Source organism: Brachypodium distachyon, chromosome 5 (genome assembly GCF_000005505.3).
Source record: "Brachypodium distachyon strain Bd21 chromosome 5, Brachypodium_distachyon_v3.0, whole genome shotgun sequence".
NCBI lineage: Eukaryota > Viridiplantae > Streptophyta > Magnoliopsida > Poales > Poaceae > Brachypodium > Brachypodium distachyon.
Window position 1 is genome coordinate 11,136,155 of NC_016135.3, and position 70,445 is coordinate 11,206,599.

A 70,445-nucleotide genomic window follows, 5' to 3' on the forward strand; every position below is an offset into this window, starting at 1 on the left:
TGCAACTTTGGTAATTGTCCAGAAACAAGAGCTCATTCGCAAGTTCTTTGCCAGGCATCAAGGAATACAACTTCATTGAGTCAGAACGGAAGATGATCTTTCAGATGCCCCTTCAACTCTGGCATCGAGATCTTGTCCTTCTCGGTCTCAGACACGCCCCCTCATCTCCCCTGAAGTAATCCAGAGATGGCCTGTTTGGTATAAACTCACCACCAAAATGAAATCACGAGTGAGGATTTTTGCCGGATCCTTGCACCCAAATCACCCTATGAAACTGTTTTTGTTTTTCCATTTATACTTGTGTGTAATCTCGGTTTGGTAGTTCAAGTTTTTCAGCATAATTCTTTGTTGGATGGAAGGAAAGGAACCATAAGAATGTTTGATTTTAACAAAACAAAAGTTAAGTTGCTTTGTTTTTAGGAAGTCGTAGAAATTCTGAGTTGTTGTGTCGGTACTCCGATCCTAAATTTTTGTTGTGATTTTAGTTCGACTACGACAAGAATTTAAGATCAGAGAGAATAATCTCTAATTATTCTTTTGACCGGAAGAGTAATCTCTGTTTTGTTCTCTTACCAAAGAAATTGTAGGAATAAAATGATTTTAGTATGTATTCTCCGTTTTGTGGTTAATAGAGTAAACCTCATCCGAGACGGTCAAGGAGATCGTGTTCTTTTCATATAACGTCATGTATGTTTTGAATAACGTCATTGGCGACGGGTGTACCATCGAGTTCATCGCTAAGCATCAGCGTCTTTCTTTCTTTCATCTGCATGTATGCCAAAAAGAGGAATCAAAAGGGGCAGGCTGCCATGCTGCCGGACGAGCTTGTTTGGGAGCCCAGTCAACCTGGCCCAGCCCGACCCATAAATCCTCAGTTGCATTTGGTTGGAGCACACGTTCAGCGTGGGGGACGCAGCGGCAGTCCACCAGTCCACCACCCACTCCTCGCCGTCTTGTTATGGCCTCCTCATCAGCTGCGGCCGTCTCCTGCAGGTTTTTGTCCCCGCTAGCCACGACCTCCCGCACTCTGCTCTCATCTACCCTGCCCACAGCCGCGACATCGAGGAGGAGGCTGCTCCTCTCCACCACCACCCCCACCATTTGCGCCGCTGCCATGGCCGTCTCCAGCAAGGCGGGCCCCGCTTCTTTCAAGGTCGTGGACTCCCACCTTCACGTCTGGGCGTCACCCCTGCAGGTAAAGAAGGGCACCCCCATACATGGGCATGAATGTCCAATTTGGGGTTTCTTGATGAGGCTTATGTGGTTCTGTCCCCGTGCAGGCTGCCGATAAGTACCCGTATTTCCCGGGCCAGGAGGCGACGCTCCGGGGTGATGTGGACTTCTTGCTCGAGGTCAGACCTGAGTATGACACAGCTTTGTTCAACTCTTTAAAATCTTCTGAACCTTCTCTTTGTCTGTGGTAGTAGCTGTAGGTGGTTCATCGGAAAGGAAGTTGTCGTTACATGCTTCTCTTTGTCTTGCCGCAGCCTGGGAAAATTGGGGCAGAATTGTGATGCCATTGACAAATGTGTAGGGTGTCCTATTTGTTACCGTTCATTTTTCCTTGTTGGTATTTGATTGGTAGGCAGTGCGTACTGGCATGTTTGGAACAACAGATTTTCACTTGAAACATTCAGTTGTCACAAGAGAAATAACATGTGTCTCGACAGATCATTACAATGTTTACACAAACCAGTGATACTGGCACACGTTGGAATTGTCCTACAAAAGAAACACTTAGTGCCGTTTTTTTGTGGACAGATTTGGGAACTTTCAGCCGGGGGTTTCTTAGGTCTAATGATATGAATGAGCTATTTAGAGCGTGTGAATTTTATGAGGAAAGAAAACACCCAATGCCCCTTCCCTATTTTTGTGTATCAACGGGACCTCTGTTTCTTCGCTGCTAACCTTTCTAGATAGTGGAAGAGAAACAACTCTCCCGCCTCCGTACCAAGGGATTGCAAATAGTAATTCCAATATGCATTTTATATTTCTTCATCACACCACCTTTTCTTTTTTTCCTTTAATCTGTTGAGATTTGAGAGTGATGAAGGTAATTAGATTGTTTTAAAAAAACTGGATTATTGTTTTTGAACTTTGATTCTCCTTTTGCTAGTGTATGGATGAAGCTGGAGTCGAAGGTGCACTTATTGTTCAACCAATCAATCATATGTTTGATCACTCTTTAGTGACTAGGTAAACCTTTCTCGTATCCATACCAATTGAATTAGTCGTATGACTGTATCAATACAAGAAGTTCAATGAAATTCCTTCTCGATTATTTTTCAGCCTCGTTTTATGTGTATGCTACAATATTTGTTCTGTAGCGTGTTGAAGAAATATCCATCAAAATTCATGGGCTGCTGCCTCGCAAATCCGGCAGATGATGGGAGTGGAATTAAACAGCTTGAACATCTTATTGTGCAAGTACAATATTTTCAAACATTCTGAGCATACCAAAAATAGTTACTCGATTTCCAATACCAAAAATAGTCACATCTTATTGTGCTTCATTTGGTTCTCACCAGGAAAAATACCGTGCTGTCCGATTCAACCCAAACTTATGGCCTTCAGGTCAAAAGGTTTGCAAATGGGCAACCATGCATCATTTTAGTACACCTTTTTCGTACTTCTCAATTTTGATTCATGGTCAGAGATGACTGAAAACATCTTTTTTCTTCAAATAAATAGATGACCAATGAGGTCGGGAGATCATTATTTGCTAAGGCTGGAGAACTTGGAGCGCCTGTTGGAATAATGGTGATGAAGGTATAGGAAGCATATCCCTATACTAATGCATGTGTACTCAAAATATGTAATGGCTGCAACAGAGTTTTAGCCTTTTAGGTATTGTATTAAATTTTTGTTCCAAAAATGTTTATGGTAGTATGCTTTGTAATTCAATAAAATAGATCAGTTAACAGATAGACGTATGACTAGTTCAAGCCATGGAGCACCAATAAGGTTCCAGCTGAAAGAATTGCACGCTTGACATCATTGGTCGTGTCACTCAGGAGCTAGAACTGATGCAATATTAAAAGCTAGTTACAATGTGGACGTGGGTCCATTGTAGGAAGAAAGGGGCAGCAGCTCGGGAGAAGTCTATGAGAGAGAAGAACAATATGAGTTCTTCAGAAAAGTATAGAATTAGGAAAGAGTCCAATTGTGTAAGAAAAGCTTTAATAAGTCTAATTGTATTAGGAGAGGTCAAGGGTCTGAACACCCAATAATATAAGGATGTCATGTATCTAGGTTTGAGGGAAGCAAGACAGAACCAATCTATTATCTCCCCAAGTTATTCTCTTCTCTCTACCTATGTCTACCTAATCCCTCACAGCCACACCATCTAGCTTTCTTCAGCAAGGTAGTTATCAGTTATCACGTTGTGGATCTAGGTCCACAACAGTTATGTATTATTATCTGGTGAACTGCAAATTATAGATTACTTTATGAAAAACATATGCTTTTTTGTGGACAGGAAATTTTCTTATTCTCTACTCTTGTTTGTGCAGGGTATCAGTTCGTATATTCAGGAAATAGAGGAGCTGTGTACGGATTATCCTGAGACTACGGTTATTTTTGATCATATGGCTTTCTGCAAGCCACCAACGTAGGCTTGTCTGTCTGCTTGTTAATAGACCACAAGAATCTAGTTCTTACCAAGTTGTTGTCTATATTAACTTGTTCTGCATGGACATACAGGAATGATGATGAAGAGAAGGCATTCTCTTCATTTCTGAACCTGTCCAGATTCCCGCAGGTACTTCCTGAAATTTTGTTCTCTTGTGCATATAGCTCAACAAACCAGTGACTTAAAGAACTCTGGGTGTCTTTGTGTACCACTATCTTTGGAAAGAGATCTTGTGTGAGTTGCCAGTATTATCAAAACTACTATTTGTAGTTTCTGTTACCAGAGTCCACAGAACAGAGATCGATGACACAATTTGTGAGGTGGAATACTTGTTGATAGTTAAGTGATTGTACAAAGGATAAGGCTAAAAAGATATACTGATCTCTGGTGCCTAATTGTAAAAGAAATCACTTAACTACAGTGATGTGATAAAATTCTTCTGTTTGGTGTCACCCTGCTAATACTGATACAATATGCATTACTTAAACAGGTTTACGTCAAATACAGTGCTCTTTTCCGGATCTCAAGAGAAGCCTATCCATATGAGGACACGTCTCAGCTTCTTTCTCGTGTGATCTCCAGCTACGGAGCCAATCGAATAATGTGGGGAAGGTGAATCCAAGCAGCGCACCACTTGACTTTCATTTGGTCCAGAGTCTATTTCAATATACCGTGACTAAGAGGTTATGTTCTGGGCTTGTACATTGCAGTGACTTCCCCTATGTCGTTCCTGAATGTGGCTACAAAGGAGCAAAGGAGGCAATCTCTCATGTCTTGGGCAACATAGCTCTTTCTTCATCGGATTTGGAGTGGATCTTAGGCAAAACAGTGAGCCAGCTATTCCATGGTGCATGGGTTACTCCATGAGGGAGATGTCTTTTACCCAGTGTTGTGTAGCATCATAGCAGGTATGGCAGTGTATGGCTGAGCAACTAAATCCTTGTATGAAAGGAAATGAGCTATTTAGTTTGGTACTGTTTCCAACTGCTGCTTCAATTTAACAATCATGTTCAAATTTTGATCCTTTTTCTGTAGACTTAATAAACACAATAGCTGTGCTCATTGTGTGAACCTTTCTGCTCACCTTACAAAGTATCAGTACAAAATTAGAATGTATCTCTAAAATCAGCCAATTTGTATGTTACCTTTTCAGCCTTTCAGGCTTACTTGTTAAGTCTATATCTTTTGGCAAGATAAAATTCTTTCGTTGATATGATCATGCAACTTAGTATGGAGTATGTGACTGATCTATATAGATAAGAGTGTTGGTACCACATGGGGATATAAAGTTAGCAGAAACTTAAAGATGTCCTTAGTACATATGACTACAAATAACTCAAATTCACAATTCCTCCAACATGATTTTAGACCACACCTTTCGTGCCTTTGATAGGCATATGATATCAGTTAAATTTTTAATCCACCCATATGCATTATGCAATGCAAATTTTTAATCCGTCATCCATATTCACCAACTGTTCTTTTGCACTAGATAAACCTTACATCAAAAAAGTAACCAATCTTCTTTCTGCTATGTTGTTCATTTGGCTTCCGTTTTAGTGAACTCTTATCTTAATTTTCTCAAAACTACAAGTTTATGTAAAAAATCAGGGGATTACACATTTCAGTTTGAGTTCCAGAGGACTGAAGATTTAAACTTGTCTCTACAGTTATGGTGCTAGTTTGTGATATTTTGAGAATGTTTGCCCTTAAATATATAGTTCCGTAGAGTTCGAACTGAAATATGTCGCTCTCTTGTGCAGTTTGATTTGAAAGTTGCGATTTTACGGAAAATTACTCTTCCTTATTTGCTCCTCCCAACAAAGAGTATTATCCTGTGATCTTGCACGTGGTAAGGAATGTCGTCTGTGCACTTAAGGTCTTATTACGTCTACTAAGCCACCTGTACGATGGTCGGTGCAACTAAGCTTCTGTACGATGGCAAGTATATAGACGAGAGTTTCTTTTTTGTATTCGATGCAAAGACGGGAGGTGCAGCTGGCTGTGAATGTTTTGGGCTGCGACCGTGGCACTTTCCCTTGCACTTATGTTGGTATGCCTCTGTCCATTTCAAACCTCAAGAGAAGTGATTTCCAACCAATCATTGACAAGATTGCTAAGAAGCTGGCCGGATGGCAAGGCCAATTTATCTCCAAAGCGGGATGTTTGGTCCTCATCAACTCGGTCCTCTCGGCGCTGCCTTCTTACCAAATGGTCTCCATCAAACAACCGACATGGGTTATTAAGCAAATTGATAAGTTGCGCCGTTTCTTCCTTTGGTCTGGTTCAGACTCCTCGGCAAGGGCTAAAAATTTTGTCGCATGGCAGAAAATTTGTGCTCCTAAAGATTATGGTGGCCTTGAAATTCATGATCTTTCTCGGCATGGAAGAGCCTTCAGAACTCGATGGTTATTTTTTGCTTGGGACGGGGCTAATAAGGAGCTTTTCAGCCACTTCGCCAAAGGTAAGGCGACTCTTGCTCTCTTTCATGCTGCTACCAAATTTCATCTCAGAGATGGCTCGAAGTGTTCTTTCTGGAATGACCCATGGCTCCTTGATCAACCGCTTGCTGAGCATCTGCCTGCCCTCTTTCATCATTCGCGGGCCCGAGGCAATTGTGTCAAGACGACGCTCCATAACCACTGCTGGATCCGCAACATCAAGCGTGAGCCCTTCCATGAAATTCTCTTTCAATTCATTAAGCCGTGGAATACTCAAAGCATCTCCCTCATCGACATGCCAGACTCAATTTCTTGGAAGCTTGTGTCGTTTGGGAGATACTCTGCTGCCTCTGCTTACCACTTTCAGTTCTTTGGAAAAATTTCCTTTTTGGAAGCTGCTCTCATTTGGAGAATTCAGATCCCCGCGAAAGTCAAAATTTTCTCCTGGACCGTAGCTCTCCAAAGATGCCTCGCCGCCGATCGTTTAACTCTAAAAGGTATCCCTGCTAATCCTATCTGTCAGATGTGCCGAACCTCACCAGAGACTGCCAACCACCTTTTTGCCGCTTGCTCTTTTGCCTCCCAGTTTTGGGATCTGCTCCTACGGCAAGCCAAGGTCAACATTCATTGTTTGCCTCACCTCTCTGAATGGTGGTTTGATGAAGCCTGGCGCCGCTCTTCTAGCTTGCTTCGTGAGCGACTTGGTACCATTGTCATGCTTGGATGGTGGCACATCTGGCTCGAGCGCAATTAGAGGGTTTTCCATTTCAAATCCCTCTCTCTCCGCAAGCTCCGTGAGCTAGCGCTCGATGAGCTTATGGCCTGGAAGTTTGCAGGATGCAAGTCGGCTGCCTCTTTCTAGATGATTGAGAATTGTTGGTTTCATAGGGTTCGCCCTCCCCAGTGTTCTTCCTAGTTTATAGCTGCCCCACCCCCCCTCCCGGCTTTGTAATTAACTCTGTTAAATTGTTCTTTTGTCTTAATTAATGAAAAGCAGCGCTGCTGCCTTTTCGTCAAAAAAAAAAGTTTCTTGAAGGTATAAATAGAAATATGAGCAAGAAAAATTTCACACATGCAAGTATAGGCTAGAATTGTTTTCTAAAATGTGCGTGCGGTTAATTTGCAGATATTTGTTTACCTTGAGAAAGAAGGCAAGAACCCCATCAGTTCTTGTAAAACGGATTGGACATTTCTATTTGGATTACCGAAATTTCTTATTCCAAAAGATTGCAGAAAACTTTTCTTTTTGTGAAAGATTGTGGGCAGTGATATTTGTTTTCTGATGACCATTACAGCTAAAAATTCAATTAAAATTAGAATTATCAAACATCAATCCATTCAGAAAAAATATTGCTTCTTGCAATTTGAGTTGATTAAGTGAGCAGGTGTCAATCCCCAATATCCTTGGTTTCGTGTTTTCTCAGGTTTATATAAAGTTAGAATTAGAATGTTATTATTGATTTCCCTATGGAAGGATAAATTACTCCCCCGTCAAAACTATCGAAGGGCAATGTATTTTGGCGATGTATCCATTGCAAACCTTGTACGTGCAGTGCAGATCAAATGTGGAAAGGAACACACCCATTTTTGTTGAGAATAATATATGATCAATTAGTTTAATTATTAGTTAATTAAATAGACAGTTATTTGTAACCGCTCGTGTCCCAAGTTTTGGAAAAATTGGGACGCGAAGGCAAAAGTTTGGGACAGCAATGCATGTATTGGTGCTCCTTCAACATGTATATATATCATCATCAATTAATGGAATAGAACACAGAGATTCATTCTCATTTTCATTCATAACACGTTATCAGCCACGTTTGCTCTACAATCACAAAGGTTAGAATCATGGCAATCAAAGATGTGCCTCTTCTTTTCCTTACTGTTCTTGAGTTTCCTGGCCACCGAGGACACAACCGCCGGTGGGCCCCGCGCCGCCGGTGGGCTCCGCCCTGTCGGTGGACGTCTAGATGCTGGGCGCACGAGGGTGCGCCTCGCCCGCGACGCCGCGCCGGCCTCTGCACCAACGGCCGTCGTGTTCATGGAGGCCGCCGCGTCGGTCCCCGTACCAGCGGCCGCCGCGCCCCTGGCCCTCGCCTCGCCGGCCGTGGCGCCGCCGGCCCCCGCACCAACTGACCCGACGCCCCCAGCCTCCCCGGTTTATGAGCCCACCATGAAATGGATGATGGCCGGACCGGCGGCGCCGATGATCGGAGAAGACGACGACTTTGTGCTCGCCCTTGCACAACCTCCGCTGCCGCTCTATTGCCCCATCCACGGGCATGGCCCGTGCCCCACGCGCGACGGCATGGCGTCACCGCCTCCATCTCCGACCCCGCCGGCGACACCTCCTCGCCCCGACCTCATCTCGTCCGGCGGCGGCACCCCCGAGGCGGACCATGACGGCGACGAAGATGCGGGGCTTTACTCCGTCCACCCTGAAGCCCGCCGGCTTCTCCGCCGGTTCACAGCCGCCATGGCGGCTCACTACGCCGGACCGGCCGGCGGCGGGTGGAACCCCGCCACCCTCAGTCTCTCCTCAACCGACGAGGGGGGGCCCTCCATAAACTAGGCGGCGGCGGCGGACGGGCGACGGCGGCGGCCGAGACGGGCGGCGGCGGCGGCGGGACGGGGCTAACCCTAACCGTCCGCCTCCCCACCCCTTATAACCGCCCACCCCTTAACGAGCCGCCCGAAAGGCCAAGGCCCAGCCCGCCCGAAGCCCCCTCTTCGCGCGCCCTCCCCACTGGCTAAGGCCATTTTGCAGAAAAGTCCAGAAATTCCGGCTATTTGCGATTTGGTCCATGTATCTATTTAAATAGTTGTGTTTTACATACCTATAGGTCCCTGCACTTATATTTATTTAGATTCCAGTGGTTTTTAGGATATATTCCTACTAAAAGACATATTCCTATGTAAATGTCAATGTAAACATTGCCGTGTTCAATGTGATTGTATAATATACATCCCCTATTACATGTGATATTTACACTTTGCAATTGAGATCTTTATTTCTTGCATTTTTGAGAGTTTTGATTCAACAATTAAGTCCCGACTGGCACCGAAAATGCCCAAAATTGACTTGATTCAAGAAAAATCTCCAATAGTGATAAATAAAATTATCACCATGTGATTACCTCAATTTAATATATACGAATCACCAGGTACTATAGCCTTTCAATAAAGGTAAAACGATATAATTGCGTTGAATGTTCCGTGGGAACATACACCTTATTGAAAGCAGCGAATAATTTTGCGTAGTACTAAGAGGTCTACATTGTGTAAAAACACATAATGACTATTTTCAACATGCTCTTCTAATATTAAATAACACAAGGTGCTACAGCCTTTCAATAACGGTAAAACGATATAATTGCGTTGAATGTTCTGTGGGAACATACACCTTATTGAAAGCAGCGAATAATTTCGCGTAGAACTGAGAGATCTACACCAATAAATTGGTGATTATCTTCAAAGTGTTATTTTGAGGTCTACACTATATGAATTTAACATTGATTATATTTCATGCATTTTATTGCAATTTACTTACAACAATGACCATAATATTTTGGCTTTACCTACTAGTAATTGACAAAATCAATGGTTTTTCAATCCCATGTAGGACAAAATGACCGGGAAAGAGTTTGACGAACTCGCCTTCGACGGTCGAAACTATCCAACTTGGGCAATGGACGTAAAAGTGAGCCTTGCGTCACGCGGATTTTCAGCGGCCATACAACCTCCTATAGAGGGACAAGAGCCCATCACAGATCTGCATAAATATAATGCCTTATACATTATAAGGAACCACATCCTTGTTGATCTCAAATTAGAGTATCTCATGGAAGAAAATCCATACACACTATGGCTTGCCCTTCAAACTAGATATGAACAACAGAAGGCCGTAATTTTGCCTGAAGCCACACATGAATGGACTCAATTACGCCTACAAGATTTTAAATCTGTAGGAGATTTCAATCATGCCGTTCATAAAATTTGTTCAAAGATGCAATTTTGCGATAAGGAACCTTCTGAAGCGAAAAAGATCGAAAAGACCTTATCTACTATGCTTCCGGCCGATAGGATCCTTCAGCAACAATATCGTGCACGCCAGTTTAATAGATATTCTGATCTTATCCATGTTTTACTTCATGCCGAAAAGCATGATGAACTTCTAATGAGAAATCATCATCAGCGTCTGGTAGGCGCTGCACCTTTACCTGAAGTACATGCTAATTTTCAGAAGAACAACAAGTTCAATGGATCGAATAATCAACCAAGCAACTTCAAAGGCAAGCAAAAGGGCAACAACAAGAAAAACAAGCCACGTGTACAGGATAAGGGGAAAGGAAATTTCAAACCATAATACGACAAATCTAAAGTTTGTCAAAAATGTGGGTGCTACAAGCACATTACAAAGAAATGCCGTACTCCTTGACATTTGGTAGATCTGTACTTACAATCCGTAGGACGCAAGCGACAATTCCAAGATTTGAATCACACTTCAATTTCCAATCCGACAATTCCAAGGAAGCCGGTTGTTCGAATGCTGTCAAAGAAGAACCAAGCAACAACCCGACACTCCGATCGTTCGGGAATCCAATAAGCACGGAGAACATGATCATTGAATTCACTTCAAATGATGTGTTTGGAGATCTAGAATAGTTCACCTATCTCCGAAATAGATATTATCTATATTTACGTTCATAAGTATTGTTGTAAATAAATTATAATGATCGTTGTCATCTATATTGTAATATTACATTATCGTATCAGCACTTTGATACCAACATATTTGATATATGTATTGTAAATTACGATTGTATTATCAATTTAATACATAAATAAGTTTGTATGTATTCTATATATCTATTAAGAATGATATTAAAATTCTTCCTTTTCCATATATAGTTCTCTACGGGAGTCAATCCAAAATGGACGAAGAACTTTGCCTTGTGGATAGCGCCACCACAAACACTATACTTAGGGAAACAAAATATTTTCAAACTCTTACTAAAACGCAAGGGAACATTTTGACAATCACTTGACGCGATACGTTAATTGTTGGTTTTGGACGAGCTATCATCACACTTCCTATGGGTACACAAGTAATAATCGAGGACGCTTTATTGTATCCTGATTCAACTCGTACTCTAATAAGTTATAGGGATATTCGTCAAAATGGGATTCATATAGAAACCCACGATGACAACAATGAGGAACTTCTCCTATTTACAAAAAGTAACGGATATGGCAAACAAATTTTTGAAAAAATTCCTTCTTTATCGTCCGGATTGTACTATACATACATAAAGCCTGTAGCCCATGTTGTGTATAAAATAATTTTTCAGAATGTCAATACATTCCAGACTTGGCATGATCGCCTTGGTCACCCCGGTATCAGGATGATACGAAAAATTATTAATAATTCTGTTGGTCATAATCTTAATAAAGCAAAATTTCCAGAATCTCAGGATTTTGTATGCACAGCATGTGCACAAGGCAAGCTCATTTTAAGACCTTCCTATCTTAAAATACAAGCGGAACCACTATAGTTCCTTGAACGAATTCAAGGAGATATTTGTGGTCCTATTCAACCATTGTCTGGACAATTTAGGTATTTCATGGTATTAATCGACGCATCTACAAGATGGTCTAATGTGTGTCTCCTTTCCACACGTAACCATGCATTCGCAAAAATAGTGAGCCAAATAATTAAATTAAAAGCTCATTATCCAGAACATCGAATTAAAACGATTCGAATGGACAATGCCGCTGAATTCACCTCACGCGCATTCAATGATTATTGCATGGCATTAGGAATCGAAGTTCAGCACTCAGTCCCATACGTCCACACATAAAATGGTTTGGCTGAATCTTTTATTAAGAGAATTAAGTTTATTGCAAGACCTTTATTACACTACTTCTCCTCTTCAATTAGTACATGGAAATTCACCAAGTATTTTTCATCTGCGAAAATTCGGTTGCGCTACATACGTACCGATCTCACCACCACAACGTACATCAATGGGGCCATATAGAAAATTGGGGATCTATGTGGGGTACAAATCACCGTCAATTATCAAGTACCTAGAACCTCTCACAGGGGATCTATTCACTGCCCGGTACGCTGACTGTATTTTTAATGAGGATCATTTTCCGGCATTAGGGGGAGAATTAAAGTACCAAAAACGAGAATGCCAGGAAATCAATTGGAATGTCCAAGGCATTTCCGCCTCTGATCCACGTACTCAAGAAACTAAACAGCAAGTTCAGAAAATTATAAATTTGCAACATATTGCAAACAATTTACCAGACACATTTGTTGATTACAAAGGTGTAACTAAATTCTATAATTTTGCACAGAACGTACCAGAAAGAGTGGAGGTACCTATAAAAACCACTCAACTTCCTGCACCTACCATTCAAAGGAAGAGGGGGAGAAGTACGACAACTAAAAAGGATCTAGCTTCCAGCAAGCAACAAACGAAGGAGCTGCGGCAAAGAAAACAGAAAAATCAACCTTCTGGACCTCCTTCAACAACAACAACAAATGTGAGTCAACATTTGATTGACCGAGATCAATTGGGTAATATACACCTTGTGGATAACCAACATCCACAACCCAGCTCAATAGTGCACTCAATTACTGATGCTGGGATATCGAAAAACCTAGACTTAACCGCAACGGGAAATCGCGAACAGTCACGAAAGGTAAATGAAATTTCCACAAATTATTTAGATACTGGAGAAACATATAATAGAAATACTACATTCGTCGACACATATTTCTCAACTAAGATTGCAGACAACCTTCTAAATGATCATGATCCAAAGACCATAGCCGAGTGTGAAAAACGCTCCGACTGGCCTAAATGGAAGGATGCAGTTCAAGCAGAAATAGCCTCGCTCAATAAAAAAAGGTATTTACAGAAGTAATACCTACACCTCCAAATGTTTTCCCAGTGGGATTCAAATGGGTTTTTGTCCAGAAAAGGAACGAAAACAATGAGGTGGTGAGATACAAAGCAAGGCTAGTAGCACAAGGGTTTACGCAGAGACCCGGCATTGATTTCAATGAAACATACTCTCCAGTTATGAGTGGAATTACTTTCCGATATTTAATCTCATCGTCTGTTCAAAATCGTCTATCTATGCAGTTGATGGACGTCGTGACTGCATATCTTTATGGGTCATTAGATTCGGATATTTACATGAAGGTTCCCGATGGAATCTAAATTCCGAATATTAACGCAAGACGCAACATGTACTGTGTAAAGTTGAATAAATCTTTATACGGTCTAAAACAGTCAGGTAGAATGTGGTACAACCGACTAAGTGAGTTTCTCATTAAAAGGGTTTACTCTAACAATGATGACTGCCCATGTGTATTCATCAAGAAATCCAAAACAGGATTTTGCATTATCTCTGTGTATGTTGATGATTTAAACATCATTGGCAACAAACAGGATATTGATGAGGTTCGTAATCATCTAATGACGGAATTTGAAATGAAAGATTTGGGTAAAACCAAGTTCTGCTTAGGTTTACAACTTGAGCACCTTCCTTCGGGAATATTGGTTCACCAAGCTACATATATCCAGAAAATCTTGGAGAAATTTAACATGGACAAATCCTATCCATGCAAAACACCTATGGTAGTTCGATCTCGAGACGTAGAGAAAGATCCATTCAGACCAAAAGGTGATGGTGAGGAAATTTTGGGATCTGAATTCTCATATCTTAGTGCCATTGGAGCATTAATGTACTTAGCAAATTGCACCCGGCCGGATATTGCATTTGCGGTAAATTTACTAGCTAGACACAACGCAGCTCCAACAAAACGTCATTGGGTAGGAGTCAAGCAAGTTTTTCGCTACCTATAAGGCACTAAAGATCTAGGTCTATATTTTCAAAAGGAAAACCAAGACCCTGAATTAATCAAATACACTGATGCTGGCTATTTATCTGATCCCCACAATGCCAGATCCCAGACCGGTTTCGCGTTCCTACATGGTGGGACAGCCATATCGTGGAAGGCTTCTTAACAGACTCTAGTGGCTACAACCACAAATCATTCGAAAAGAATAGCCTTATACGAAGCATCTCGTGAGAGTGTATGGATGCGAAGAATGATTAACCACATACAACAATCATGTGGTATTGGTTCAATTGAATCACCAACGATTATCTATGAGGATAATTCAGCTTGTGTTACTCAGATGCAATCAGGTTATATAAAGAGCAATATAACTAAACATATTGCACCTAAACTATTCTATCCTCATGAATTACAGCAAAATGGGGAGATAAATATCTTGCAAACCAAATCATGTGATAATCTCGCGGATTTGTTTACTAAGTCCTTACCCAACTCCACATTTCAGAAATGTGTATATGGGATTGGTATGCGACAACTTAAAAATTTGCAAGCATCAGGGGGAGTGTTTATTTGAGTTTAACCTGTTCACAACATCATATTGCACTCTTTTCCTATTATGAGTTTTACTCACTAGTTTCTCATAAAAGGTTTTAATGAGACAATATTAATATAAAATTATATGTCATATTTTCTATTTCCCCACCGGGTTTTTTGTAGATAATATACAAGACATATTTATTGTCCACATAATTCAATATGAATTATCAAAAGACAATATTCAAAATATATTATATCATTTTCTCCTTAATTTTTCCCGTTGGGTTTTTAAAGGAGTTTTCATAACATATCAATATTATTATTATTTCCTCAATATTTTTCCCACAGGGTTTTTGGAGGAAATTACAACATTACAAGATTCCATGATGATTCTAAAATATACAAGTCAAAGAAGCAAATTGATCGAGGGGGAGTGTTGAGAATAATATATGATCAATTAGTTTAATTATTAGTTAATTAAATAGACGGTTAATTGAAACCGCTCGTGTCCCAAGTTTTGGAAAAATTGGGACGCTAAGACAAAAGTTTAGGACACCAATGCATATATTGGTGCCCTTTCAACCTATATATATATATCATCATCAATCAAGGAACAGAACACAGAGATTCATTCTCATTTTCATTCATAAAAATTTTAACATGTTTTTCTATTTGTCCCACACTCCACAACACTGATTCCCACCTTCGATCTGCATATGAACAATTTTTTGATTGAACAGAAAAGGTTACAAGCAGTAGCAATGCTTACAGTTTTATAATTAATATAAATGAATAAAGAAAAGGAAGATAAAAGCAAAACTAAAGAAAAAACGAAAAAAAAAACTTGGAGTGTGGACTATGTTAACCAACTCAGTAAACAGTTTTATTTTTGTTATTTTAAGGGTTATCCGTTGTTTATTTATTCTGTCCGTAACAACCTAATGGGCCGGCCCAATACAAAATTTGTTGCGGACCTGGGTTCCCAATCCCTGGACGTGGGATAGGCTTTGCGATGAATCATGCCCACGGTAAAAAAAAAACTTCGCATGTAAGTTTGAATACACCTACATTAATGTTCGGGCTTTTATTTCCGTTACCGTTTCTTAGTGAGTAAGCAACCGATTGCGATTCACAGGTTTTGGCTGAAAATCGTCACGTTTGTAAATTGTAGTAACATGGTAGTACAAACTGAGGCAGTGGCTACATGTTATGAAATGCTAAAATATCCGGTTACTGGAGTAGTACTGTATCATTTTTAATGTGAAATAAATGTTCAAAATTTCTACTCGTAAATAAATTGGATCAAACAAGCAAGAAATAAAGGGAGAGCGTATTTCCGCAAAACCGCGTGACCCAATTGACCAGCGCCGTTTCCTCTTCCAGAGCCCTACGACACGAGGAGGACGGGAACAGCAAAAGCGGGGACAAGTTGAATTTCCGCGACAGCAGCAACCGCCTCTCCAACTTCGCCATGCAGCCGCCACAGACGCCGCAGAAGCTCCCGCCGCGGGCGCCGTCGCCGCAGGGCTTCGTCGGCGGGGCAGCATTCTCGCCGATGCAGGGGATCGGCGCGTCGGAGGCTTCGGCGGCGGCTGCGGCGGTGAGGGCGCGCGCGGCGGAGCAGATGGCGTACGAGGACGCGTGGAAGGCCAGCAACCCGGACTTCAAGACGCCCTTCGCCTCCGTCGAGGACGCCGTCAGCAGGTGACCCGATCTCTCCCCTCCTCTCCTCTCCTTCGTCGCCATCATCTTCGTGCTCACGCGTTCTAGGATTTTTACCTAGGCTGAGCGGTTGTTTCTTTTGTGGATCTCTTGCTTGCCGGCCTTATCTTGACAAGTTTCTCTGCTGTGGTTAGCAAAGCCCCGATTGATTTGATGCCGTCACTTGCGAGTTGTGCTGTGAGATTAATTTGGGGGAGGCGAATTGTAGAATGCATGTATTTTCTTAGATCGACTGGAGAATGATTATTCTTTAGCATCGTGCTTCCCGACAGAAATATATGAGGTGAATCGATGGCAGGTTAATCAACACCATGGTAAACGGCATAAGTACGGAAGTAATATTTCCTGAATCTCTGAATAAATAATTTTCCATGTGATTTTTTTGTATAAATTTTAAAACCCTAGGCTCTACGGAGAATTGTTCCTATTCTTGTTTTCCCTTTTGATATGTCCTGACAAAATGTTCTGTGTTCACGTTTACCTGACATCTGCTCCAACTTCTGAAGACATGCTTACATGTACATGGAGATGATTGGTCATTTGTCCCTCTTGTATGAATACCTTATTTGCTCCCCATGTATGAATAGAATAGGGTCCTGGCCTACCGGTGATGTCGATGATTCTTGATCAACATAAACCACTAACCGATGTAAATTTCTGAAACCAATTTCAGTATATAAACTTGTCTTGTCTCTACTTGATATTTCAGCATATGTTTAACCTGACCAAATCAGTTTGCAGATACATTGCAGCGCGCTAATCTAACTAATCGAAAAAGAATTTCACAAAGAATCCATATATTGTCCCTATCCTACACAATTTGCAGCACCAAATCTGTATTATCCAAAATATAGTCCAGATAATATTGACATTCTTGTTTTCCAGGATATCAATACCGGATCATACTGATTATCCGCTGCCACTTTCCACCATCAATCTTGCTTTCTTAGTTTTCAATTTGTGACTGATTGCAAACTTAAAAATGCTAAATGTCTTCTTCGCCAGATTCAGAACATGTGGAGATAGGGATGAAACCATCTGTCAGTCCGTATGTTGCAATTGATTCTTGATCAAGATAAACCACTACCAGATAGAAATTTCTGAAACCAAAATTTTAATATATAAAACTTGTCTTATCTCTGTTTGATATTTCAGTATATATCTACCATGACCTCATCAGTTCATATCCTGAGATACACCGCAATGCTCTGATCTGGAAGTGCTTATTTTCCGTGCATTTTTTTGCCCTAATACACCATTTTCATGTTTAGGGGTGGGGTGGAAACAAATACCCTTCTCACTTTCATTTCCATATTTTTTTTGTTTGAATATGGATCAGATGTTGTTGGAATACAAATCAAATATCTACTCAATTCTGTCAGTTACAAATATCTACAACTTCCTAAGACAATGTGCTAAATTGAACTTCAATGAATGGGGAATTGGAGGTGACCTTGATGCCGCATCGTCGAGACGACTAAAACACCATATCTTGTTGCCCAAAATAGGAGGTCGCACACAAAAATAATTTCATGTGTAATGCGTGTATTTTCAGGGGAATAATCCAGACCATATTCGTATTTGTGTCCTTTTTATTCAGATGCCGATTTTGCATAGCATTTCAAGTTTTCATACCTGACAATACGGATTGTCTGCCGCATGCCAATATGTCTGCAATTGCGTGCTTGCTATACTAATCCTTTTAAAGAAAAAGAAGCTACGAACGCTAACATTGTTGCTCGTCTCATGGCCAGGCTGCTTCCATACCATGTCTTTGCGGATTACGAGGAGGACGACGACGTCTGCGAGGGCGACACAGAGAAGTCAAGCGATGAGAAGTGGGACCAGCAGGTCATCGAAGCAATGTCGTCGCAGATCTCGGAGTTCGAGAAGCAGGTGCTGGCTTTCAACGTCATGGCCGGGAAGCGCGCCGACGGCACCATGTGCAGCGAGGAGAAGCTCTTGCTGGACCTCATGCTGCAAAACGACGAGCGCCGCATGACGGAGCACCTGCGCGCCGCCCTCATTGCCCAGCACGAGAAGCAGCAGGAGGAGGAGGCCGCGCGCGCTGCGGCGGCGCGCCTGGCGCTCGTGCAGGCGCAGGCCGGCGGCAGCGGCCCGTGGACGCTGGTGCAGCAGCCCACCGCGTCCGCGTGGCAGCAGGCGCTCGCCGCGGCGGCGTTGGGCCCCGGCGTGGCGCAGATGCCTCCGCAGCAGCAGCTGGATGCTGCTGCCGCGGCCAACATGTGGATGATGATGCAGCAGCAGCTGGCACCGGCCGTCTGGCCGACGTTCGTGGCGGCGCGGGGCGAAGGCAGCAGCAGCTCGAGCGGGCAGGCTGGGGTACCGGGCGTGTGGCAGGGGCAGGGGCAGGGACAGGGACAGGGGCAGGCTGCGGTTGGGCAGGCGACGAGCGGCGCCCCGGCCGCCGGGATGGCTCAGACGTGGTGGGCGAGTGATGCGCAGCATAGGGAGCAGTAGGGCTTTCCAGTGTCCCTGTTGGCTCTGTATGAAATTGTTGTATCTGTGCATGTGAACTGTGGATTCTTGCTTGGGGGTAACATCATTCGAATTTCATAAACATAACATTTTTACTGTGGCCAAATGGGGATTTGGTAGCTAGAAGGTACTGCCAAAACATCCATAAACCAGTCGTTTGCATGAACAAAAAAAATATTTTTGTAGGAGATGACGAGATAAGTTCATTGGTCGATAGTATCCTCTAGATCGCGGACCTATGAGGCATTTCATGTTTTGAATATGAAATGACATATATGCCTGAAATTCAACATAATGACACAAACCATTGAAGAATAATAAGTTGAGAAAACCAACGACCGCCAGACCATGAAACGAACCGCCGCATACTGTAGAATGGAAGAAGAGTTACGGTTCCGTACGCTCTAGTCCTATTAAAACCGTATTTGACTGACGGTTCGTATTTGGGCCTGTTGGTGTTTGGGCCGAAAATATTCCTAATTTACCTAGGATTTGATTCTGATCCACACAGTTATAGCAGAAAAGATTGCGGATGTAGTTTCGTGTGAAATAGCGTTGTTATCGCAGAATTGCGGTGGTTGCGCCAAAATTCATCATCGCGTCGCGGGAGCTCGCCAGAACCTTGATAGCGCCGCAAAAGCGCTTGAATAGCGCTAGATTAAAATCTTGCATTATGGTACGTATGACCATGATTAGTCTGAGATTTGGAAATCTGCAAACTTATATGATGTAAAATGGCGAGTTGTACACCCACCAAAAATAAAATGCAGACCGTTAACCAAAAATTAAATCAAATAGACATACATGTGGGATTGACCATTTGACCATACTCGTCCTTCCAAAATCTGCTGAAATAGCAAGTGGGAAAGACTGAAAACCAGAAGAAGGAAAAGAACAGGCGCGAGATACCATAATACGGAGTAACAGTATAATGTTAGGATAAATACTGGCCAGAGCCAGTCATAATTATATCACAAGTTATAACTGTGGTATTGCAACCGAATAACATTGGTCCAACCAAATAAAATGATACTCCAATATGAGAAGAAAAAAACAGGATCCTGACCGAACTGCAACTGAACTGAATCAAAGTGTTTCAACGCTATAAGGAGTTAAGGACCAGTATGTAACAATATAGGGGCTTTATTATAAATATAAACAATAAGTTGGCGAATAAACAAACGTCAAACTCAGATACTCCAGTGGAGCTGTCTGTGGGAAAGAAATTTCAGGATGAAGGGTGCGGTGCGAACATCCTAAACAAATTTGGACCATTTCTCGATTTGTCCGTGTCATCCTTGCGCAGGGGTCATGCTAATTTTTATCGGATGTCCCCGAATGGTGCGCGTTCCTTTATAAACTGGTGGGAGGGCTTGTGCGTTAGCGATCGTGGGACTAAACATTTTGCTCCACGCTACCTGCTACCAGGCCGCGTGCGTGCGGGTTCTTCTCTGGGCCTATAGCTACGGCCCACTTAAGGAAATGCCGTGGGCCTTGTTTCACTCCATGCTTTACGATAGCGGCGTTCCCTCTAAACAAGAAAACGAGTGCGGTTGAGAGGCCTTTGAAGTTTGACGGAGACCTAGCTCCGGCAATCGGAACGCACGGCGGCAGCCTCCTGATCCCATCGCCGCAGATCTGTGTTACTTCCTGTCGACAGTGAAGCAGAACGGGATCGCCTAGGCGGCGTCAGGATGGTGCAAACCTCACCGGTGCTTTGCTGATCGCCTAAGAATTAACTCACGTCCGTTCCAGGGGATTATTTTGCGGCAACAAATTTTGAAGCAAAATAACATTGAACTTACAAATCCGGCATTTCGGTCCACGTGAATTTCACATGACTTCAGTGTTCATCACTCGTGTTAAAGAGAAGATGCCAAAAGAGAAAGATCCAGGGATGGAAGAAAAGTGATAATGGATCAAGAAACATAGAAGAAACACAACATCATTCAGAGTTCAAGTGAGAATGAGTCAAGCTTTGAAGTTACCCAACAACCCTTCAAACCAACTGGACACGGTAATAAAATAAAAGCAGCTTCTCCCTCCGGAACAGCTGCTACATGTTGTGTGTATCTTGTACATCATATAGAAACACCATTTTTTTGTTGGGTAAAACAGACAAACTGACAAAGCGAACGGCATAGAAACTATTTCCCTAGGGGCAGAGGGAACGACTTGTGTAGTATCTAGCTTACAATTACAATATATCGCCTCACAACATAGTACAGGACATGGCTTTGGCGCTGGATTTTCCTTCTGTCCAGTCGTCTCTCTTGGCGGGCATACAAATTATTGTCAACTGAGTAGATTTTGACCCTTCACAGTATGGTACAAGAGCAGCGACTGGTCTTCGGCAACTTGTTTGACTTCTTGTCTGCCAAATACAAGTAACGAGGAAAATAGATACAAGTTCCATCAGATGAAAGAAATTGACCTTCCTCTGGAGTTTGGACCAAAAGGTGCACTCTACTATTCCTTTTTCAAATAGAATTTGCTCATTTAATGCCGGTGAGTGAGCATCCTTAGCAAATACTCCCTCCATTTCACAAAGGTTGACGTATTTTGTTTCGTTAAGACAAGGCTTTGACCAATGATAACTCTATTATTATGTGTTTTTACATACATGAAATTTATATCAATAGATTCGTCTTTAAAAGTTCTTTCTAATAATTATGATTTTGTATCATATATGTTACATATTAATAGTATAATTCTTGGTCAAAGCCTTGTCTTAACGAAACAAAATACGCCAACCTTTGTGAAATGGAGGGAGTATGTGGCATCAAAGCTCGGCCATCTTAGGTATATAAATCAGAAAGCATGGAAAGTTTTTTTCTTAGGTAAAAGCATGGAAAAGTTGTGGTCAGTATCAAACTGAAAGGCATAACAGGTAACTTTAGAAGAGCTAACCAACTAGTATCTCAGATTCTCAGCGGATTTTCAATATTGACTGTCATAGAGTTAGCAAAACAAGCTAGTTCAAGTTATGACCATTTGCCCAATTCAGGTTTGATTTTATTGGTCAACTGGTCTTCGACATAGTATCTTTTATATAGATAACATTGTATTTGATGGTGTCTTATCGAAGTGTGAAGAATCAGAAATATCATTCAGTTTCAGTAAGACATGCATTTTTTATGTTGCTATGGCACATTCCTGTTGTACTGCCTATAGAGGGAATTACACAGAAACCAAACCTATGAACTGGTGTTATTGGGGAAGCGCAGCTTTTCAACTCAAATTACAGGACAGCTGACCGTGCACGGTAATATCCATACGCACACGGTGCTGATTCCACAAGGAGAGAAACCATGAACCACCAATTTCATGTCAACATTTTCATATTTCATACACATTTTTTTAATCCATGGACATGCCTTCAGCATGTATAGATTCGACAAAATATGACGGCACAGTATTGATAGCATCAATCAATAATCATGGAAGGGAACAAATCCAAAGCAAAATATTAACAATGATTGGCACAATTGAAATTTTAAGACACGACTTGCAAGGTCAAACAATGTCAGTCAGTCTAAGTAAAGACTCACAGGAAGATTCAGCAATTCATGTGCAATGATTTGCACAAAAATATTACAAACTTACAGCTTACCTGGTTTTGACTTCGTTGATGATGGCTGGACAACGACATGCATTGTGATAACAGTGCTTGGGAGATCACCAAAAGGTGCTCTGCACTGTGCAATGCTCTTGTCATTTTCTAGAATCTTGCCTCCACTTATAAGTTTCACATCACTTGCAGTCTTTGGAACAATTGTTTTATCTACAACAAGAATAATTACAGAGTTAAAAACACCATACAAGCAATGGTAGAAAGTCAAACTTTTGTTGAACAAACTCAGACATGCACTATGAAATCATATATGCAGGAAACTACCCATAAATTCCTTATCCAATGTAGATGGTTGAACTTTTCTTCAAGAAACTCAAACATGCGCTATGAAATTATATATGCAGAAAACTACATTTTCAAGTGAAATTATCCAAAAATGCACTATGAAATTATGTTTACCCATAATTTTCTTATCCAAAAAATACTATCCTGTGCATTTTCAAGTGGAGGGATGTAAAACTCTATATTACATCAAACTGAACAAAGAAATTAATAGCAGATCAAAAGCATCCAAATACAATAAGAGAAGTTATGTTTACCGAAGCACTTTGAGATAGCGCAAATCAGCTCATTATGTTCTGGGGTTTACAGGTAGGGCAAGAAAAATGTACTGGTCAAAATTAGAACTAAATGACAATGCAGGGTAAAATTTAAGCTACTATTAAGTGGAAACTAAGTTTACCAAAAAAAATGAAGTTCAATAATATCAGATTCTCAAAAATTATGCACGATTTGACAATATTGCCTTATAAGGCAACCACATGTTGGATGTCTTAACCTAGCTAGGTCTTAACATCATAATGACCATCTGATTCATTGCTCCATAATGACAAGGAGTACAAGCATGCAGGTACAGCATAACTGGGTCATAGTCAAATTAAGATTACCAAAAGTTATATGGTGGCATGGCGCAAAGAGGACATACTCATATTTTTCTCAGCACAAAAACATAACTCAGTTTTCACTCGCTACAAACAAAATTAGAGGATATATCGCGTTCTACTTAATGTCCCCATGCATGAAAAAGGCATGTGATTAACATGTGCATCAAACATCATGATCTTCTCCCATCTTTGCGGCTTTGAGAGCATCTTCCATTGGGCTTTGTGGTCTATCCACAGCTTTTGCCTTGGGCTTACCATAGAGTACTGTTTTGAGCATCGTGGACTCCCTCTTGAACTCTGTGAGATCTCATTTTTCATGAGCTACATAAGCAAATCCTAGTATGGAAGGGTGCAGCCGTATGCTCATTAAAGAAATTCAAGGGAATAGTTGCAAGTTTATCAGGAGTCAGGGACATCTCTGCACATCTTTGGTTGTCCACGACTTGATGCAATGGTTTTGGCCGGAGGGACAGGCCCGTCGATGACCGCTCAGGGCCCCCAAAATAGTTGGGCCCCCAAATCGACAGGTGGTTATGGTATTAATCGGGGAAAAGAGGAATCAGCGCTAATCACGTACGGCCGACTGCTCGACTTCGACTCCCCTGTCTCGACGCCAGTACACCATGCCTCCACGCCTCCACCAGAGGAGATCGCAATCGCCCTGCCAGGCTGCCCCCTGCCGCTCATCTATTGATCACGTTGATCAGGCGTATCCTTGATTCACTTGATTGCTTCGTGTCCTCATTACGCGGCCGTCCCTGTTCCCTACCCTCGGCCCTCGCTAGTTGGCTTGCCGGATCCAGCGGTCCAGCCATTGCTTATCTCCCTGGACGACGCCCTCCATCCACGACTCCACAGTCCTTCGCGTCCAGGCGTCCGGCCGTCGCGCCTCAACATGAGGTCAGTTTATTGCTCTATACTGTATTTCTAGATGTTGTGTGAAATACGACATATTGTAATCTTGAAGTTATATAAATAAATGAAACTGTGGTTTAGTTACACGAAGTTGTCCAAATTTTGGAACAAAATTTTCAATTTTGCTCCAGGGCCTCCAATTCCTGGAGACAGCCCTGCGGAGGGATTGGACATTACCCGAACTAATTCTCCTCATATAACTGCGGTAAGCATGTTACCATGTCCGCCTGCATTATGGTTCCAGTCACAGCCCCTCAGCTATTTGCTCAGGGACATCCTGCACATTTTGGTTGTCGACTACTTGATGCAATGGTTTTGGCCGGAGGGATTGGACATTACCCAAACTAAGTCTCCTCATATAACTGTGGTAAGCATGTTACTATGTCTGCCTGCATTATTGTTCAGGTCACAGCCCCTCAGCTATTTGCTCAGGTACCAACGACCATCGTGGATTCTTGCGATAAACGGAGACATCTTGTATATATGTCTGATACCGCTAATTTAAGCTATACTTCACAATATTAACAAAAACTAGCACTTGCTAGTAATAGATGCCCCGCAATATTCTCCAAAGTTGGACAAGCACCATATCCTGTAGGCACCAAATAAGCAAATCTAAAGAAGCAAGAAGCTTCCTCATAAGCCCTCATCCGGTCCACTGTCGTCAAGCAAAGCCAACAAGCAGGAATGAATTCCTTTACAAATTTAGTAGCGCAGATCACACAAGGCCAAACAAGAGGATGCACAGAGACACCACCACGCCAGCATCAAATAAAGGCTTGCGAGGATACAGAGCTCAAGAGACGAAATCTTTAGACCTTTGGGCCAGTCGGTGACGACCCGGTCCTTGAGGGCGGCGACGGTGGTAGCGGCGGCGTTGCAGCGGATGGGACCGATGTCGGAGCCATCGAAGAGCCTGAACTTCACCTCCACCTCCTCCTCCTCCGTCCTCTCCCTCTCCTCCTCTTTCGTCCCGTCCACCTTGGGCTCCTCCGCCTCCGCCATATCTTGGCCTCCCACCAAGAACTCGAATACTCCCGGGATCCAACTGGAAACCCGGGGTTCTGAGCTCGGCTCGGCTGCTCCGAGCAAGAACTCGCAGGCTGGGGCTGGAGATGGGAGGGATTGGGAGCTTAGTTTAGGGTTTGGTGGGAGGCAAGGAGGGTAGGAGAGGAGGAGCAGGAGAGACCAGGAGAGGCTCTGCAACTGCAAGGCAAAGGCAGGAGGAAATTCTCTTTCCTTTTTCTCCTAAAGTTGGGTGGTTATTTCAGCGTTGCCCTTTTTCTCCTCTAATAGACCCATGTTTGACTTGCTGACATGCTGTTTAGAATGGTCTGATTAGAGGACCGCCTTTCACGATACAAGTCAGAGTCTGTCAAGTATTTTATTATTTGTGCGAAAAATAGCGTGTAAAAATGAATAACAAGTATTCTTTTATTTTGCAATAGAAATTAGACTATGTTAAGTAATATTTTAAACATCAATTTTCAGATATGTCTTTTAGAGACATACAAGAAGTTAAACTTTAAGGTTTTATCTTTGGTGTGCTCAGATCACTTGGATCACGATTAATTTGTTTTACATACTCAAGTTTTAAAATCGTTGGCTTTTGTTACCTCGTGTAGTAATGCAAATTTTAAGGTGGAAGAAACTACCATGGGCCTTTTGATCCAAATAATTTCACAAGGATTTTTGAAGATTGTATTTCTTAGTCATTTTTTATTTGTATAGTTGACACAACAAAAGAACAATTTTCTAAGAATTTACTTACAATACAATTGATATGAAATTTCCTATCGGTCAAACCTCTACGAAGAATCTATTTTTTTCTTTATGGTGTATCAAACACCCCTTAGAGGCAAGTTCATGTGATTCCTATTTCTACAACTTGTGATTTTTTTTTAGGGAATAACTTGCGACTTTCATGTAGGGTTCAAGAAGACATAAACTCGTGTCATATATTTTTCCTATTACTACCTCCAGAAATCAAAGAGCCCAATGATTTCAAAGAATGTGGTAAATATAAGAGCCATAGGATAGCCACTTTGACATGCTAGATTCTCGCGCGCGCCCTTTGCCTCACTGGGTTGCCATGTATGCGTCATTTCCATGCCGGGTAGTTTTAGGACAAAACTAAGTCAACTAAACAGCTTTAGGGTATTAAGTCAGCAGTTTGCAAGTGCAAGTACTAAAATGAACCAATCGCCTAAGTACAAGGGTTGTCATGCTAAATTACTCGGAAAATAAATCCATCTTCATGTGTCCCCTCACCTCTTCATCCTGGCCCCCTCTCTATTCCTCAAGTCGACTCGCTCGCCACTACTCACCCCATCACGAGATCGATCATACAGAAGAGAAAAAAAAATGTATAACAACTAGACAAGAAATCCTCGTCAGTGCTCCTCTTTTGAATGCTTCTCAATTCCTCAAACTGGACGGTAGGGCACCAGAACTAGTTTTTTTTTGCGGGTGGAACTAGGGTTTTTAATTGCGTTGAGAATTTGATTTATGAAATAGTTGCTCGCAAAGTGGAGACGATCGGACAATTTGCAAAAAAGATTGAGAGGGACTCACAAATGCATTTGTGTCATACTATTCTTGGATGGGCAAGTGCACAATGTCAAGTAATTTTTACTTCATCATCAACTGCCAAGTGTGTATACTCTCATGTTCTATTTATTTTCTGTATAAATTATCTAGTGCTCATTGCTCAAGTTACAAGAGAATTTATGGAAAAGGTTTGCAAAATGAAAGATGAAGTGAGGCAGATTACTGATGCAGAAATAGACCACTTTGATGCCATAAATTATTATAGAAAGCCATTTATATATTGTAACATTCTGCACTTTAGCATTATTACACAATTTGATTTAATATGTTACGAAGTGATTTTGTTTTTTTAGCAGTTGGGATTTAATGTTATTTTTTGCTGCCGCCTGTCCTATTTTTCATAGTTTAGAGACTAATCCCTGATTTTAACATTCGATTCCTTCAATGCTTCACCGTACTGACTCAAACCTTCGAACCAAATCCTACAAGGATACGTGTACTCTTTCGCGTATCTATAGTACGCTCCAACTACTACCTAAGACTCGAATATTCATATTTCATTTCGCATGAATCAATAAAACAAATAAAAAATGTTCATGATCCATTGACAAAAAAGTGCCACTCTCTACATCCCTGAGGACAAAAGTAAGTTGTTTTGGATGTTCTGGGGTGGAGTTCTCTTGTAATGCTAGAGAGTTTGCCAGTGTGTTCAATCTACCATCTGGAGATGCCTTGCCCAACTAAACTTATTTGACGACGTTTTTATTCAATTTCCTATGACCAACTTATATCTCAAATTAATTCTTCATTTGAGGTAAGCATTTTCGCTGCCCACCTAAACCAAATTATGTCGAACTATTAAGCGGTACTATTATGCATAGTACGGTTTGGTATCCATGTGAATGAGATAGGTACGTCAATACCAGGCCATTTTTGCCTTGGATCCCCCTTACTGTATGTGCAAATTTCTTTTGAAAATTGCTTTTGCAACATCTACATTTATTGTGTTTTAAAAATAATAACCACATAAGACCATTTCTTACTTCATTTTTTTTAAAGACGGTAAAAGTTCATCGCATCACCCGGTAAAAGCTCTATTTCCGATGATGCACTATCTCACAACAACATCTAGTGGTCCTTCAAGTACGGTTCCAACTCAAATCTTGAAACCCACTAGGTCATTCCAGATTTGACAACATGTGGGAGCTAGTGAAGGAAATTGAACCACAAACTGTGTATACCGGTTTCCACGGTTTGAATCCAAACCGAATTTGAACAGCCCTGGCAACATCAAATTTATGGTTTATGAGATTACAAACTTGACCGGACATGCAAGTTATACTTTAATACTAGAAAACAGTTAACCTGTTTGCTTGCTCTATTGTCTCTTAAGCCTATTGGTTAGGGGCTCTAGTGGAATCCTATAGGAATCCTATAGATCCTAGATTTGACTCTTTTGGAGAGCAAATTTTCAGGCCGTAGTTAAAAAAAAAAACCCTCATCCGTCCCACGCCAAAGAACAGGTGTAAAATCCGGCCTCCTCTCATGCGGTTTGCGATGCCGTTGTGTATGACTGAGGTTCGGAAAAAAAAGAAATACCCCGAGGCTGTCTGCTCCGTGTGTCTCCTTTTTTTATTCTCTCTTAACAAATCTTTTTGACAGCTTCTCTCTTAACAAATGAGTGCACAGGCCTGTCCAAGAAATTCCCAAAGTTGCAAAGTTCTGTGCTACCGGCAATCTGCAGCCCTTCAGAAATGTTTTTCTTTTTCTTTTGGCAGGCCCTTCCGAAAATGTTTTCTGTTGCATAGGAATGCAAAGGCCGGCCAACAAATCAGCAACTTTCTACAAATGCCTAATTTCTTTCCCAAATAATTGATTCTACTTTCCTAACACTACTTTTTTTTGTATATCCTGTTGTTATCGAACAACACTCAGCGTATGGATGCCAATGCTCGATGGTACAATGTGTAAAGTAAGTGGGCGTATACGATGGCCTTATAGCGAAGGTCGTCGTATACTTTGACAAAGTTGGCATGGCGATATTTTTTGAATAGGTTCAGTTGACCGTGTGGGTGCGACTTTATCCTATGTTAGAAAATGCTTCAGGCCTCGTTCGTTTGTGAAATGCTCTACAGGGATTGATAGGAATTGGAGGGAATTTGATCTAAAAACTCATCGATCCCTTCCAATCCCCACCGGGATGGGAGTAAACGAACGGGGCCTCAAGAGGGTTTTTAGCCAAGTGCTCGGGCCGAACTCGGGCCGAACGGGTCTTCCCAAATCACTTTTAGTGAGAGATCCTTTGAAGCCGTCTCGTACTTGGACCGAACGGGTCTTTCCAAGTATCAAGGTTAGGATAGCCTTGGAATTCTAACCCAACCTTTTCTACCTCGAGCCTGTGCTAACCTTAATTAGCACGGAGCCTCGAGACTAGAGTTCTCAAGAGGGCTTCCTCGAGCCCAAGCCAACCTTAATTAGTCAAGAACGGGCCTTGAGAGCTAACCCTAAAGGGACCACTCTAACACTCTCCCTTGAGTTTATTCAAGTGGGGCTGAATGGTTACATTCTCACCCATAGGGTGGTATTTATAGCCTAGGGGTACATGGGAAAAGACCATGGATATCCTTGGTGGAGGATAAAAGATGAGGCCAAAGTGAGGAAAAAAGAATCTTGGTCCATTTCGTTTATGGTGCACCAAGTGAGAAAAGGGGTGGTTTATGTCCACCATGTACCATCTGCCTTGTCCAATCATCCATGTCATTTTCGCTTCTAGCCCCTGTTGGAAATATGCCCTAGAGGCAATAATAAATTTGTTATTATCATATTTCATTGTTCTTGATAAATGTTTATTGCCCATGCTATAATTGTATTGATTGGAAACTCAAATACATGTGTGGATAAATAAACAAATACCGTGTCCCTAATACGCCTCTACTAGATTAGCTCGTTGATTAAAGATGGTTAAGGTTTCCTAACCATAGACATGTGTTGTCATTTAATAACTAGGTCATATCATTAGGAGAATGATGTGATGGACAGACCCAAACCTAAACATAGCTTTTGATCGTGTCACTTAAGTTTAAGTTGCTTATGTTTTATTATGTCAAGTATTATTTCTTTAGACCATGAGATCATGCCACTCCCTAGTACCGGAAGAATACTTTGTGGGCATCAACCGTCATCTCGTAACTGGGTGATCATAAAGGTGTTTTTCAGGTATCCCAGAAGGTGCTTGTTGGGTTGTATGGATCAAGACTGGGATTTGTCACTCCTTGTGACGGAGAGATATCTCTGGGCCCTCTCGGTAATATAACATCCTAATGAGCTTGCAAGCATGTGACTAATGTGTTTAGTTGCGGGGGTATTATATTACGGAACGAGTAAAGAGAACTTGCCGGTAACGAGATTAAACTAGGTATGGCGATACCGACGATCAAATCTCGGGCAAGTAATATATCGCGAGACAAAGAGAATTGGATACTGGATTAATTGAATCCTCGACATAGTGGTTCAACCGATGAGATCTTCGTGGAATATGTGGGAACTATTATGGACATCCAGGTCCCGCTATTGGTTATTGATATTTGATCATGTCCACATGTTCTCGAACCCGTAGGGTCACACACTTAACGTTTCATGTTGCTTGGGTTAGATGAGATAAATGATGATGATATCGAATTATGATTCGGAGTCTTGGATGGGATCCTAGACGCAACGAGGAGCTCCGGAATGTTCCGGAGATAAAGATTTATATATGGAAAGTTGTTTTCAGGGTTCTGGAAAGTTTGGAATATTTCCCGGTTTTGACCGGGAAGCTTCTAGAAGGTTCCGGAGGGATCCGGAGGGTTCCACCTTGAGGCCCACCTATCCCTGGGCTAAATGGGCCTGTGAGGGAGCACCCTGGCCTTAATGGGCCGAGGGGCTAGCCCACAGGGCCCATGCGGCCAGGAGGAGAGTCCTGGCCGCGGGAGAGTCCTGGCCGCATGAGAGTTCTGGCCGCCGGAGAGTCCTGGCCGCGGGATAGTCCTGGCCGGCCACGCCTCCTCTATCCCTATATAAATAGAAGGGGGGGGCAAGGGAGAGAGACACCCCAAGCTTTTCAGTTGGATCTCTCTCCCCTGAGCCCTCCTCTCCTCCTCTTCTCACGCGCACGGCGTAGCCCTGCCCGTGAGAATATTCACCATAGTCACCACGCCGTCGTGCTGCCGGGATCTCGTCTACCTCTCCCTCTCGCTTGCTGGATCGAGGAAGGAGGAGATAACGTGAAGCTGAACGTGTGGATACCAAGGAGGTGCTGTCCGTTCGGCACTGAGATTGATCTCATTGAAAGTTCCACTACACCAACAACGATCTCGTGATCGTAACGCTTAGCGGTCTACGAGGGTATGGTGTTCATGATCCCTCTCGTTACATACATCTAGTATATATATTCTTGGGTTTCTTCCGCACTTCTCGTAGGAAATTTTTTGTTTCCTATGCAACGAACCCAACAGTGGTATCAGAGCTAGATCTATGCGTAGATGTTTTGTACGAGTAGAACACAATTTAGTTGTGGGCGTTGATGTTCATATTGCTACCTCCTTTGTGCACTATCGGATTTTGCGGGATAGTGGGATGAAGCGGCTCGGACCAACCTTACTTGTCTTCGCACAAGAGACCGGTTCCGCAATTAACATGCAACTTGTATTGCATAAGGCGGCTGGCGGGTGTCTGTCTCTCCCACTATAGTTGAAATCTGATTTGCAATGGGAGGCCTATATGGTTAATAAGCAATTTGTATATCACCGTTGTGGCTTTTGCGTAAGTAAGAACGGTTCTTTTAGTGCAGCCCCTAAAGCCACGTAAAACATGCAACAACAAAGTAGAAGCGTCTAACTTGTTTTTGCAGGGGCATGTGATGTGGTATGGCCAAGATATGATATAATATATTTGATGTATGAGATGATCATGTTTTGTAATATTTCACGACTTGCATGTCGATGAGTTTGGCAACCGGCAGGAGCCGTATGGTTGTCTCATTAATTATTGTATGACCTTCATGTCAATGATTTAATCGCCATGTAATTGCTTTACTTTATCGCTAGTAGTAGCAATAGTCGTAGTAGCAATAGTTGGTGGAGGCAACTATACATGACGCCCGAGGACTTAGGCGCCATGCTGGTGATGATGGAGATCATGCCCGTGCTTTGGAGATGGAGATCAAAGGCACACGAAGAGAAGGCCATATCATGTCACATTATTTATGCATGTGATGTTTATCCCTTTTATGCATCTTATTTTGCTTAGTTGACGGTAGCATTATAAGATGATCCCTCATTGTTAATATCAAGATAATAATGTGTTCTCCCTTAGTATGCACCGTTGCAAAAGTTCGTCGTTTTGAAGCACCACGTGATGATCGGGTGTTATAAACTCTACGTTCGCATACAACGGGTGTAAGCCAGTTTTACACATGCAGGAATACTTTGGTTAACTTGACGAGCCTAGCATGTACAGACATGGCCTCGGAACACAAGGAACCGAAAGGTTAAACATGAGTCATATGAATGATGTGATCAACATGCTGATGTTTACCATTGAAGCTACTCCATCTCACGTGATGATCGGACTTGGTGTAGTGGATTTGGATCATGTGTCACTAAACAACCCGAGGGATGTTGATTTTAGTGGGAGTTCATTAGTAATTTGATTAGCTTGAACTTATTATCATGAACTTAGTCTAATTGCCTTTGCAAATATACTGTAGATCAATGGCTCGTACTACGTTCAATATGAATACTCTCCTAGAGAAAGATAAACTGAAGTCCAATGGAAGCAACTTTACGGACTGGTTCCGGAATGTGAGAATTATCCTCGAAGCTGCCAAAAAGGCATTGATGCAGCGCTTGGTGCAGAACCCGCAGCAACTGAGTCTGCTGACGTTAGGAACGTTTGGCTGACTCAATCTGAGGACCACAATGTAGTTAGGTGCGGCCTCTTGCTTGGTATGGAACCTGAGCTCCAAAAGCGTTTTGAGCACCACTCGGCATATGCTATGATTGGGGAACTAAATACTTTATTTCAGACCCAAGCCCGTGCGGAGAGGTATGATGCCTCCGAAAGGTTCTTTAACTGCAAGATGGAGGAGAACAGCTCCGTTAGCGAGCACGTGCTCAGAATGTCTGGGTACGCCGACCGCCTGAGACAACTGGGAATTGAGATTCCTAATGAATTAGGCATTGACCAGGTTCTTCAGTCACTACCACCTAGCTATAAAAGTTTTGTGGTGAACTACAATATGCAAGGGATGGATAGGACACTTCCTCAGCTCCTCGCGATGTTAAAAACCGCGGAGGTGGAAATAAAAAAGGAGCATCAAGTGTTGATGGTCAATAAGACCACCAGTTTCAAGAAGGCAAAGGGTAAGAAGGGAAATTTCAAGAAGGGTGGCAAAACTGTTGCCACTCCCGCGAAGAAGCCCAAATCTGGACCTAAGCCGGATACTGAGTGCTTCTACTGCAAGGGAACTGGCCACTGGAAGCGTAACTGCCCCAAGTACTTGGCAGATAAGAAGGCTGGCAACGTCAAAGGTATATTTGATATACATGTTATTGATGTGTACCTTACTAGTACTCGTAGTAGCACCTGGGTATTTGATACTGGTTCAGTTGCTCACATTTGTAACTCGAAACAGGAGCTACAGAATAAACGAAGACTAGCAAGAGATGAGGTGACTATGCGCGTCGGGAATGGATCAAAAGTTGATGTGATCGCCGTCGGCACGCTCCCTCTACATTTATCTTCGGGATTAGTTTTAAACCTTAGTAATTGTTATTTGGTGCCTGCGTTGAGCATGAACATTATATCAGGATCTTGTTTAATGCAAGACGGTTATTCATTTAAATCAGAGAATAATGGTTGTTCGATTTATATGAGTAATATCTTTTATGGTCATGCACCACTTGTGAATGGTTTATTTCTATTAAGTCTCGATAGTAGTGACACACATATTCATAATGTTAATGCCAAAAGGTGCAAAGTGGATAATGATAGTTCAACATATTTGTGGCACTGCCGTCTAGGTCATATTGGTATAAAACGCATGAAGAAACTCCATTCTGATGGACTACTTGAATCACTTGATTTTGAATCATTTGATACATGTGAACCATGCCTCATGGGTAAGATGACTAGAACCCCGTTTTCAGGCTTAATGGAACGGGCCAGTGACTTGTTGGAGATCATACATACTGATGTGTGCGGACCAATGAGTGTTACAACGTGCGGTGGATATCGTTACTTCCTAACCTTCACAGATGACTTGAGTAGATATGGGTATATTTACTTAATGAAAAACAAGTCTGAGACATTTGAGAAATTCAAGGAATTTCATAATGAAGTGGAGAATCATCGTAACAAGAAAATTAAATTTCTACGATCGGATCGTGGAGGTGAATATTTGAGTTACGAGTTTGGCACGCATTTAAGACAATGTGGAATTGTTTCACAACTTACGCCGCCTGGAACACCACAACGCAATGGTGTGTCCGAACGTCGTAATCGTACTTTATTGGATATGGTACGGTCTATGATGTCTCTTACTGATTTGCCACTGTCGTTTTGGGGTTATGCATTAGAGACAGCCGCATTCACTTTAAATAGGGCACCATCTAAATCCGTTGAAACGACACCGTATGAATTATGGTTTGGCAAGAAACCTAAGCTGTCCTTTCTTAAAGTTTGGGGATGCGAAGCTTATGTAAAAAGGCTACAACCTGATAAGCTCGAACCCAAGTCGGAAAAATGCGTCTTCATAGGATACCCTAAAGAAACAATTGGGTACACCTTCTATCACAGATCCGAAGGAAAAGTGTTTGTCGCTAAGAACGGGTCCTTTCTAGAGAAGGAGTTTCTCTCGAAAGAAGTGAGTGGGAGGAAGGTAGAGCTCGATGAGGTTATTGAACCTTCTCTCGAATTTGAGTGTAGCGCAGCACCAGAAACTGTTCCCGTGCATCCTGCATCAGCTAGAGAGGAAGCTAATGATAATGATCATGAAGTTTTGAATGAGACAACTACTGAACTTCGCAGGTCGACGAGAACACGTAATACTCCTGAGTGGTACAATGTTCGTGTCATGAATGTCATGTTGTTGGACAACGATGAACCTGCGAATTATGAGGAAGCGATGATGAGCCCAGACTCCGAAAAATGGTTAGAAGCCATGAAATCCGAAATGGGATCCATGTATGAAAACCAAGTATGGACTTTGGTAGACTCACCGAATGACCGAAAGGCCGTTGAGAACAAATGGATTTTCAAGAAGAAAACAGATGCTGATGGAAATGTTACCGTCTATAAAGCTCGACTTGTCGCAAAAGGTTTTCGACAAATTCAAGGAGTTGACTACGATGAGACTTTCTCACCCGTAGCGATGCTAAAGTCTGTTCGGATTATGTTAGCAATTGCTGCATTTTTCGATTACGAAATTTGGCAGATGGATGTCAAAACCGCGTTCCTTAATGGTCACATTGAGGAAGAGTTATACATGGTTCAGCCCAAAGGTTTTGTCGATCCTAAGGATGCTAATAAGGTATGCAAACTTCAGCGTTCCATTTATGGGCTGAAGCAAGCATCTCGGAGTTGGAATCTCCGTTTTGATAAGGTGATCAAAGGGTTTGGATTTGTCCAAACTCACGGAGAAGCTTGTATTTACAAGAAAGTGAGTGGGAGCTCTGTAGCATTTCTAATACTGTATGTGGATGACATATTGCTGATTGGGAATGATATAGAACTTCTTAAAAGTGTTAAAGGCTATTTGAATAAAAGTTTTTCAATGAAAGACCTTGGTGAAGCAGCTTACATATTAGGCATCAAGATTTATAGAGATAGATCAAGACGCCTGATAGGACTTACACAAAGTACATACCTTGACAAAGTTTTGAAAAGGTTCAAAATGGATCAAGCAAAGAAAGGGTTCTTGCCCATGTTGCAAGGTAAGACATTGAGTAAGACTCAGTGTCCAGCTTCGGCAGAAGATAGAGAAAAGATGAATAGTATCCCCTATGCCTCAGCCATAGGCTCTATTATGTATGCCATGCTGTGTACTAGACCAGACGTGTGTCATGCTGTTAGTTTGACTAGCAGGTACCAAAGTGATCCAGGAGTGGAACACTGGACAGCAGTTAAGAATATCCTTAAGTACCTAAAAAGGACTAAAGAAATGTTTCTCGTTTATGGAGGTGACGAACAGCTCGTCGTAAAGGGTTACGTCGATGCTAGTTTTGACACTGATCCGGATGACTCTAAGTCTCAATCCGGATACGTATTTATTTTGAATGGTGGTGCAGTTAGCTGGAGGAGTTCCAAGCAGAGCGTTGTGGCAGCATCAACAACTGAAGCGGAATATGTGGCTGCTTCAGAAGCGGCACAGGAAGGAGTTTGGATGAAGGAGTTCATATCTGAACTTGGTGTGGTTCCGAGTGCGTTGGATCCCATGGACATCTATTGTGACAACACTGGTGCCATAGCCAACGCCAAGGAGCCGAGGTCTCACAAGAATTCCAAGCATATTAAACGCCGGTTTCACACTATTCGTGAATATGTCAAGTATGGTGACATAAAGATTTGCAAAGTACATACGGATCTAAATGTCGCAGACCCGTTGACTAAACCTCTTCCACGAGCAAAACATGATCAACACCAAGACTCCATGGGTGTTAGATTTATTACAATGTAAACTAGATTATTGACTCTAGTGCAAGTGGGAGACTGTTGGAAATATGCCCTAGAGGCAATAATAAATTTGTTATTATCATATTTCATTGTTCTTGATAAATGTTTATTGCCCATGCTATAATTGTATTGATTGGAAACTCAAATACATGTGTGGATAAATAAACAAATACCGTGTCCCTAATACGCCTCTACTAGATTAGCTCGTTGATTAAAGATGGTTAAGGTTTCCTAACCATAGACATGTGTTGTCATTTAATAACGAGGTCATATCATTAGGAGAATGATGTGATGGACAGACCCAAACCTAAACATAGCTTTTGATCGTGTCACTTAAGTTTAAGTTGCTTATGTTTTATTATGTCAAGTATTATTTCTTTAGACCATGAGATCATGCCACTCCCTAGTACCGGAAGAATACTTTGTGGGCATCAACCGTCATCTCGTAACTGGGTGATCATAAAGGTGTTTTTCAGGTATCCCAGAAGGTGCTTGTTGGGTTGTATGGATCAAGACTGGGATTTGTCACTCCTTGTGACGGAGAGATATCTCTGGGCCCTCTCGGTAATATAACATCCTAATGAGCTTGCAAGCATGTGACTAATGTGTTTAGTTGCGGGGGTATTATATTACGGAACGAGTAAAGAGAACTTGCCGGTAACGAGATTAAACTAGGTATGGCGATACCGACGATCAAATCTCGGGCAAGTAATATATCGCGAGACAAAGAGAATTGGATACTGGATTAATTGAATCCTCGACATAGTGGTTCAACCGATGAGATCTTCGTGGAATATGTGGGAACTATTATGGACATCCAGGTCCCGCTATTGGTTATTGATATTTGATCATGTCCACATGTTCTCGAACCCGTAGGGTCACACACTTAACGTTTCATGTTGCTTGGGTTAGATGAGATAAATGATGATGATATCGAATTATGATTCGGAGTCTTGGATGGGATCCTAGACGCAACGAGGAGCTCCGGAATGTTCCGGAGATAAAGATTTATATATGGAAAGTTGTTTTCAGGGTTCTGGAAAGTTTGGAATATTTCCCGGTTTTGACCGGGAAGCTTCTAGAAGGTTCCGGAGGGATCCGGAGGGTTCCACCTTGAGGCCCACCTATCCCTGGGCTAAATGGGCCTGTGAGGGAGCACCCTGGCCTTAATGGGCCGAGGGGCTAGCCCACAGGGCCCATGCGGCCAGGAGGAGAGTCCTGGCCGCGGGAGAGTCCTGGCCGCATGAGAGTTCTGGCCGCCGGAGAGTCCTGGCCGCGGGATAGTCCTGGCCGGCCACGCCTCCTCTACCCCTATATAAATAGAAGGGGGGGGCAAGGGAGAGAGACACCCCAAGCTTTTCAGTTGGATCTCTCTCCCCTGAGCCCTCCTCTCCTCCTCTTCTCACGCGCACGGCGTAGCCCTGCCCGTGAGAATATTCACCATAGTCACCACGCCGTCGTGCTGCCGGGATCTCGTCTACCTCTCCCTCTCGCTTGCTGGATCGAGGAAGGAGGAGATAACGTGAAGCTGAACGTGTGGATACCAAGGAGGTGCTGTCCGTTCGGCACTGAGATTGATCTCATTGAAAGTTCCACTACACCAACAACGATCTCGTGATCGTAACGCTTAGCGGTCTACGAGGGTATGGTGTTCATGATCCCTCTCGTTACATACATCTAGTATATATATTCTTGGGTTTCTTCCGCACTTCTCGTAGGAAATTTTTTGTTTCCTATGCAACGAACCCAACAGTGGTATCAGAGCTAGATCTATGCGTAGATGTTTTGTACGAGTAGAACACAATTTAGTTGTGGGCGTTGATGTTCATATTGCTACCTCCTTTGTGCACTATCGGATTTTGCGGGATAGTGGGATGAAGCGGCTCGGACCAACCTTACTTGTCTTCGCACAAGAGACCGGTTCCGCAATTAACATGCAACTTGTATTGCATAAGGCGGCTGGCGGGTGTCTGTCTCTCCCACTATAGTTGAAATCTGATTTGCAATGGGAGGCCTATATGGTTAATAAGCAATTTGTATATCACCGTTGTGGCTTTTGCGTAAGTAAGAACGGTTCTTTTAGTGCAGCCCCTAAAGCCACGTAAAACATGCAACAACAAAGTAGAAGCGTCTAACTTGTTTTTGCAGGGGCATGTGATGTGGTATGGCCAAGATATGATATAATATATTTGATGTATGAGATGATCATGTTTTGTAATATTTCACGACTTGCATGTCGATGAGTTTGGCAACCGGCAGGAGCCGTATGGTTGTCTCATTAATTATTGTATGACCTTCATGTCAATGATTTAATCGCCATGTAATTGCTTTACTTTATCGCTAGTAGTAGCAATAGTCGTAGTAGCAATAGTTGGTGGAGGCAACTATACATGACGCCCGAGGACCTAGGCGCCATGCTGGTGATGATGGAGATCATGCCCGTGCTTTGGAGATGGAGATCAAAGGCACACGAAGAGAAGGCCATATCATGTCACATTATTTATGCATGTGATGTTTATCCCTTTTATGCATCTTATTTTGCTTAGTTGACGGTAGCATTATAAGATGATCCCTCATTGTTAATATTTTGCTTAGAAGAGGAGGCGCGGCTGGCCCGGCAAGCTCTGGAGGCTGCTCGAAAGCCAGTAGTCCTGGAGGCCGAGCTCCAAGGAAGGCTCGACGCAATGGCGGCAACCCTAGAAGCATCCCGGAAGGAGCATGCCGAGGTGCTCGCGACGGCCCAAGCGCAGCTGGACGAGAAGAGCGAGCTGATCGCCAACTACCGCGGCGAAATCGAAGGTCTCCGCGTCCTGCTGGAGGTGCAGGTCAAGGCTGCCGAGGACGCGGCAAGAGCGGCGACTCAGCACGAGGCCGAGGTCAACTCGGTCAAAGGCAAAGCGGCCGGGCTTGAGGACGAGTTGGCCGCCGTTCGGGAAGAGCTCGCCAAGGCCGGCGAGGCCAACACCAGGCCTTGGAGCTTACGAAGCTGGAGGGCCGCGTCAGCAAGGCCAAGAAGGCCGCGCAAGACGCTCGACTCCATCACGGCACGCTGATCGGGCAGCGGCAGCTTGAGACGGAGAAGCTGGCAAAGATCGCCGAGTCGCTGCGCGACCTGCTGCCCAAGTTCGAGCTGCAGGAGGCGAAGGTGGACGGCACGGACGTCACGACGCTGACCCCCTTCTTCTCCGACTTGTTGGGGAAGCTCGGGGCGCTCGATGTCTGGATCGCCAAGTATCGCGCCAACGAAGTCGCCAACTGCACCCGAGAGTTTGCCGGGACAATCCTCCCGAGAATCCATCTTCGGGACCCGGAGTTCCCCTTCGAATCTCTGCTGGATGCTTGGTCCGACAGCGAGGACGAGCCCACGCACACCCAAGCAGTGCGCGAGTTCGTCGACGAGGTCGTCGAGCGGATGCAGATGAAGCCGGAGCCTGAACCCCCCGTCGACCCCCCGGCCGAAGACGGCGACAGCTAGCTGCCGCAGCCCCCAGCTATACTCGTTGCTTCCACTGTACCTCCTCCTTGTTTGCTTTTCCTGCAAGTATGGCGCTTAGCGCCGTTTGGAAAATGACCTTTTGATTAGTCCATGTAACCATTCGACACTTAGTCAATCAAGCTTGTTAGTTTGCTCAATTTTTGTCCTTTATTCCCGAGGCCGCCTCGCGAGGTGGTTCCCTTAGCCTTTGCGTGTCTTGCCTTGTGTTGCGGGAGGACTCGCGCACGCCTCACCCTTGACCAGATCAGGGACCCGGGACGGACCCGCAGTGCCGACCTGGGGCCAAGCGGTAGCGGGGAGCCACTCCGCTTGCGGGGTAACCACTCCAAGCGGTGTCCTCCCGGGGCGGACCCGGGAGCCACACGGGGAGCGCACTCCCCCCGCAAGCGTCCATTTTAACACTCCGACTACGCGCGGAATCCAGGGCCGCACCCAGCGGGGTAGTGCTCAGTTTCGTTCAGGTCTTAGCGAATTTAGCGTTCATGTTCAGATACTTAGCTTTTCTGTTTGGTCCAATGTTTCGCGATGCTCTGCGGTAGAGTGTAGACGGGGCACTGCCTCGGTAGGAAACCATCTGGGGTACCTGTTCAAGGGAAACGATCTCGGAGGGATGCGGCGGGAACGCGGGGGCAGGATCGCCGCCGGCGGCAACCGCCGACGACGATGCTACCACCACGCTCACGCGGCAACCCTCGCCCTCAGGGGCGGGCCCTGGCCTTCAGGGACGAACCCTGGCTTAGGAGGACTCCGCTCTGGGAGCAGTCGCGAGACGGCTATAACCTCCTCGGCGCCGGCTTCGCTACACCCTAAACGGCGGGCACGGGTGAGGAGGAAGTTATAGCCTTCCAGCGACAGCCCCCGCAACTGGGGAGACCTGGGTTTTCTCTAGGGAACTCGTCCCAAGGGATGCGATGACCCTTGTTACCCGGGAGCTAAACTGCTCGAGGGCCGCGGCAAGGACGCGGTGATGGGCCAGAACGAGCGACGAGCGCCGGCACCGGCGCCATCACAGCGTCCTCGCAACGACCCACGCCCGAAAAAGGCTCTCTCAAAGGGAATGCGGCCGGGTCCCTATGATAGTGCACCCGTCGGCACAAGGCACGGATGGCATGCACTACCATAGAGTCTTCGCGGCAGCCCCTGCTCCTTGCGGAGGTGCCCTTCGGAGGGGGGCGACAAGGGCACTGTGGCAATGCACCCCGTCGGCGCCAGACGCTGACAGGATGCACCCCCACAATGCCTCTGCAGCGACCCTCGCCCCGGAACCGCCCCTTTGAGGAAGCGCAGTAGGGGCACAACGGCAGTGCACCTGTCGGCGCGGGACGCCTATGGCATGCACTCCCATCGTGCCTTTGTGGCGCCCCTCGGGGTGGGCTCGATGGGGTGATGCGGTAGGGGCGCGACGGCAGCGCACCCGCTGGCGCTAGGCGCCGGCAGGAAGCACCACCTCCGAGCCTCCGTTGCACCACCTGCCTTCACGGCCTCGAACCCGGCTTCGCTCTGAGCCGTCCCGTAGTTGGGGCGCGCCTTTTATAGACGCGGGAGGGTGGCTTGCCACCGCGCGCGACGGGTCCGCGCGGCGCCGTGGCGCCTTTCCCTCGAACGCGGTGCAGTTTTCGCCGCCATGCTTACCGGGTAACGGTGGCACACGTGGCGGCAAGCTGTCAACTCAGAAGCCTCGGAGTGCGGGGAACCCCTTGTGTTGCGGTCCTCCCTCACCACAAGGCCCCGGTTTATGGTGCGACCCGTGGGTAGCTCACGGGCACCACAGTGCACAAGAGTCCTCCCTTTCCTGCAGGTTAGACTCTTACCAGATCCGAGGTGCTGCAAAAATTTCGAAACTTACGAAAACAAGTAACACAGGTAAAACAGATAAATCTCTCCTGCTTCCCAGCCCCCGGCACAAAGGGGTCAATGCCAAACTTGGATGTGAGCATTTCCTTTCCCAGGCGGAGCAACTCCACGGTGCAGGTTGCGGGAGGCCGAGCAACTGCACTCCTAGTGATGCACGTTGCGGGAAGCCCGCCAACGGCACGACCAGTGATGCACGTTGCGGGAAGCCCGCCAACCGCATGTCCAGTGATGCACGTTGCGGGAAGCCCGCCAACGGCATGTCCAGTGCCGGAACTATCCGGCAACGGGTTTTCGTTTCGGGGCCACGGCAGCCCCTTGCTCACAACCAAGTAGGGAAAGACACCTTTGTACACATTCCTAGATAAGAAATCCCATTCCACACAGATGTCCGAGCAGCCACCGCAACATACCTAGGTCGGGGCTTTTTCGGGTCTTCATCACAACGCCAGCTATGAGTCGGACATCATGGCCGCCCCAACCAAGGCAGACTTCGCCCACCTCTCGACAAACATTTGAAAATTTGACCCATTATAAACACCAAGTCGATCAAACATCAATTCCTACATAGTAACATCAAAGTAGTACTGAAACTATTACACTACAACAGACATTTGTGGAACCTTCCGAACTTAAATTAGAAATCCTGCTGTCAATCTACGGAGACATGCAAGATTTCTCATCTATCTCTTAAACTACGAAGAGGTACTCTCTCTCTCTCTCATGCTACCACATGTTTGACCTGAAGCAGGTGGCGACGGTGGGGAGCCAGGGGGAGCTAGCGGCGACGGTGGCCCGGCAGCGTGCATCGATCAGGTTCTAGAGATTGGTGTTGTTCATCCAGTTCTTGGAGGTGCGGCTGGTTATGCCGCTACCATCAGTGCAACCTGGGCACCATCGAGGAAGGGTCCCACACGAGATCGGCGTAATCAGCTGTGCTTTCAAGAACTGGAAGACCAATACCAAGCGCAAGAACCTTATCGACGCATGTCGCCGAGGCTTCATGTCCGCCAACAACACATCAACACCACCAGCCGCAGCTTGCTTCAATCCGTTTCTCCCACCGCCACCACCGTTTTGGTTGGGCTTGTGCTTCATCTTGAGGTGCTTCTAGCCCTCTGGAAGCACAAGCGGAAACAAAAAGGTAAATCCTATTCAGCTCTTATGAGAAGTTCTTCTTCAATTTCAACTAGAAGAAGAAAAGCACCTCCTGAGGTGCTTCCCGAGCTACCCACCTGCTTCTGGTCCATCCCGCTCGGCTCTTCCCTCGGTTGTCCCCGTATTTACAACAAAACTGCTACAACGTATATAGGGGGTAAAATAACCATTTTCAGCCCATTTCGGGCATTACCGCACCTTATGCCGAGGTGCCCACCGATTCCCCCCTTCCATCCATCCCTATCCCTCACGCGCACAGTGCGAGGTTGCGGCACCTAGGGTTGACCGCCTGCCCTCCTCCACGTCGGCGGCTCACCGCCGTCGGCCTACCTCGTCGGAGCCTACTCCCTCCGGCCCTTCCCCGGAACGCTGGCACCCACTTACCTCACCATCGAGCCAGTCGCCACCAACGTCCCCGTCCTCGGCTGCCCTCCACCACCTCGCCAGCGTCCACCCTGCAATCCCTCGTCTCGTCGGAGTCGCGCCGCTCCTCCCCGACCATAGTCGCCAGCCCACTCCACCGGATCTCGTGCTGTCACCGGCTAACGCCACCGCCTAGCCCCGCCGGTCCAAGGAGAGCCCCAGCCTCCTAGCTCTCTTTGTTGCTCCACTGCTCCCTCATTTTCTCTGTTGCTCCGCTGTTTCTCCATGCTCTCTGCTAATTGATGGGAATATGAGATATATGCTAATTAGTGGTGTATGAGATGGACGGAAATACTTTCTATGTATGCTTGTATCGGTGGGTGGGATGACCGTAATTCGGTAGGGATGTATGGATGGGAGCAGTAGCATGTATGGATGTTCAGAGCATGTATTCGGTAGGGTACTGTAATTTGTCATCTCCATATTCATGGAAAATATGGTTCTGTGATGATGTATCATAGGTGTAGATCCCCTTGTAATTTTGCAAATCTATGTTGTCGGACGCATCATAGTTACTCCCTGCGTTTCTTAAATTAGGACGTATATTGTTTTTTTGACCGAGCCTTTGACCAAGATTTAGTCTACTAATATCTATGTTTTGTGAAATAAAAACGATTTCATTAGATTCATATTCAAAAGTACTTCTTTATTTTTATGATTTATATCGCATATGTCACACGTTGATGGAGTAATCTTTGGTCAAACGTTGGGTCAAAGGAAACAATATAGGCGTTAATTTGAGAAACAGAACGAGTATCAAATAAGGTGATGTTTCTGTCCATGCAATTATTGTTAAATTTCAATCAAACAGATAAATTATGCTAAATCAGTAATTAGTAATCATATTCGCCATACAAGGGCATTCTAGACTTTCAGCACCAATTACAGATCCACCAGCTGTACTGAGAAGTAGGTTACCAAATAGTTTTTTTGTCTAGCTTCAGCTGTCCAGCAGCAGCTGCTCAGGTCAGTAGCTCCAGCTGCTTCTCGAGAATCTGGAACTCCAGCGGTCCAGCCTTGGTCGATCCACACCAGGCACGCTCATCTTGTACTGGTAAGGCCCCGCTTGGATGGTCGTTTTCGGCCCGTTTACCGGTGTAAATTACGGAGCCTATTTTTCTATAACCCAAACCGAAAAGCCTGCTTGGATGGTTGTTTTCGTATTATTTTCCACCCGTCTCCGGCCCATTACACCGGTAAAATATGACAGACCACCTTAGGCCTAGTATCCTTCCGACAAAATCCATCGGGGTGTTGACGGGAACCAGAACGAGAGAGCAGTGATAGCAGGCGGTGAGTTGAGGAGAGGGCGGCGACGGGATTCGCGGTAGCAGCAGCGACGGGATCAGCCCGACGGCCGTGACGGGATCAACCGCGCGGTGGGGGCGTCCACGGCGACGGGATCCATCGATGCTAGGGCTGCTACGGCGACGAGGGGATCCGGTGCTCTGGCGAATGGAACGACGACGCGGGGTCTACGGCGGCCTAGCGGCGGCAGCGGACGAGGGGATCCGGCGGCCCAGCAACAGCTGTAGCCAACAGCGATGACGACGCATACCATCCTTCTTTGATCTGATCGATTGAATTTTCCTGTGAATAACACCACACTTCTTCAATTTTGTTGATTTGATCTGATGTTTCTGGTTGTGCTGTGTTCTCAAAAAATTCTTGTATTTTATCTCACGGTGTTCACCCAAACACTGAACACACAGAGGTGTTTTGATTCACCTGTAATTGTGAACTGAGCCTAGGTCTGGTGGTGTGGTTTCCTGTGGTGGAATCAGTTCATCCAGGTTCAAGTTTTAAACTTGACATGGGTGCTCACATTTACCTAGATTTATTCCATGATTTAAGTGACGCTATTTTTTCAGTGGTAGGTAACGTACCCGTCAACTGCGAAGCGCCTACGATGACTTCGTCAATTTCTCAAAAACTGCCGGTTCAGTTTTTCAAAGGTGCTAATAAGGACATGATGTGCGTGTGTACATTCATAAAAATCATTGTATGCTCGCGTATGAGGGTCTACGTTTATCTTGTGTTTCTCAAAAAGGATTCACCCGTAACTTTGGTGGAGAATATTTCATATCTCCCAGGCGGGCCTAAGCGTTATCCTGTCCCACGCCAGACATCGGACGCGCGTCCAAAACGCCGCTTCCGGCCCTCGGCGCACGCTCCCATGTGGGGCCCACTGGTCCCTCGTCACTGACGCGTGGGAATCCCTAGCCCGGGCACATGTGTCAGTGCCGTGAACCGAGGAGCGCAGGAGTTATCCGGCGCCTGGCGGTGAGGTGCACCGCGGGTGAAGCTACCGCGCCTCGGGGACCAAGCGGGCGCGATATATATAGGACCCGCGCCTCCTGTTTCGCGTTTCCATTTACTTCGATTAATAATATAATAATATAGCATTTCGCCGCTTTTAATATTAGATTTTTTTGGCCCGTCGTCTCCGCTTCGTCTCGTCCCGTCTCACCGCGGCCAGTCCACCACCACCGCCACAACAACCAGCAGCTCGCCGCAATCCCTCGCCGGAGAAGCCCTCCCGCGTTAGACGCCGCAGAGGAGGAAGAGCAGGAATGGGGAGGACTGGAGGGATGCCCGCCGCCGCGCTCGCTCTCTAGGGTTAGTTGCGCCCGTCCTAGAGAGGTGGAGCTCACTATCTGAGCTCGGCTCGGCTCCCCTGTGGGGGCATTAGTTGCGCGGTCGGTGCGCGCCCCGTGATCCGCCCGTCTGTGAACTCCGGTAAGGGGGGAGCTGCTTTGGCTTGCGCCATGGAGCCGTCTCCTCCGCGCGCGGCCATGGTTGCGTGTTCGCGTTAAGCTGCAGGCTGTGGCGAGCGGGAGGGGATCTCGGCTGCCGATCTGGTGAGGATTCTTCCGTTTTTTCGATTTTTTGCGTTTATTTTCGAGCAGAATCAGGGTGCGTTTTATGTGCGGAGAAAAATGGCGTATGAATTCCCGGTGGTTGTTGTGTTTATGGCGATTTTTGCGTATTTTTGTCGCTCTGTTTGATCTGTGCTCGGTTCGAGGGATGCTTGGATGCGCTCGTGCAGTATTTTGGTCTGTTCTGCCTTTTTTTTGAACATTTCTGCCTTTTATTTTGATCACAAGTTGCTTGTGCTCTTCAAGCTCGTCCAGGACGAGGGTGCATTAAATTTCCGACCTTTTCTGTACTGGTTTATGGCTGATTATTTCGGCGACTCTGGATCCTGCACGGAATTTTGCAGAATCTCTTTTCAAATAAGAATTTTGCATAGTTTCTCCCGTGTTCCATAACCCTGTTTTCTCGGGAGGTCGAATTACGTTCGCGAGTAGGCATCCGGACCGCATTTCTTCAGCAATTTCTTGCATTTTCTTTTCGATCCGCTTGTATAGAGCTACTTACCATAAGTGTTGAAATTTGGTACTCCATCTGTTTATATTTAAAAAGGTCCGTGCCAACGAGCCAGCAGGATTCCAACTAGAGCCATGGAGCAGAGGCACCACATGCCCACATTCCACCTCCCTGCGGAGTCCGAATCCTCCCTGCCCCACGAGGTAAGCCAACTGCTATAGCCAAATTATTGCCCTTATCCTTCCATATTTGCGCTATCTGGCTTAAATGATGGCTAATGATGGACTACCTCCTTTCTTTGGGGGTGAGGTAATAATTGTTTAGTGTTCGGGTGACCAAATTATTATCATTAACAACTAGAACTAGGCTACTTTTTTATCATATCGGATTCTTTTGTAGAGGCCAGTTGGACCTTTGAGGCAGGAATCTTTTCCTGGGCATGTTGGTGAGTGCCTGATCATTTGGTGTAATTTGTGGTTGCTTGTTAGTTTTCTCCTAGGGGAGTTCCTCTCCTCTAAATGTTGCCTAGCAGAAAACTGTTTACACATGTTAGTTGGAATGTGGGGCATCCGAGGTTCCATATCTGGGACAATTGATCGAGCAAGATCTGAGGATGTGTATGGCTTTTTTCAGATAGCTTAAGGTAGCTTTCTTGCTATATATAGACCAAGCAGCTGATTTGGTAGCCACATGTCCTCACAGGGGGTATTTTGGTATTGGCTGATTAGAGTCGATGTTGCCTACACGAATCTCCCATTAAACAATGCTGATGTTTCTTTACCACTTTTTTGGGCTTGGTGTTTGTGTTCGTTAGGCTTATGGCTGATTTGCTTATTGTAAAAAACAGAAAGGTTTTCATTGACTTGGGGAAGCAAGTCTGTTGCATCTTCTCCAGTTGATAAGCTCAACCCCGTTGGTGCAGAGGTTGTGAATCAGTTAGAACTTATGGAACCATACAAGTTGATGGACCAGAAAACTTCCTTTGGTGAGCACAAGTTGCTGGGCCAACAAAGGCATGCAAACCTGCCCCCAACCGCCTGGAGAGCTGATCAAGATCCTGCAGAACAGCATGATTCATTTTCGAAGCCATTGGCTTTATTTCCTCATGTTAGGAAGGGACATTTAAGTGCGATCCATTATGAGAATGGGCTTTTCTCAAGCTCCCTTCCAGACATTTTTGACAAGAAATGTGAGCCTTTGTACTCTGTCTCCTGCTTTTCCACTTCATTTATAGTACTTCATAGCACTGAACAATGAATTGTACATCTAAGTAATAGTTTGTTAATCAACAGTTGCGTAGAAATGAATATGAATAGTAAGATTTTAGTTGCTCATTCGTAAGAGTCTTGCCTGCTCCATCGATTGTTTCATTCTAGTCAAGTCTGAGCTTTTCATGCTATACTGAAGTGAGAAATGAGACAATCTTTAGTAATACTGGTGCTTATTTTTTATATTCCATTTGCTGCTGTGCAGTGAGACTAACATCACAGAATGGACTTGTTGGTCAGCCTGTCGAAAAGGAACTCAACAATGTTGATGACGAGCCTTTTGAGTTAACTCAGGAAATTGAGGCACAAGTAATTGGCAATCTGCTCCCTAATGACGATGACTTATTATCAGGTGTTCTTGACAATGTGGGGTACCCTGCCTGTGCTAATAACAGGGATGACATGGATGATGACATATTCTATACTGGAGGTGGAATGGAATTGGAAACTGATGATAATAATAACAAACTGTTAAAACTTAACAGTATAGCCAGCAACGGTCAGACTGGGTTAAATGGCATACTGTCTGGCGAAAACCCATACGGGGAACACCCCTCGAGAACCCTCTTTATTAGAAACATCGATGGTATTGTTGAGGACTCTGAATTGGAACTCCTATTTCAGGCGAGTCTTCATATTCCAGCTAGACTTGTCTCAACTCTCAAGGCAATAACTTCTTCTAACGATATTTACTTTCTTTTAGAAATATGGAGAAATCCAAACTCTTTACACTGCCTGCAAACATCATGGTTTTGTGATGGTATCTTACTATGATATAAGATCGGCAGAAACGGCCATGAAGGCACTTCAAAGCAAGCCATTTAGGAACTGGAAACTTGACATACATTACTCTGTCCCAAAGGTATCCCCTTAATACATCGCCATTCTGACTAGATGCTGTGATGCTTTGACATTGCTTACTCTGATGTTATTGTGTTGTTTGATTCCCAAGAATGTTTACAGTTATACACTCTAATGATGACTTTGTTCCTTTAGGAGAATACATTAGAGAAAGATAATAACCAGGGCACACTTGCCGTGTTTAACCTTGACCCGTCTGTAACTAATGATGATCTTCGTCATATATTTGGTGGCTATGGTAAAATCAAGGAGGTATGGGCCTTGCACTAACTAGCTTGTATTTCATCTGCAAAACTACTTAGTACTTACTATACCTTCTTTTTCAGATTCATGAGACTTCACAACAGGGTCATCACAAATACATAGAGTTTTATGATGTCAGAGCAGCTGAAGCTGCACTTTATGTGTTAAATAGGAGCGATATTGCAGGAAAGACAATCAAATTGGTGCCCTGCTGCGTGGGAGACACTAAACGGTACACTGTTTGGCCATAATTTTTCTCACCTGTCTATTCTTAGTGCTTTTAGTCACCTGTGCATCTCGGAGGTTCTTGTTACATACCGTATGTCAGCACAAAGCTATCTGGGTTTATGGGAATTTGGGAAGTTTATATGAACTGTATTTTCAACTTGCAAAAGCTCTGAAGTTGGTAAACATTTTCTTGGGATGTATACACTCATTTGATCGTCCTTTGGCTATTTTAGTTGGAGTCTGTGTTTGCACTTGAATTTGAAGTTGGTTGTATATTTCATCTAGTTTTTAGGGCTGCAACAAAGTTTAGTTGCGTGGACCAAATGGTTAGCTGTATAACATTTTCCATTTGACGTGTCGGAAGATGTTAATGGAACTTGATGCAGAAAGTCCCCTCTGGATCTTTATTTATTTTTCTTTACTCCTATAAAAGACTCAGTTGGTGGCGGCGGTCCGTCACTTTCAGACTGCGTCACTTGTTTTCTTTTTGCATCATTATTGATCTGGCACAAATCATTGAGATGTGAACGAATATGGATTATATGATCTAAGATAATAGAATAGTATAAAATTCATTTTAAACATGTATTTCTTAAATCCGTAGCAACGCACGGGTATAGTTCTTGTATTTGTTATAATAAAGATCTGAGTTGGTGGTTGTCCGTTCACTTCATTAAGATTATTCTCTATATTGTTATGAAATTAATGTAATTGCACCCATTCAATATGGTGGATATACATATCACAATCTTTTGACTACAATAGACCGGATTGACATACATTTTGAGATAGTTATTATTCAACATAAAATTTGGATACACAATAGGGAAAAGTGCATTTAAGCAACTTTATGCAAAATAGTGAATACAATTCCGTAACAACGTGCGCGCATTTAGCTAGTTACTATAATGTATGAACTTTATTTCTGAAAGAAAAACGAATAACATTTGATTTCCTTTGTACTGATGTTACAACTGTAATAATAATGCTAGGTTTCTTCATAACAGTTTGATGCAGCATAGGCCTCCTGGGTTGGAGCCGGAAGACTTTGGTGTATGCAAACCAGGAAATGCAACTAGTCCGCTGACAAATTACTATGGTATGCAATTTGAATCAAATAATTAAATATGTTTCTGCTCCTAGTGGTATTTACTAACCTGGATATGGCATAATGCAAGGTTCGGTCAACATGGCATCCACTGGCCCTGAACATGGGATTTCTCGGGTTGTACGTACCAGAGTTCAGCCGCCAATAAACCAATTTAGGGAGAGAAATTTTCTGGATATTCCCTCAATTACTCCGCAAAGCCAAAGCATGTCCTCTCCTGTTAGAATTGCAACTGCAGGAACACATAAGAACCACTCTGCTCTTGGTGAGCATGGTCATTCACTTGGAAGGATGAATGGACACTTGAACTATGGATATCAAGGGATGGGAGCTTTTCATCCTCATTCACTTCCCGAGTTTGACAACAGCCAAAGTAATTGTATTCCTTACAACCTAAGCACAATACCACCCATTGGAGTTAAGAGCAATTCTAGAACTGCTGACGGAATTGATAGCAGGCATTTGTACAAAGTTTGTTCTGCTAACCTTAGCGGTCATTCTTCTGGTCATAGTGAAGGTACTGAATTTGGGTGACCTTTTTTGTTGATGCATCCATGTTATTTTTCTTTGGGAGAAAACACTGTTTCCATTAGGTTCATTTGCCATCTCAAATCCCTCTCCCCCTTACTGTTCTTTTCTCAAAATTTCCACTTTAAACACACATGTGCTTTGATGTCAACAATAAGAAGCTTTGATAGTCTCACGTTAATCATACTACTTTGAAGCTTGCAACTATTCTTGTTAGAGACAGTGCATGCTAGTTATTCATGCTTACTTGTTCATGTCTTATGTTCTTGTAGCACTCGGGGTTTCAAGAACAGGAAGCTGCCCCCTCCATGGCCACCAAGTAGCATGGAATAATTCAAATAACTCCCATCATCATACCTCTTCTCCCATGCTGTGGCCGAACTCGGGGCCATTTATCAATAATATACCATCTTGCCCTCCTACGCAAGTTCATGGAATTTCAAGAGCATCTCGGATGCTTGAAAATGCCCTTCCAATGAATCATCATGTCGGTTCTGCACCAGCTGTCAATCCATCAATCTGGGATAGGAGACATGGGTATGCAGGGGAGCGGATGGAAGTACCAAGCTTCCATCCTGGGAGTGCTGGAAGCAGGGGTTTCCCTGGTAGTCCGCATCTGCATCAGTTGGAGCTCTCTAGTATGTTTCCTCAGAGTAGAGGGAACCCAGCCATGTCCCCAGCACATATTGGTGCTCGATCTCCCCAGCAGAGGGGGCATATGTTTCATGGAAGGAGTCATATAGGTCCCCTTCCATCCTCATTTGATTCACCTGTTGAACGTACAAGGAGCCGAAGAAATGAGTCATGTGCTAACCAATCTGATAGCAAAAGGCAGTATGAGCTTGACATCGAGCGTATAGCCTGTGGCGAGGATTCTCGGACTACACTAATGATAAAGAATATCCCAAACAAGTATACACCTGGAACTTGCTGATTTTATTTTAGTGTATGTGCAACTGTCTACAATTTAAGTCATGTTTTGATGTTCCTATTCCTCAATTGTATTCCAGGTATACCTCAAAGATGCTTTTGACTGCTATTGATGAAAATCATAGGGGAACTTATGATTTTATCTACCTGCCAATTGACTTTAAGGTGAGTGTAGCTTTTCTTTGTGACAGCTGTTGCCTTGCTTATACTTGCTTCGGTATTGCTTGCGTACAAGGGCCTAACAGTTGTTAATGTGCATTTTCAGAATAAATGCAATGTGGGTTATGCATTCATCAATATGATTACTCCAGAGCATATTGTTCCATTTTATAAGGTGGGATATTACAGTTTGTCAAATGGCTGCAATATTATTAGTTAGAGCTTAATTTTGAGCTTTTTAATTTTTATGCAAATACCTGTTGCTGGATCTCCTTTTTGCTTCCCATTTCTCTTCCCTTCTCTACCTGTATTACTGTCATGCATACATACAATTGCACGTGTTCTGTTTATCACATGTAGTTGTAACTTTAGCACTTCTGAGCATTTCCTGTAACTCTTAAGTTTAGTAAAATTCAATTCTCAATTCCTCGGTGATTGCGCCAAGAACTTGAGTTCCTTTTGGATTTCCTTTTTGATCAATTATAACAGCTGCATTGTCATATTCCAGAGATACCGAAACAAAAAAATTCCGCGGTCGAACTACCAGAATGTCTAGAAATGTAGCGCTTAAACTAGAAAGGCTTTTTTTGGATGGAAAAACTATGACTTCGTAGTTTAGTTAGTAGAAACCTAATAGGTTAAAATTCCGTCCAATAAAACAGAATTATAATTTTCGTTACATGAATGATATATACCTGCTCTTTCAGATATTTCATGGGAAAAGGTGGGAGAAATTCAATAGTGAGAAGGTGGCATCACTTGCATATGCTAGAATCCAAGGAAAATCAGCTCTAATTGCTCACTTCCAGAACTCAAGTTTGATGAATGAGGATAAACGTTGCCGCCCTATACTCTTCCACTCACATGGTCCAAATGCCGGAGATCAAGTATGTTTTCTGATTGTCCATATTTGCTATATAACTATTTTGTAAAGGGTGTTTGTCTGTGTACTGCTAACTAAGTGGCTTGTACCTATCTCAATCTCGTCATGGGCAGAAAATTATCTTGTGATACATGGGTCAAGGCCACACTCTGATCAACACTTCTAGTAGCATGAAACATTACCAATAGTTAGCCAACAACTGTTGATTAAATTACTGGTGTTTAGTTGAATTCATTCTGCCGGTATGAGTTTTGTTATTTCTTGAAAAAAAATTAGAGTGTACTCTCAGTGATAGATTGTATACAAATTCAAGAATAATGCTAAACATCTAGAGAATTTGCTATACAATGAACTTAGCATGAACGGCGTACCCTGGGTCTTCAAAAGTAACCCTGAAACCAAAGCAGAATCACATGCCGATGCCGTAGATAGTAAAACATTATAACTCTTTTCTAAAGCTTACGAAAGTTACTTATGGATTAAACCCCTACAAATCAAGGACTACAACGTTAAGGATTTAAGTATAGGCATCTCATTCTTGTTTTCTACTGTTGTTATGTTTGCTGCGTCTTTGTAATGACGGTACGGGCTCATCATTCTTTTCGTAGATGGTGCTGTTTGGATGCACAATGTGATATAAAAGGGATATGAGTGGACTAGGGAGCGCGAAACTAAACTTCGCATTGCCATGTCTGACCTTTGGTAGTGCTATGAGTTTTTGATAGAGAATAGAGTGCATACATGACAAAAATGCCCCTCCGCGATGAGGTAGCCCTCACTTCATTTGTGGGTAATTTTGTAACATTATTACCCAATGTGTCCAACCAAAACCCTTCCATCTGATTGGGAAGTGGTATGTGAGTCCTCGTATCCCATTCCCAAATTCTCAAAATCAAATGATGGATGGAAGGTATTTTCCTGCTTAACGAGTCTGGACTCTGAAATGATACTAAGCATACATATTTTGTTGTTAACTTTTCTCAGGAACCGTTCCCTCTGGGAACACACATCCGTTCTAGGCCTGGGAGATCCAGGATTTTGAGCTGTGAAGACAGCCTATCGACCTCCGCCAACAGTTGGACTCCCTCCAACGGAAGCAGACACACTTCAGGCTACCCAAAGGAGGCTGACCCGACCACAGCTTGAAGACTGAAGCACTAACCACAACATCCAACCTTTTGACCGTTGCAATCCCGATTTCACATTACCATCCTTTCCCACCTTTTTGTTTTTTTCGGTCTGTAGCTATTTTACTTCCATGTCGTGGGTTAATGGAGGCTCCCTAGTTGGCTGCAAATTTTGTCGCTGACGAGAAGCAAGGGGATGGACAAGAGGTTGATCCCAGTTTCTCATGAGCATATATGCGTATTAACTGAAGGCCGCTGAATGTGAAACACCCAGGGAGAGCTCCGAGATTTTGGACTTTTTAGGTATAATGCAGTGTTGTACAGGCGTTCCTAGTAATAATGCATGGCCGGCGACAGCGAAAGCAGAACGACTTTAATTTGTTTTGGTGCTGTTGTATGAAAGGCAGGCGTTCCTATTAAGAATGTGCCCCCTTGCATCTTTTGAAACTGGTTTGATGTTAATTTGTTATGCTGAGGGAGCATTATTTTGTTTCTGGGCGTGGCGCCTGTGCAGTGCAGTGTCAGCCGCAGCTTCAGTGTTGTGTGGCTAGTGGCTAGCTTTGCACCATAATCTGTTGCCCTACTATTATGCATATGTTTCTATTCTGTGGCAAATGCAAATGCCGTCTCGCTTGAGACAATTCTTGTTCTCTGCCCCGAGAGATGTAACTCTCGCTTTCTTTGTGCCTCTGCCACATAGGTGACTTCCAGTGCCTCCTTTTGCCGTTCTGTCCGTGCCTACTCGTATGTTGGAGGGTCAGGCTCTTGCTGTTTCCACTCAGGAGTAGGACCAGCGTGCGAGACGGCGGTGCCACAAGTGGCCGCTGCCGTTCTGGTCGTGGGCTCGTGGCAGTAGGTGATCGTTAACATCCCGGTTCAGCTTCGGTCACCGACCCATATTAGTTTGCTTTGATGATTCGTCCTAATTTTCTTCAGCATCGTGATGATTTGTCCATTTCTGTCAAATCCACTTTCTAATTTCATGAACCCAAAGAAGCCACGGAAATGACCCGCTACCGCTTTCAGCAAAATTCAAATTCTCTGTCTGGTTGGCCCAATCGTCCACAAGGACTACAGGAGTTGTTCGTCCATGTTTGTTTGGACACGAGGGACCAGAGGAGCTATTGCCGGCCACACCCACACCAAGGGCCACCAAGTAGCCATATCCTCTCTACCTTTCCTCCCCCTGATTTTCGATCCGCAGAAACCCTACCCGCAGTGATGCTTCAATGAACTGAGAGCGCACGCGATGGAGATCGACATTGCCTATACGCTGGAGCCTGAGTCTATCACCCCTCGCCCATGGCTCTGCTCCAAATGATCAACCCCCCTCCTCTGGGCCCCATTATTTTAGGTTGTTACTGCTGAGGAACCAGTCGATGGGGAGGGAGGGCCACCAATACGTGTGCCTCCCTGCAACTTCTTCCTCCACTTAACGTTAGTTGTTGGATTTTATCATCTATCTATTGGGCCTGTATAAAGGAGAGGATGACCTTGTACATACTGTTGAGATCAGAAAAATTAATAAAAAACTCATGCTTCTTTCTACCTCTTTGTGTTCATCTACTTTCATGTACCTTGTGATTGTGTGCGATTAACTCATTCGACTATGATCTTGGTGCGCAACCACAGGACCGGCCAGATGGCAGAGGTTGCACAACAGTTTCCTCATGTTTGATGTTTTTTTGTGCGTCTCTGGGTGAAGCAATCCAAAACATTTTTTTTCTCTCGGAAAGGAGGGAGTTACGTAGCCTCTGCGCCAATCGATGCGCACAACTGTCCTTAAGTCGCATAATCTATTATTAGTAGACCACCGAAGCTAGTTGAGAAACTGTCATGCTACCATCTGGCTGCACACAGTAGCCAAAGAATCCCACATCGCCGCTTGCTGAAATCCAATGATTAATGAGATAGATAGCCTGCCAAAAATTTGGAACTTTCGGCACATGATCTAAATGAACAAGGGTCCTCAAAGACATGTGAAGCCCCAGTTGTCTAGCTTGTCTATTCTTGAGAGTTTTGGTTTAACATGCATGTATGGTCCAAGAAAGACAAGACCTGTCCCTTTATTGAAGCCCTCATGGCGATGTGAATGAACATGGCTGAAATTGATTTGCAGGGATTAATTCCTCTCCCTCATCTCAAGGTTCCACAAAACCCAAGCTAGCTAGCCGGCGGAATGCAGCGTGTAGAGGTGAGCGGGGAGCTTGGGCTCGAGGACGGCCTCCAACGGGAACTTGCGCGACGTGGTGAGCCCAAACACCTCATCCATGCCCAGCTCCTCCGCCGCCACGCCGTCCGGGAGCCTCCAGGCGAAGCCATGGATCAGGTTGGCGAGGCATATTTGCACCACCTTGATCCCCAGGCCGTAGCCAGGGCACATCCGCCTGCCGGCCCCGAACGGCAGCAGCTCCATGTCCTGCCCCACCACGTCGACGCCGGAGTTGCCCCCGCCCTCGAGGAACCTCTCGGGCCTGAACTCCTCTGGCTTGGGCCCCCACAGCGCGGGGTCGCGGGCGATGGCCCACACGTTGACGAGCACGCGCGTGCCCGCGGGGACGTCGTAGCTGACGCCGTTGCCGGAGACGAAGGCCGGCACGGTGGCGTCCTCCTGGGCCTCGTGCGGCGCCAGCAGAGTCCCAACCGGGTGCAGCCGCAGCGTCTCCTTCACGACAGCCCTCAAGTAAGGCAGGCTCTGGATGTCGTCCTCGCGCACCAGCCTGCCGCGGCCCACGACGCGGCCCAGTTCTTCCCCTGCCGCGTCCATCGCCGCCGGGTTCCTCAGCAGCTCCGACATGGCCCATTCCAGCGTCACGGCGTTGGTGTTGGTGCCCCCCGCGATGAGGTCCATGGCCAGAGCCTTGACGCTGTCACGCTCAAGCGGCTCTCCCTCTTCGTCGCCGGACTCGATCTGCCGCCGCTGCTGCAGCCGCAGGACGTCCGCCATGTCCTTGGCGACGAAGCTGCCGTCCCCCTCGAGTCGCCGGCGCGCGTCGTGCTCGTCCAGGACGCGCTCCATGAACGCGTCCAGCGCCCAGGCGACATTCTTCATCCTCCCGACGTACCCCTGCAGGTCCAGCCAGCCCAGCCACGGCACGAAGTCGCCCACGTTGAGCGCGCCGTTCAGGAAGAAGAACTCCTCCATCACCCGCATGAACTCCTCCGGCTCCATTGCTGACCCCGAGCCCGCGTCCTTCCCCACGTACTTGTTCCCCAGCACCATCCGCGAGATCATGCCGAGCGTGGCCGCGAACAGGTGCTCCTTGACCTTGACCACCACCGGCATGCCGATGCCGCTCGCGTCGTGGAGGCCGCGCAGCAGGGCGCGCACCTCGTCGCGGCGGATGTGCTCGAACGAGCCGAGCCGGGCGGCGCTGAAGAGCTCGGCGAGGCACACCCGGCGCAGGCGGCGCCAGTGGGCCCCGTAGGGCGACCAGAGCATGTCGGAGTAGTTGTACGCGGTGTGCCTGCCGGCCGCGGTTCTGGGCCGGCCGGCGGACGCGGCGTCGTGGGTCTTGAGGAAGAACCGGGCCGTCTCCGCGGAGGAGCCCACCACGACGGGGAAGGAGCCCAGGCGGAGCTGTATCAGCGGGCCGTACCGCTTGGAGAGCTCGCGGAGGGACCGGTGCGGCAGCGCGCCCAGCAGGTGCAGGTTGCCGATGATGGGCCACGGCTTAGGCCCAGGCGGGAGCCTGTATCTGTGTCTGTGACTGTTTCTCCCGTGCCGGAGAACGAGAAGGAGAATGGCGGTGGCCATGAGCACGGCGAGGAACGAGGACGCCCATGCTGCTGGCAGTGCTAGCTCCATAGATTTGAACTGCATAGTTAGCGAGAAACTTTGATATCTAACTTGCAAGATTGACGAACGAGGCTGTGAATTTATCGAGCATTCCGGCGTGATAAATGGGACAGGCCGTGTCGTGCTCGCGGCACAGTGTACATCAGTGGCCATTGATGCGCTCGTGGCCATGCATGGCGAAGAAAAGAAAAGGGGGTGAGGGAAGGGCTGGCGTCGGTCCCATATTAAATAACTCAAATTTGATTAAATATAGATGTATATATGTTTAAAAAAACGTTTAGATTCATGTAATAGACAGTCACTTAATATGAGACTGAGGGAGTAATTTTTAGAACCTCGTGGTCGTCATTGTGGTCTTTTTTTTACGGTCATTGGGGGCTTGTTGCGCGGTGGTTTTTCTTGCTGTCGTCAGTGAACATGCATATATTTACTGTTGGATTCGTACTCTGCATTTGGCAATGGCCATGCTGCTAGGTCGTACGTCATATATGGACGAAAATTCTCTGCTATTGTTGGGCCTTGCATCTTCCCACAAGATTCCATCGCAGTTACTCCGTAGTATTTTTCTGTCCTAGACACCTCTTTCCTTTCGAAGGAGTAGCTAACCAGGTTTGCCATGTGGTTAAACGACTTTAATTAACTAAGACTTAATTTAACATCTTGTCGTTTTTTAAACTTTGTTTTCTTATGACCCCGATGAGCGCGATGAACACAGGCTCCATCAAACGGCACTGGAGCATTCAGCATGGCATAGGAGGCTTGGCGCCACACATGAAGGGACCATTGTAGGACTTCACATTTCTGCTTGTTTAACATATGGTGGGCCACCTATAGTGACGTCGAGGTTCATAATTTGAGGCATTGGTATTCAGAAAAGTCTACAACTAAGGTAGCCTTCCAACTTAGAAGCTCCGAAGAGTCGACTCGAAGCCTTGGCCAATAGGCTTGGCATGCCTCTAGTATGCTAGTATGCATTCAAGGGGGTCGGCACTCCTATCAATGGCGCTGAGGTAAACCTTGCTCCCTTTTTAGTGGCTTACCTGCTTCTGTTGCTTTGTAAATACAATACATGATATCTATATGTATACTAATGGGGGAGATTTGTCTTTGAGGTAAACCTTGTTCCCTTTTTAGTGGCTTACCTGCTTCTATTGCTTTGTAAATACAATACATGGTATCTATTTGTATACTAATGAAGCGGAGCGATGGGGGAGGTTTGTCTTTGAAGGCAACGGGGGAACTGCTGCGTGCGAGGCTCCCCTTCTCCGCTGGCCGTCGACCGGCGCTGGCGTCCACCCTCGCCCCCATCGCCCCGGCAGGGCCACCCCTGCAATCTGCCCTGGTCTCCCTGTCCGGGCCATGGGTTAGCTCCCACGGCCACCACCGCTGCCGGCCACTCCGGTGGCAGCGGCCACCAAACATCTCGGTCCTCTTGCTCCGCTGCCGGCCGCTCCGATGGCAGCGGCCACCAAACATCTCCGGCCTGGTTCCGCCACCGGGCCGCGCTCCATCCATCCGCCTAGTTCCCTATTGAAGCTCGATCGGCATGGCACCTTGTGCCTCTTCCCCGGCCATTCGGGCCGGCTTCCTCTCTCCTTCGACTCCGAAGATTCAGCGTCGTCCGCCGTCGTCCCGTGAAGCTCCTGCCATGCGCACTCCGGGAGAGGCTCTGCTCCACCTCGCGCTTTCGGACTTCGCCTCGCCGGTCTGCTTCCCTCTGGCTCCGCTTTCCCTGTGCTGCTCTCCCACGTCGGTCTGGATCACACAGCTTCAATCGGATCACCCGCTGCCGCAAGGTACGATCGAGGAACTGCTCAACTACTAGATCGGTTCCTCCTTTCAATTCCCATTGTGCGTTCGTTTGGTTCGGGTAGATTCTCGATTTCAGTAGCAAATTTGCAAGTCGCCAAGTTCATTATTTCGCTGCAAGGGATTCGCCATGGGTCGACCGTTCTGGGCTTCCACGAGGCTCCCCCTCGGTTGAACGTTCAAATTTCAAATTCTGTTGTGCTTTCCGGTTTCCCGCACACGAACGCCTTGGATCCGCATGGGGCTGCCGATATTGGTCAACGGGTTCCCCACTCGTCCGCTTCTGCCTCTGGCGGCCTCTTTGCTAGGTCTTGTCCTCTTGCTGCCGTCGGCTTGTAGGAGCTTTTGGCCGGTTCTGCCATTCCTGAAATCTCTGCCGATAAGGCTGTTGGGCCTGCCCCTTTTGACTACGGCGCCTCCTTTGGCCGCGATCTTGTCCTTTCCGCGGTGAATTCTTTTTCTTCTGGCCCAGCTATTTCGAGCCGGCTCTTGCCCTTGCAGCGCCAGTCAGGCCCTTCGGCCGCCGTGCCCTTGCATGGATCCAGAACTGCGCGCGCGCCCATGCATCGTAAGCCTCCCCTCACCCTTGACGTCCTCGCGCCAGGAATCCTGCCGGCTCCCCACGGACCGATGCCATGGCTGTCTCACTGCGTCTCCTCCGCGCTCATCCCCATGGCCGATTCGTCCATCACGGGACGCGATCCTCTTCTGCTGCCGCCTGCTCCCTTTGGACCCTTCCCGTGTCTCCCCCTACCAAGTCCTTTGCTCAGGCGCTCCTCTCCCCGGTCCGCTATTTAAGCAGCCACTCCGCTAGTCGCTTCTCAGCCACTCCACCATCAAACCCTAGTTGGCTACACCGCTGCCATTGTTGCTTGGCGCCCGACCACCTTGTAGACGTCTGCCGCGATCCGGTTCGCTGCCGGCGCTGCTGGGGCTTTGGACACAGGCAGTCTTCTTGCCGTCAATCAGGTTTTCCGTCTCTTCCCCTTCTTCCTCGTTTTCTTCTATTGCGCGCCAATCCTCATCTACCGTTCCCTCTGTCTCCATCTCTCAGGTCCCAGACTCCTTTGCACCTGCTGGCATGTCGGACTTCATCCCCATCGACGACGCTGTGGAGATCATCTCGTCCGACGCCTCCTTCACGGACAAATTTATGGTTCACGACCTGCCGCTGGTCGTGGACACCGAGGAGGACCCCGATGAGGTCGAGTTCGAGCCGGCCAGTGGGGGGAACGGCCCGCTACCCGAGCCTTCTCTCTGCTCCCCCCCCCCCCCCCGCCGGCCGCAGGCGACGGTGAGTCCGACGAGTACGAGGAGTTCTACTCCGGCGAGTTCGACACCGACTCTGGCCACGACACCGTCTACGGCAACCCTCCGTCTCCCAACGCTCGCTCGGACTGCCTCGATGTTTTCATGCCCTATGTTCCACTAGAGCACTAAAACAACGTCGCCTTCACCTTCCTTGAACCACCCGCCCATTCCCCAGTGTTTTTCATCCGTCGGGCCCTTCAGTCCCGCGAGTTCCATCCCTCCGTCTCCCTTCGCCCTTGTTCTCAAGGCGCCGCTTTAGTTTGCTTTGGCTCCCACTATCAAAGAGAGTTTGCTATCCGGAACGGGCCTTACATCGACCGAGAACGCAATGTCTATCTTGTGCGACATGATGAAACCGAGTCCCACTTCCTCTTCGACCACCTTGACCTCGCAGCTCTCTCCATCGATGATTACCCTTTAGAACACTGGTTCCCGAGCCACATCCTCACCTCCACTTCCCCATACGCCAACCCTCATGAAATCGACCCCATTTGTATCTCAGGTGTGGATTACTCGGCCGTCCTCGTCACTGTCAAAGCCCGTTCTCTTGCCGTCATTCCCAGGCAGATTGCCATCCACGGTTACTCCAGCGACGACACCATAGCCAACATCTCCATCATCCACTCCCAACACCTCCAAGCCATCCACGACAACCCCTTTCCGCCACCTCACCGCCGTGGCTCCTCGGGTGGCCGCTCCGACGATAGCGATAGTGTTGGAAATATGCCCTAGAGGCAATAATAAATTTGTTATTATCATATTTCATTGTTCTTGATAAATGTTTATTGCCCATGCTATAATTGTATTGATTGGAAACTCAAATACATGTGTGGATAAATAAACAAATACCGTGTCCCTAATACGCCTCTACTAGATTAGCTCGTTGATTAAAGATGGTTAAGGTTTCCTAACCATAGACATGTGTTGTCATTTAATAACGAGGTCATATCATTAGGAGAATGATGTGATGGACAGACCCAAACCTAAACATAGCTTTTGATCGTGTCACTTAAGTTTAAGTTGCTTATGTTTTATTATGTCAAGTATTATTTCTTTAGACCATGAGATCATGCCACTCCCTAGTACCGGAAGAATACTTTGTGGGCATCAACCGTCATCTCGTAACTGGGTGATCATAAAGGTGTTTTTCAGGTATCCCAGAAGGTGCTTGTTGGGTTGTATGGATCAAGACTGGGATTTGTCACTCCTTGTGACGGAGAGATATCTCTGGGCCCTCTCGGTAATATAACATCCTAATGAGCTTGCAAGCATGTGACTAATGTATTTAGTTGCGGGGGTATTATATTACGGAACGAGTAAAGAGAACTTGCCGGTAACGAGATTAAACTAGGTATGGCGATACCGACGATCAAATCTCGGGCTAGTAATATATCGCGAGACAAAGAGAATTGGATACTGGATTAATTGAATCCTCGACATAGTGGTTCAACCGATGAGATCTTCGTGGAATATGTGGGAACTATTATGGACATCCAGGTCCCGCTATTGGTTATTGATATTTGATCATGTCCACATGTTCTCGAACCCGTAGGGTCACACACTTAACGTTTCATGTTGCTTGGGTTAGATGAGATAAATGATGATGATATCGAATTATGATTCGGAGTCTTGGATGGGATCCTAGACGCAACGAGGAGCTCCGGAATGTTCCGGAGATAAAGATTTATATATGGAAAGTTGTTTTCAGGGTTCTGGAAAGTTTGGAATATTTCCCGGTTTTGACCGGGAAGCTTCTAGAAGGTTCCGGAGGGATCCGGAGGGTTCCACCTTGAGGCCCACCTATCCCTGGGCTAAATGGGCCTGTGAGGGAGCACCCTGGCCTTAATGGGCCGAGGGGCTAGCCCACAGGGCCCATGCGGCCAGGAGGAGAGTCCTGGCCGCGGGAGAGTCCTGGCCGCGGGATAGTCCTGGCCGGCCACGCCTCCTCTACCCCTATATAAATAGAAGGGGGGGCAAGGGAGAGAGACACCCCAAGCTTTCAGTTGGATCTCTCTCCCCTGAGCCCTCCTCTCCTCCTCTTCTCACGCGCACGGCGTAGCCCTGCCCGTGAGAATATTCACCATAGTCACCACGCCGTCGTGCTGCCGGGATCTCGTCTACCTCTCCCTCTCGCTTGCTGGATCGAGGAAGGAGGAGATAACGTGAAGCTGAACGTGTGGATACCAAGGAGGTGCTGTCCGTTCGGCACTGAGATTGATCTCATTGAAAGTTCCACTACACCAACAACGATCTCGTGATCGTAACGCTTAGCGGTCTACGAGGGTATGGTGTTCATGATCCCTCTCGTTACATACATCTAGTATATATATTCTTGGGTTTCTTCCGCACTTCTCGTAGGAAATTTTTTGTTTCCTATGCAACGAACCCAACAGTGGTATCAGAGCTAGATCTATGCGTAGATGTTTTGTACGAGTAGAACACAATTTAGTTGTGGGCGTTGATGTTCATATTGCTACCTCCTTTGTGCACTATCGGATTTTGCGGGATAGTGGGATGAAGCGGCTCGGACCAACCTTACTTGTCTTCGCACAAGAGACCGGTTCCGCAATTAACATGCAACTTGTATTGCATAAGGCGGCTGGCGGGTGTCTGTCTCTCCCACTATAGTTGAAATCTGATTTGCAATGGGAGGCCTATATGGTTAATAAGCAATTTGTATATCACCGTTGTGGCTTTTGCGTAAGTAAGAACGGTTCTTTTAGTGCAGCCCCTAAAGCCACGTAAAACATGCAACAACAAAGTAGAAGCGTCTAACTTGTTTTTGCAGGGGCATGTGATGTGGTATGGCCAAGATATGATATAATATATTTGATGTATGAGATGATCATGTTTTGTAATATTTCACGACTTGCATGTCGATGAGTTTGGCAACCGGCAGGAGCCGTATGGTTGTCTCATTAATTATTGTATGACCTTCGTGTCAATGATTTAATCGCCATGTAATTGCTTTACTTTATCGCTAGTAGTAGCAATAGTCGTAGTAGCAATAGTTGGTGGAGGCAACTATACATGACGCCCGAGGACCTAGGCGCCATGCTGGTGATGATGGAGATCATGCCCGTGCTTTGGAGATGGAGATCAAAGGCACACGAAGAGAAGGCCGGGTCGCCGAGCAGCCCGGTGGCTTCATGATGGCCACCCCCATGCCGTTCGTCCGGGCCTGCCCCCTTGCCGCGAAGCCAAAGGAGGTGCAGGTCCGCCTCTTCCCGGGCTACTACGACGTCCACGTCACCGGCGTCAACGGTGAAAAAGGTTTCTACCGCCTCCCCATGCAGATCTCCGGCAAGAACGGGATGCTCGTGGCCAACCTCGCTACCTGCTTCATCGGCCACCTCACCAAGGTCTCCACCGTCGGCCATGCAAAGTCTCCTATGCTATCCGTCGATGTCATCTGCCATGACGAGCAGGCGGCGCCACTCCTTCTTGAGGCACCGCTCTCCCTCGCCGACGCAACCAACCTGCTGCAGCTCGATGACCCGTCTACTCCGGAGGTGCCCACTGCTCCTTCCCCTCTGTGCCGCAGCCCTCATCTCGCCGCGCTCGAGGCTCCCAGCTTCATCTCCATCCTGGACAAGGCCACCGAACGCAAGAAGCTCAAACTTGAAGGAGAGGCTCCGGGAAGTGCCCCTTAAAAGGGGAGCTGCCTGGTGCCGAGCTCCTTGAGATCGCGATGGAAGGCTGCGACCCCCAGGCCCCCAACAACATCTCTCAGCTGGCAATCGCTTGCGGCGTGGATCCGGCTGTTGTTCTCTCGGAGGTGCCCGCCGGTCGCTAGATGGTAGCGCTCAGTCCGCTATCGACTCGGATCCCCGTTGTCCCGCTAAGACGAACCCCATGTTCCCAGGGCTTTTGGTTGTACCCCCCTTTTTCTGCTTTCTTCTTTTTCCTTTTTAGCTTGTATCCGGCTGCTCGAGCCTTGTATCCCGTAAGCGCTTCTTTTTCGGTTTTTATTTCCCTCTCCTGTTTCCTTACGCTTTGTAACCTGCTCTACCATTATCAATCTATCTTATGCCTTTACATTCTCGGTCGCGTCCTTTTTGGTGCCCAGCCCTGTTTTAATGAGTAGAGGCTTCCCTATCATCTCGTGGAATGTTCGCGGGCTGGGACGTGCGGCAAAATGCACGGATGTGAAGGCGGCCCTTGCCGCAGCCTCCCCCTCCATTATTTGCCTCCAAGAAACAAAACTCGCGGAGATCTCCTCCTTCAAAGCTGCCTCCTTCCTTCCCCCCCAGTGTTGTTCCTTCTTGTTTTGCCCTTCTACCGGTGCCTCCGAAGGTATTCTTACCGCCTGGAATGACTCGGACTGGGAATGCTCGCTCATCACCAGGCCAGATTTCTTGCTGTCCTGCCTTTTCTCCTCGCGGGCCTCCAGCCTCTCCTTTTGTGTCTCCAATGCGTACGGGCCTTGCGAGGCAAACGACAAGCAGGCTTTTTTTGATGAGTTAGCTAACATTTCCCTCCAATTTGTCGGGCCTTGGGCCGTTCTCGATGACTTCAGCCTGACCCTGCGCCCGTCCGACCGCTCGAACGCCAACTTCAACGCTTCCGAGGCCGCTCGCTTCGCTTCTTGCCTAAGCTCGCTTCAGCTCCTCGAAATTCCTCTTCTCGGCCATTCTTTCACTTGGTCGAATCAGCAAGAATCTCCCATCCTAGTTCGTTTAGACCGGATGTTCGTCAACCTTGACTGGAGCTCTTGCTTCCCAAACTCCACTCTCTCCTTTCTCCCTCGCTCCACCTCCGATCATGTGCCCTTGGTCCTTTCTGTCTCTTCCGACATTCCGATTCCCTCGGTTTTTGGGCTGAACAATGATCTTCTGGGCAGCGGGTCCTTCCGTTGCTTGGTCAATCGCTTGTGGTGCAGTTTCGGCCCCTCTCACCTTCTCCATGGCCAACCTGGTCTGATCTACCGCCGGCTCAAGCGCATCAGGGAGGAGACAAAGAAATGGCTGCGTCACACTAGATCACCTGCCATTATAGCCAAAAACTGCCTTTCCGTTATCTCCTTTATCGACAAAATCGAGGAACTATGCGTCCTGTCTCCCTTGGAATTTCGGTTGCGCACTCAGGTGAAACTTTCTCTACATCGGATCAACGCCAATCAGGCCAGCTACTGGAGGCAATGCGCTAAGATCAAAGACTGCACCCTTGGCGATGAAAACTCGAATTACTTCCACACCTGCGCCTCTGTACGGCTTAGGAAAAATCAGATCAAACTCCTTGACATTGATGGCACTTTGGTCTTCCCCCATGCCGAGAAGCAGGCTATCCTCACCGACTTCTTCTCCTCCATCTTAGGTATCCGCGGTCTTTCGTCCTTCCATTTCAACCTTGACTTGACGGGCTCTTCGCATCTTCAAGGCTATCCCACCATCAGGCCCTCTCCTTGGTCTCCCCTTTCTCTTCCGCCGAGGTTAAAGCTTGTCTCCTCGCAATGGACGACAACTCCAGCCCAGGGCCCGACGGTTTTGGACCAGCTTTTTACAAGATTTTTTGGAACCTGGTCAAGCAGGACGTCCTTGACTTCACAAATTCCTTTTTCTCCCACTCTACCGATCTTAAGCGGATCAATAAAGCCTTCATTGTTTTGTTACCTAAGAAGTAGGGGGCCTCCTCCCCCGATCATTTTCGGCCCGTCTCCCTGCAAAACACTCGTCTCAAATTCATCTCCAAGTGCCTTGCCTTGCGCCTACGCCCTCTCATCCCTTCCTTAGTTCACCATGATCAAACAGGTTTTATTCAAGGACGGTGCATCTCCGAAAATTTTATTTATGCCTCCGAGATCATCCAGACTTGCCATCGTCGGAAGCTGCCCTCCATTGCGTTAAAGCTAGACTTCCATAAAGCCTTCGACTCCATCTCTTGGGAGGCTCTCGACTGGATCCTTCGTGCCAAGGGTTTTCCGGATCGATGGTGCACCTGGATCTCAGACCTCAACTCCTCTAGTCAGTCTGCGGTTCTGCTCAACGGATCGCCCGGCCCCTGGATTCAGCGTCGCCGCGGACTCAGACAAGGCGATCCGTTATCCCCCTTTCTTTTTATTATCGTTGCTGATGTTCTTCAACGCCTCCTGCTTTCGGCCTCCGGCCGCGGGCTGATCGCCCATATCGACGATTCCTTACCATGCCCCATCCTTCAAGACGCAGACGACACCCTCATCATCCTTCGTGCAGACCACGACCATCTTCTCCATCTTCACGACGTCCTTTCCTCCTTTTCCGCTGCCACAGGTCTACAGATTAACTTTCTTAAAAGTACTTTCGCTCCGATCCATGTTCCTCCCCATGAAGCTTCCTCCCTTGACAACATCTTAGGCTGCCAAGTCTCGTCCTTCACTCAGTCTTACCTCGACCTTCCTCTCTCCACCCACAAGCTCAACCTCTCCGCCTTCCGGCCGATCATCGACAAGGTCGACCGCCGGCTCTCCGGGTGGCGTGGGAAGCTTCTCTCAATTGGTGGCCGCACCATCCTTGTCCGGGCGGCCCTTCGGGCATGGGTGCCATCGTTCTCCCGGCCGGGGCCATCCTCGAAATTGATAAGCGTTGTCGGGCCTTCTTCTGGACCAGCGACGACCAGGCAAACGAGGGGAATTGCAAAGTTGCTTGGGACGAGATCTGTGCCCCTTTTGAAAAAGGAGGGTTGGGCTTCCGCTGCCTTCGCACGCATAACACGTGTCTTCTTCTTAAACACCTTGCAAAAATTCACTGCCCCGGCACGTCCCCTTGGGAGCAGCGTTTCACCAGCACCTATGGTTGGTCCTCTTTCCGTGATCTCGGCGACAATCACGCGCTCAACTCCCCGGTTTAGAAAGACATCTCCAGCGGCCTTGATCTCTTCAGGCCGATCTCCAAAGTGTCGGTCGGGAACGGGCTCTCCACTGCTTTTTGGCTCGATCTATGGATCGGAAATGATACTATGGCCTCCCGCTTCCCTGCCTTATTCTCACACTCTCTGAGACCAAACATCTCGGTCTCCGCTGCCCTTGGTTCTTTAGCCAGCCTCGTGACCTTCCGGCCTAGGCTGTCCACTGCGGCGTTATGCGAATTTGGTGACTTGTAAATTTTGGTGTCTACTGTTGTCTTGAATTTGCAGGATGATGACGTTCGTGTCGGGCGTTCTGATGGGAAGCCTCTTTCCACCAAGTCGGCATACTCGGCCTGCTTTGCGGCCAAAGCGAACGACCCATGCACCACCCCCACCTGGAAGAGCTTCGCTACTAATCGATGCAGGATTTCGTGTGGCTCGCCTCCAAGGACCACATCTACTCCAACGATCGACGCTTCAGGCGCGGCATCGCCACCTCTGCCAAGTGCCCCTTCTGCGACCTCAACAAGACTACCCCTCATATGCTACTTCACTGCGAATCGGTTCAACCAATCTGGGATGCCCTCAATACTCTCCATCCGTCTGCGATATCCTGCCATGATTTGAAGGAACTGCTCACCCTCCGGCCATCCGACAAGGTTCATGCCACGGTCCTCCTTGCGGTGCTTTGGAATATCTGGAAACGGAGAAATGCACATCTCCCTCACATTGGAATATCTGCCACGGTCTTCAACAACATCTTGGAAGCCCCTCACATTGTTATTCAGAGATGCGCAATGGACATCTCCCTTTGGTCCTCTCGCTGTAAGTCGCATCCTAAAAAAGAGGTCCTCTCCGATTGGGGAATATGTTGTCTCACCTCGTCCAGCACTTGTAATCTTCTCCTGCCTTGTCTCCCACCCCCCTCACTCTTTGTAAAGTTACTTTGTTTTTAATGAAGTTGTGCATGCTTGCTGTTGCCCGCCGTAGTTCGGGTAAAAAAAAATTGTATACTAAAAGCACAATATGGGATACCAGAGGGGAAGTACCACATTGATATATATCATCTTAATTATCTAGTCTATTAGATCTTACATATAACAGTCAAGTATGAGGAGATATATTCGAGGGGGCAGCAACGGAATAACAATGTTGTTGAAGGACCACATAGGTTTACAAGGTAGAAGCCTCTTATACCGTCTTCCCGGTCAAAAATAATTAATTATCTACCCATTAGAGTATCGACGAGAGTTATCACGTTGATCCACATCATACAATTTATTTAAACCTTTGAATCTTACTCTCTCTGTCCCACTTTACATGGCTTGCTTCATTTGCTTTGACAAATGATTATTTTATTAATATACAATTTATGTGACTTAAATTGATGTCATATGTATACAGAAGTGTTTGCTGATGCTTATGATTTGGGTCACATAAGTCACATGTTAATGTTGTAATATTTGGTCAAAGGTTTGGTCAAAAGAAGTGAAATAAATCTTATATGATGGGACATATGGTGTACATCAAACGGTCAAGGTTTAATGAGGTGGATATATTGATGGGCTAGCAATGATCCATCAAAGTTTTCTAAAACCCATATGCCCAATATGCTACGGTTAGTGGTAAGGCAATATTAGTTATGGTGGCAAAGATAACCAATCAATATGCGATGTCCTCTAAACTTTATATATGTATGTATGATTGATTAACTAATTCTACTTTTTATGTGTATCAGGTTGATTAAGTTTGACTCTCCGACGATCAATTATGGTCACAATCGTAACTTCATTTGAGTGTGTTACTTTATTATCACGTCAAGTGCAACATGTCAACTCTTATAAACGGCCACCGACCTACCTGTGCCCAAGTTTTAATTTCTTATGTTGGTCTAATATCAGGTATAAAATCTACCAATTGTTGGTGTTCTTTGAAGTAATATATCATTGCATATCTATATGATTCAAAAAAAACTAAAAGTATAATTGGGCGGGCACCGTGCTAGTTCACCACTAGTAAGAGGCATGGTTTCCTATTTAAAATTTCACTATGAGTTTGCGCATGAGATGCAGGTGCTTATTTTGTACTCTTGGTATTTGATTATCCCATGTTGTAGGCTTGTAGCATAATTAATCGTCCTTTTGCGCTTTGTCAGGATGTGGCCATGCCGAAGAAAAGTCATGTGGTAATGCCACAAGGGGAAGGCAAACTACTCGTGGCTGGATGATCCCTCAGGATGTTGTTGTGGAGTGCTTCTCTTTGCTGTCATTACCGAACGTATATGTGTTGTTTTCATATACTGTTTGGCATTTGGCATGTGCCTCCTAAAGATGAATTGTCACATGCCCTGCCCTAGAGTTGCAGACATTTTGCTTGCGTGCAATGTTTCTTAAATGATAATTACAATATTCCTCCTAATATGGCTTTCTATCTGTCCACTTTTAATATTTGGTGCATGTAGATCAGGTTGGACTTCTGGTTCTATGTTCTGTTTCAGTTGGTTTGTTTTATATTTTTAGGAAACTGTCCACCTTGTAGTGCTGATTTTATTACGTAATGAAATCATCAGAGCTTGTCTTGTATGTCTAATCTAAAAATACTTGTATTGTAATACTTCCTCCATTTCATAAAGGTTGACGTATTTTGTTTCGTTAAGACAAGGCTTTGACTAATGATAACTCTATTAATATGTGTTTTTACATACA

General features: G+C 45.7%; 5 protein-coding genes and 1 pseudogene across 10 annotated transcripts; 3 read left to right on the forward strand and 3 right to left on the reverse strand.

The window, feature by feature from the left end:
• Positions 1–886: 886 nt before the first annotated feature.
• On the forward strand, positions 887–5,601 carry LOC100842192 (4-sulfomuconolactone hydrolase). Of its 2 annotated transcripts, XM_010241510.3 has the most exons (11): positions 887–1,195; positions 1,281–1,352; positions 2,117–2,196; positions 2,328–2,427; positions 2,529–2,582; positions 2,692–2,769; positions 3,513–3,610; positions 3,703–3,760; positions 4,122–4,243; positions 4,342–4,539; positions 5,395–5,601. In XM_010241510.3, the coding sequence occupies exons 1-10, from the start codon at positions 959–961 to the stop codon at positions 4,496–4,498; spliced, it is 1,056 nt and encodes a 351-aa protein (XP_010239812.1). In that variant the 5' UTR covers positions 887–958; the 3' UTR covers positions 4,499–4,539; positions 5,395–5,601. The 2 variants fall into 2 exon arrangements, with proteins under 2 accessions (XP_010239812.1, XP_003579633.1); XM_003579585.4 differs by lacking the exon at positions 5,395–5,601 and having other exon boundaries at positions 4,342–4,759.
• Positions 5,602–15,934: 10,333 nt separating this feature from the next.
• Positions 15,935–19,363, forward strand: LOC104585560. The gene is made up of 3 exons (XM_014895653.2): positions 15,935–16,195; positions 17,968–18,439; positions 19,280–19,363. The coding sequence occupies exons 1-3, from the start codon at positions 15,963–15,965 to the stop codon at positions 19,361–19,363; spliced, it is 789 nt and encodes a 262-aa protein (XP_014751139.2). The 5' UTR covers positions 15,935–15,962.
• Positions 19,364–19,972: 609 nt separating this feature from the next.
• On the reverse strand, positions 19,973–20,057 carry LOC112269627 (annotated as a pseudogene).
• Positions 20,058–20,641: 584 nt separating this feature from the next.
• On the reverse strand, positions 20,642–25,392 carry LOC100842505 (membrane-anchored ubiquitin-fold protein 4). Its single transcript, XM_003579586.4, has 3 exons — positions 24,964–25,392; positions 22,326–22,496; positions 20,642–21,086 (listed from the first exon to the last, which is right to left on the reverse strand). Exons 1-3 carry the CDS (start codon positions 25,148–25,150, stop codon positions 21,031–21,033), a joined length of 414 nt encoding a protein of 137 aa, XP_003579634.1. The 5' UTR covers positions 25,151–25,392; the 3' UTR covers positions 20,642–21,030.
• Positions 25,393–46,057: 20,665 nt separating this feature from the next.
• On the forward strand, positions 46,058–54,491 carry LOC106865387 (protein MEI2-like 4). Of its 5 annotated transcripts, none has more exons than XM_014895952.2 (15): positions 46,058–46,195; positions 46,761–46,867; positions 47,064–47,109; positions 47,512–47,853; positions 48,138–48,556; positions 48,636–48,794; positions 48,929–49,045; positions 49,120–49,268; positions 50,257–50,363; positions 50,443–50,889; positions 51,173–51,812; positions 51,911–51,995; positions 52,096–52,164; positions 52,697–52,876; positions 53,857–54,491. In XM_014895952.2, the coding sequence occupies exons 2-15, from the start codon at positions 46,799–46,801 to the stop codon at positions 54,016–54,018; spliced, it is 2,991 nt and encodes a 996-aa protein (XP_014751438.1). In that variant the 5' UTR covers positions 46,058–46,195; positions 46,761–46,798; the 3' UTR covers positions 54,019–54,491. The 5 variants fall into 5 exon arrangements, with proteins under 5 accessions (XP_014751438.1, XP_014751439.1, XP_014751440.1 ...); XM_014895953.2 differs by having other exon boundaries at positions 50,272–50,363; XM_014895954.2 differs by having other exon boundaries at positions 47,587–47,853.
• A 1,393-nt stretch (positions 54,492–55,884) lies between these two features.
• LOC100832834 (flavonoid 3'-monooxygenase) lies at positions 55,885–58,164 on the reverse strand. Its single transcript, XM_003581111.4, has one exon. The coding sequence runs from the start codon at positions 57,967–57,969 to the stop codon at positions 56,167–56,169; it is 1,803 nt and encodes a 600-aa protein (XP_003581159.4). The 5' UTR covers positions 57,970–58,164; the 3' UTR covers positions 55,885–56,166.
• Between the last annotated feature and the right edge of the window lie 12,281 nt (positions 58,165–70,445).

Bases quoted from the DNA above. Each gene is read 5' to 3' on its own strand.
- LOC100842192 (XM_010241510.3), top strand. From the start codon at position 959: ATGGCCTCCTCATCAGCTGCGGCCGTCTCCTGCAGGTTTTTGTCCCCG. The intron at 1,196-1,280 runs GTAAAGAAGGGC...GTCCCCGTGCAG, and splicing joins TCTGGGCGTCACCCCTGCAG to GCTGCCGATAAGTACCCGTA. The intron at 2,197-2,327 runs GTAAACCTTTCT...TTTGTTCTGTAG, and splicing joins GATCACTCTTTAGTGACTAG to CGTGTTGAAGAAATATCCAT.
- LOC106865387 (XM_014895952.2), top strand. From the start codon at position 46,799: ATGGAGCAGAGGCACCACATGCCCACATTCCACCTCCCTGCGGAGTCC. The intron at 50,364-50,442 runs GTATGCAATTTG...GCATAATGCAAG, and splicing joins TCCGCTGACAAATTACTATG to GTTCGGTCAACATGGCATCC. The intron at 51,813-51,910 runs GTATACACCTGG...ATTGTATTCCAG, and splicing joins ATAAAGAATATCCCAAACAA to GTATACCTCAAAGATGCTTT.
- LOC100842505 (XM_003579586.4), bottom strand. From the start codon at position 25,150: ATGGCGGAGGCGGAGGAGCCCAAGGTGGACGGGACGAAAGAGGAGGAG. The intron at 22,497-24,963 runs GTCTAAAGATTT...TTCTTGTTGTAG, and splicing joins CGTCACCGACTGGCCCAAAG to ATAAAACAATTGTTCCAAAG. The intron at 21,087-22,325 runs GTAAGCTGTAAG...TGTATTTGGCAG, and splicing joins ATCAACGAAGTCAAAACCAG to ACAAGAAGTCAAACAAGTTG.
- LOC104585560 (XM_014895653.2), top strand. From the start codon at position 15,963: ATGCAGCCGCCACAGACGCCGCAGAAGCTCCCGCCGCGGGCGCCGTCG. The intron at 16,196-17,967 runs GTGACCCGATCT...TCTCATGGCCAG, and splicing joins GTCGAGGACGCCGTCAGCAG to GCTGCTTCCATACCATGTCT. The intron at 18,440-19,279 runs GCTGCTGCCGCG...TTGTTATCGCAG, and splicing joins CTCCGCAGCAGCAGCTGGAT to AATTGCGGTGGTTGCGCCAA.
- LOC100832834 (XM_003581111.4), bottom strand. From the start codon at position 57,969: ATGGCCACGAGCGCATCAATGGCCACTGATGTACACTGTGCCGCGAGC.